This window comes from Cricetulus griseus, chromosome 3 (genome assembly GCF_003668045.3).
Source record: "Cricetulus griseus strain 17A/GY chromosome 3, alternate assembly CriGri-PICRH-1.0, whole genome shotgun sequence".
Taxonomy (NCBI): Eukaryota; Metazoa; Chordata; class Mammalia; order Rodentia; family Cricetidae; genus Cricetulus; species Cricetulus griseus.
The window spans coordinates 168,571,253-168,643,341 of record NC_048596.1 but is presented as its reverse complement, the minus strand read 5'-3'; the positions used below and the strand labels follow the sequence as shown (position 1 = coordinate 168,643,341).

Below are 72,089 nucleotides of genomic sequence, written 5' to 3'. Positions count from 1 at the left end.
AAGCTTCCACTGCTCCAATGGCCTACTGAGTCAGTGAACGGAAGAACACAGAGCTTAAGAAAATTGACAGCTGTTAGTGAATCTTCAGATTACACCCTACTCCACCCCACTCCTCTCCTGAGGCCTGGGGAGAGGCACAGCTTTCCACAGGATGGTAGGAGTCCTTCGGAGTCACTCGTGTGATCTGTCGCCAAAACCATTCGCCATCAGTTAGACTCCTGAGCCATGTCCCTAACTTGCACACAAGTGCTGCAAGTTAATGATGGGAGATCAGCCATAGCAGTTTGAAGACTATCCATCCTCATGTTGAGTTTCTGTCTCCCTAATACTTAAAGGAACAGTATCCTCCATGGCTTCCTCTTCTGTTCCTCCTTCCAGGTTCCTGCCTGAGATCCCTCAATGATGGATTTTAACCTGGAAATATAATATGAAATAAAGTTTTTCCTCTCCAAGTTGCCTTTGATTACGGTGTTTATGACAGTAACAGGGATATGAACTAGGACAGATTTCACAGATAAATGTTTTTGCCAGAACATTTTGTTTCACCTAAAGACATACTCCATCCTCCACATGTGGTCCAGCTTTTGTCCACTCTTCCTCTCCCACTAAGAAGAGAAGACTTCTTCATAGCATTAGGGACAGCTCACTTTGTTCCTAGATTAAAAGACTTTAGATTTACAAAAAAAGGCTTTAAATCAGTGGTTCTCAACCTTTGAGGGTCGTGTGTCCAATATCCTCACTTAGATATTTATATTATGATTCATAACGGTAGATAAATTATAGTTATGAAGTAGCAACAAAATAATTTTATGGTTGGGAGTCAGCACAACATGAGGAACTGTAGTAAAGGGTTGCTCACAGTGTTAGAAAGCTTGAGAACACTGCTTTACCTGGAGGGAAGGTAGGAAGAGTGAAGCAGACAGCTATCTTCTGGTTCACAGCTACTCCATCATCTCTGTCTTGCACATTTTCACACTGGATCACAATTACACCCATGTCACTGTACAAAATCTCATACCTGATTTTGTTTGGTTTTGCCTTCTATAACTCATCACACATATCACTATGGTTGGATATCCTTAATCTAAAATGCTTAAGGCCAGAAATGTTTCCAGATGTTAGATTTTTTTCATGTTATAGAATGTCTGCACATACACATAAAGATGCCCTGGGAATGGACCTGTCAATGCAAAACTGGTTACTGCCTCAAAGACAATGACATATATATGTTATTCTCCTATCAAATTTGAGCACCCATGGCCCAGGACCTTAGATTTAACTTACTTCAATATTCATGTTCCAACCTGGTATCATTTTCATATTTTTTATAGTAACATAACAAAGAAATTTCCAACTCAAGGCACTTTTAAAATTATTTTGGTGGGGGCTACCAGGTAAGTTGGGCACAACAAAGCAGAAAAATCGTGTACAGGCCTCAGCAGTTACCTGACGGTGTTACTGGCCTTTGAGTTGCTGGGAGTTAGATTTCACCCAATAGTCATAAAACCTTTAGGTCCAGTACAGAACTTGACAAGGAGTGCCTTTTAAGGGTCTTAAGGATAACCCAAGATAATTTGGCTCATGACATACAGGGTTCCATGTTTCCACAGCCACAAAAGTTCTAATTCATCAGCCAGCCTAGTAGAATCTTTATTACAGGTGTGGCTCCCCGAATCAGTCTTTAATTCACAGGCTCAAATCCAAACACCAAACAGATTTACATTTCACAACATTTTTACAGCCATTTACTTTTTTGTGAGTGTGTGTGTGCACACATGTGCCCTGGTGTGCTTAGAAGGTTAGAAAACAACTTAGAGGAGTCAGTTCTCTCCTTCCACAGCATGGGCTCCAGGGACAGAGCTCAGGTCGTCAGGCTCAGCCACAAGCACCTTTCCCATCTGGCTGACCTGCTGAAGATAATTTTGTAGCATATCATTAGTGCTTCTGCATTTCCACCACAACCTTTTCCTCTTGGGACACCATGGGTGTGCTCAAAAAGGTCTGGCATTTGGGGCATTTTAGATTTCAAACTTGCAGATTAGGAATGCTCAATGTGTATGCATTTTAAATATCTGTCTTCTCCACTGTTTCCTTTGAAGATAAAGACTGTTTGTCCTGCTCACTATTGTATCCCTGGCATCTACCCCAGCAGTACACAATGTGCTTAACAAATATTTGTTAAAGTAATGTAAATGAAGGAGGGTAGAATGAGTGAAGTTGAAGCCGTCTCCTGGTTCATTGCTGCTCCATCTATCTCTATCTTGCATTCAACCTGGATCTTTGTGACACCTGTGTCACTGTTTTAGATTGCACATGTGATTTGACAAGCCCCCCCTGCATCAAATATATGGCCTTTCTTGAGCACTCCTTTGCAGTTTGCAGCCCTCTGTCCTGAGTCCGCACATGCACTTCACAGCTAGCTTCCTCGTCTGTGCTTATCAGCTCTGCCCCTGTACACACAAGCACTTGCATACCACAGAGGGAGCTTCTCTGTAATCACTTGGAATTTATGAGATATTGACGGAAACCTTCGTGGTTAGCTGATGAAGTCAGCCTATAAATTTAATTATGTCTTCCTATTTTTCCTTGTCTTTAATGGATGAATTCCAATAATGTTTTCAGAATGTCCTCACCAAAGTTCTTGTGAATTTATTTTAGATTATTCTCAGACACCCTGATCTAAAGCATTTCATTTTACAGTGGTTGCATAGCAGTCTTGTTCTATTTTGTTCTGTTTCTGAGACAGTCCCACTTTTTCTAGCCCAGGCTATCCTTGAACTCACAGACTTGTGATGTTCCTCCTGTTTTAGCCTTCTGAGTGCCTGGGTAGTCGTGAGCATGCCTATCTCAGGGTAGTGTTCCCATTTAACTGTACTAATTAATCTGTAGACTATTAAATTTTGTTTTGTTTTCCTTTTCCTGTGCCTGGCTTTTCTAACCTCCATTATAGCAGTGACTAGGAACATCGGAGTCAGGACAGTAGATTCTTGTCTCCTTCCGGGTTTTAGAGGAATGCTCTCAATAAGTGTGCATTTTCTTGAGGTTCCTGGTACATAATCAAGTGAAGGAAGTCTCTCTATATATGCAGATGCTTATTATAAGGGGAGGAAGAAGTCTGTGAATGTCTTGTTTACTCTATTGTGATTGCTATGTTTCACATAGGTATCTGTTCCTGGGCCGTGGAGCTATTGGGAGGTAGCAGAAGTTTTAGTGGATGAGGCCCAATGGAAAAACATCGAATCATGAGACATGCTCTAGGAAGAGGTGTGAGACTCTGTCCCCTTCCTGCTCACTTTCTGTTTGCCACAAATTAGCTTGCTCCAATGTGAAGCACTCCTCTCAGTGATCTTGCTGCCTTGCCACATGGGTCAAGCCAGATTCTGGAAACTTCAAAATTGTTAACCATATTCATCTTTCCTCTTTGAAAGTTGATTTTCATGGTATTTTGTTATAGTAATGGAAAGCCGACTAATACAGTTTCTATACTGTGATGTGTACTTCCTGAGGAACTTAGGCTGGTAGATATTGACCTCCTAAGTATTTCTTTCCTGTTTTTTTAAAGCCATGAGTATGCTCCTTTGCAATGTAATAATAATAATAATAATAATAATAATAATAATAATAGTTGCAGATGTAATTAAAGTTACTTACTAATCAATCAAACTGTCCTGTATTTCCTTGGTGGACTCTTAAAATCCAGGCAAAGGGGTTAAAATAAAATGAAGTTGATTATCCTTACAATCTTTGAAGACAGAGGAGAGAGCCATGAGCTGGGGAATGTGGTGGCCTCTAGAAGGTGCCACAGGCAAAGTTATTTCTTCTCCACTGAGCCCCACAGGAAGAAGCAGTGAAGCCTATGGGCACTTCTGTTTCAACCCAAGGACACCCCATGACTACATAGTGAGATGAATTTGCCATAGGATGCTAATACAATGTTAATTCGATTGCACAAACATATCCTCTAATTCTAATGCTAAACATTCCTTAGATGTTTGGGATGAGACCACAAAGTAATGTCCTTTATGAATTTCAATCAAATTTGATAATAAATGAACTAGAATAGTTGGGATAGTTTTCCTTGTTGAGGTTCGGTATCAAAGTTATTCTCCCACTCTGCTAGAGCATACACAACTCTGGGGCAATCTACTGCTTCAGTGTTTAAAGCTTTAACATCATTTAGATATATTAAGGGGCTAGTTAAGGATTACCTGGAGACCACTAATCAAATTTCCATGTCTGTAAAATTATTCAGGATTTCTCTTTTTTTCTTTTATTTTAATTATTTGTTTTTGTTTATGTGTTGAATGTTTTGCTTGGGTGTAGGTCTATGTACCACCTGCCTGTAGTGCTTGTTGAGACCAGAAATGGCACTGGATGCCCTGGGACTGGACTTACAGACAGTGGTGAGGTGCCATTTAGATGCTGGCTATCTAATCTGGGTCGTCTGGAAGAGTAACCAGTGCTCTTAACTGATGAGCCATCTCTCCAGCCTCTTCTCTTAACAAACAAACAAACAACAAAAGAACTTTTATACCTTTGATCCCAGCACTCAGGAGCAGAGGCAGAAGGATCTCTGAGTTCCAGGCAAGTGAGTTCCAGGAGGACAGCAAGGGCTACACAGAGAAACCCTGTCTCAAAAACAAAAACAAAACAAGCAAACAAGCAAAACATTTTATTTAAAATTGGCACATTATAATTGTACATATCTGTGGGGCACAGTGTCCTGTTTCACTGTACATATAGAACATGGTTTTTTCCTTAAGTTATATTTATTAGATTTTCATTTAAAATATTTGAGGAAATTTAGAGATGGCTCAGTGGTTAAGAGTGTTTACTGCTCTTACAGAGGACCCAAGCTAGGCTCTTAGTACCTATGTCGGGCATCTCATAGCTAACTGTAACTCAGCTCTGGAAGATCCAATGTCCTCTTCTGGATTCTGCAGGAACTCACTTTATCACATACATATAATTAAAAGTAAATATGTTTTTTTAAAGATTTATTTATTATGTGTATAGTGTTTTGCCTGCATGTATGCCTGCACTTCAGAAGAGGGCACCAGATCTCATTACAGATGGTGGTGAGTCACCACATGGTTTCTGGGAATTAAACTCAGGACCTCTGGAACAGCACCCAGTGCTCTTAAACGTGAGCCATCTCTCTAGTTCGCTAAAAGTAAATCTTAAAAAAATACTCATTTGGCATAAACTTCAAAAACACTAACAGAATGTGTCTCATATTGTTCCCTTATGATTTTAAAACATTCTCAAGATGTGTTTTTGCTCATGGATGTTCCTAAGATGACTTTTCCTGTAATCAATTTTTCCAAAGTTTTTTTTTTAAGAAGATTAAATTCATCAGCAATTGTGCACTCTTTGGGTGGGTTCCTCCAGGCCACCACTTAGCAAAGCTATAGTTCACAGCCACGACTAGGATGACACTGTCGACACAGAATATGTCTATTATAAGGGTTCCTTACGTTGCTCTTTATACCTAGTCCACATCCCACTCCCTTCTATCCTTCCCATCTGCTTGGCCTTTGGTGAGCACTGATCTGTTTTCCATTTTCATAATTTTGTCATTTCAATAATGCTGTGTAAAAGGAATTATCGTTTGTATGCAACCAGTAGGGATTAGCTTTTCTCTGTGTCATATACATTTTTGTGACATACAGATTCATCCAGATTGTTGATTTCATCAATAGTTTGTTCTTTTTTCACTCCACACAGTAAGTAATATTAAATATGAGTCTTTTCTACCAAATTCTATAAAACTTGTGTTTAGGACATGGAATTCAAATCTTTTACCTTCCTCACCTAGTAAGACTTTTACAGAAAAGTCTTAAGACCTTCCATCAACCTGGTAAAAAGTTTACTTACACAAAAGTCCCTTTTGCATTCCAGGAATTCATGACCTGGAGCAGTGACTCCTTTCCTCTTTCTTCCTCATTCCCTAGGTATCAATTCTTTTAAGATTTATTTATTTGTTATGTATAGTGTTTTGGTTGCATGTATGCCTGCACTCCAGAAGAGGGCACCAGATCTCATTACAGATGGTTGTGAGCCACCATGCGGTTGCTGGGAATTGAACTCAGGACCTCTGGAAGAGCTCTTAACCTCTGAGTCACCTGGGTATCAACTCTTTAAGACTGGACAATCAGATAAGACTTTGAGAGTCCTCAAGCCAATGAGGAAAAGACAAAGTCACCACCTAAATTAGATGAAAGACCAAGTGCATTTCCTGTGTGTTTGATCTTCTGAGCATACATCCTTGGGCAAGGTAAAGTTTGCCTTGTCCAGACACTTTACTTGGAGGAGTGGTCTCTTTCTTTACGACTCCAAATTTATTTCTGAGAATATTCCAGAAATATTAGAGTTTATCCAGTTCTTAATGCATATTTGGTTTGTCTGCACACTTTTGTTATTATGACTAAGGCAGCTAGAAATGTTTATCTAAAACTTGTGTGAACATAAAATTCACTTTTCTAAAGTAAATGTTTAGAATAGTGGTATAGTCACTGAGTCCTTAAAATTATTTTTTAAATAAGTTACCAGGTACCTGTTCTCCACAGTGTCACATCAGGTTACATCCTTAACAGTGTAGATGTCCTAGCTTCCCATTTTCTTGTCAGTAGTTGATAGTCACACTTTTTTTTTTTTTTGGTTTTTCAAGACAGGGTTTCTCTGTGTAGCTTTGGAGCTTGTCCTGGAAACTCACTTGTAGACTAGGCTAGCCTCGAACTCAAAGAAATCCTCCTGCCTCTGCCTCCTAGGTGCTGGCATTAAAGGCGTGCACCACCACCACCGGTGTGTGTCACACATTTTTAGTCTAGTCATTTTGAGAGGTATGTAGCAGTGTTTTATTGGGATTTAATTTGTTTCACCTGATATAATAGTGTTGACCATTCTTTCATGTGTTTATCAACTGTCTTCTATCTCTGTGGTGAAGTGTCTGCTTGTATCTTTGGATCATTTTCTAATTGAATTGTTTTATTTTCACCAATGTGTTATATGTTTTGGAAGTTCTTTATATATCTTTTTAAAAATAAGAATAAATAAATCATTTTTAAGGGTTTATTTATTTATTAATTATGTATACAACATTCTGCTTCCATGTATATCTGCACACCAGAAGAGGGCACCAGATCTCATAATGGATGGCTGGGAGCCACCATGTGGTTGCTGGGAATTGAACTCAGGACCTCTGGAAAAGCAGCCACTGCTCTTAACCTCTGAGCCATCTCTCCAGCCCAGTTCTTTATATATCTTAGATACTACTTTTTTGATATCTGATTTGTAAAAATTTACTCTAAATAATAATAATAAAGATCTCATGCAAAAAAAGATTTAAATTTTGATGAAGTACTGTTTATCAATCTTTGCTTTGTGAAACCATATTTTGGGTGTTAGTGTAAAATTCTTTGTTTTCAATGTGCTTTTCCCCTCAGAGGTTTGTGTATTGGGAGGTTGATCCCTTGTAGTGCTGCTAAAAGGTGGTGTAGTCTTTAAGAATGAGAGCTGCTGGGGACAGATACTAGGTCACTGAGGTTGTATTCTCAGATGAATTTGTAATACTCCTGGGGAATGGTCACTCTTAACTTCTTGTCCCTCATACATGCGTGCTCTGTGATTGTCTGTTGGAGATGGTTACCCCAGCCAGGAGATGCTAAGTGACACAGGAATATTGGGACAACTTTGAGAACAATAGAACCTTTCTTGGGGAGCCCAGGTTCTAGAAAACTCAATGGTCACCAAAGCTGCCTGAGCCAGTGGCTTTCTAGATTCCAGTTCTTGTCTTGTCTCAGGAATTCAAGGTTCTTGTCTCTTGTCCCTAGGGTTTCAAAGAATGACATTAGTGGACCACAAAGGATGATTTTTAGAGAGAAATTTACTATAGATTCATAGGTGAGAGCCTAAGGGGGTGGGTCTGTGTAGCAGTAGAGTTCTCTCAGTTTCAGCACCTAGTCATACACAGCCTCCAGGCAGAGATGCTCATTTAGGAGATAACAAAGAGACAGGAACCAGAGCTCCTTCTGGCATCCCTGGCCTCCAGCAAGGATGTTCTCAGAATCGCTGCTTTAGGGTCCCTACCCAACCTGACCAGATTTTACCTCCTGTTCTCATTGTGACCACAGCTGATACTAGACTCTGAACTTCCACCCTTGCAAAATGTGAGATTATGTTACAAGTGCACAGCTGTGGATATTTTGTTATAGTAGCAGAATAATACAGAGCCCAAAGAGTTCCAAGTTTTCACTTAGATGGTGTGGTAGCTTTGCATTTTATATCTAAGCTTGTGTTCATTTTGAACTAATTTTTGTGTAAGGTGTAGCTTTAGACCAAAGGTCATGCTGTACTTAATTTTAACAAACCTGGACCATGTGATCCTCAGGCAGTTGTTTAAGCAATTTTTGTGTATATTTCTAGATGAGATTAATATTGGAATTAGTAGAGTAAGTGAAGCAGATTGCTGTCTTAAAGGTGGGTGGACCCTACACATTCTCCTAAAGGTCTGAGGAGAATAAGAAAGTCCTCCCTGGGAAGAAGAAATGTCCTCCCCCTGCCTGATTGCCTTGGACAGGGACATGATGTTCTACTGCCTTTTGACCTGAACTGAAATAGTGCCTCTTCAAGTCTCAAGCCTACCTTTGGTCTCTAGTGACTTGTCAGCTTCCATGATCACAAAAGCTAATTCCTTATTAGCCTTAGCCATCTGTCTATTGACACAAAAACAACTGCCACCTCAAAGGATAAAGAAGATACTTGTTTCTGAAATCTAACTTGAGGTAACCATGGCCTGGGAACAAAGATTCAGGTTTCCCAGATCTCAAGTTTCAATGTGATAAGAATTTCAGTACACTTTATAGTGACAGAACAACAACAAAAATAATACCATAAATCAAGGCACTTTTCAAAAGCACACTGGAAACATAGGAGGCACTTTTCAAATCCACACTTGATGCACGCAAGGCAGGCTAAAACAAAGCAAGGAAAACTGCTATAGGCCTCAGAAGCTAGCTGACAATATCCTTAGCTCATTGGTTGGTTGGAAATCAGGGGTCTGTTCCTACAGTCAATGGATTTATCTAATGGCCGCAAGGATGTCAAGTCACATATGGAAGAGGGAAATACATGGTGATTAAGAAAGTAAAGATGTCCCAGTATCATTTGGCTCTGGACTTAATTCACATTACTTAAGTTCTAATTAGTTAGTCAGCCTTGCAGAATACTCAGGAGAAGGTGCCATTCTTTTTGAGAAACTTCCATTTATGTACATGTCGTGTACCACATTCTTTCTGTCTTGGGGGAATTTTAACCTTCATAGATTGGGCATGGAAAGTCATCTTAGAGGAAAAGTATTTAAGAATGGGCTCTCTGGAATTAGTTCTGGGCTTCTGGATGGTTTCTCTAGTGTGATTATATGTAAGAACATTAACCACTCAGTTCTTAGCAATAAAAGCATCCACAGCTTGATGTAACCATGAAGGTATGGAAAATACCACTGGACTCTCCAAGTTAACTGTTTATGAGAATCCAGCATTTGGCTGCCTATGTATACTTAAAAGCACATTCCTCACACTGCAGAATGAGATTGGTACTTTACTTGTAATGTCAAGGGACAAAGTAAGAAAAGAAAATGATGAGCTCAGGGATTTGATATCCCAGCTCAAATACCATATAAATAACCTGAAAACTTATGTGCCCTGAAGGAGAATCATAGCTCAGGACAGGGACTGCTAAAAATTCAATTCAGACTCTCCTCCTCTAGCTAGCTGAACAAAAACACAAGTTGAGGTCTTACTCTTATGGAGAATCTACTGTTAAAGTCAACACTCTGGTTCAGAAGGAATGAGTCTTAAAAGATTTATTGGGGGAGGGAGGGAGAAATGGCTCAGTGATTTTTTATTCTCTTGCAAAAGACACATTTGTTTCCCACCTCCTACTTGGTAACTTGTGATCACATGTAACTCTAGTTCCAGGGGACCACAACCCTCTTCTGGCCTCTGAGGACTCCTGTTGCACGTGGTGCACATAAACTCTCTCTCTCTCTCTCTCTCTCTCACACACACACACACACACACACACACACACACACACACACACACACACACACAAAATAAATATATAAATAAAAAGGCCAAATAGGGACAAGAGGGTAGAATATAATAGGAAGGAGACATTTGACCTCTGAACTTTGACACATTGCTAAGTTTTAAAATAAAAAAATTGCCCCAACCTCACAGGGAATGGCAAGGTAATTGTATTTTAGAAAAGGAATTCTTATGAGAATTATTGGACATTGGCTATGAACACTACTTCTAGGAGACTCAGAACATCACTGTGGTCTACCAGTAAGACTTATGGAGGAAAGGCAATTAATGCCATTTTAATTCAGTTCCATCTAAGTGAACCCAGTGGGTCTGTGAAGGGTATTTCACCCAATTCTATTTATTTTATTTATTATACATGAGAGAGAGAGAGAGAGAGAGAGAGAGAGAGAGAGAGAGAGAGAGAGAGAAGAAGGAGGGGGAGGGGAGAGAGAGAGAGAGAGAGAGAGAGAGAGAGAGAGAGAGAGAGAGAGAGAGTATACAAGCAGGTACACAAGTAGAGTTCTCTTTACTGGTGGAGTCATATTGCTGGCTCTCATTTCCCCAACTTTTGAATAAATGGAAGGTTCAGACTCATCACTCAGTTAAGGAAAAACAGGCTGGGGTTCCCTTAGGAAAAGGGAATTCTGCCTTCAAACTCTATGTGAGTTTATGCTGTAATATCAAGCCTTCCTTGGGTATTCAAACTACCATAGACTTCAAAGATTTTGGATCTGCCAGCCTCTATAATTGTGTAGGAAGTATTTAAATTCTTTCTCTTTCTCTCTGAACACATATGAGCACATATTTGTATGTATCTGTACATACACACATATCTACAAAATACACATACATCTGGCCTCAGCCTGTTTCTTTGGACAGCTCTAATTCAATACCCAACATGGCTATGCTTGAAGTGAGTTTCTTACAGACAGTGTACAGTTGTGTAGTTTTAAAATCAACAGACCAAAGTCTGCCTTTTAAATGGTCTGTTTAGGTATTCATATTCCATTCATATTCCATTAAGATGTTAGGGTTTTCATCTGTCTTTTGTTTTGGTTTGTTTATTTGCTGCTTTTGGTTTTTCCCTTCCCTGACTTTCTGAACATTTTCTAATTCAATCTGAATTTATTGATAGTGTTTTTAGAGCATCGCTTACAGGTTTTTAATAGTTGCTCTGGATAGGTGCATTCACTTCATGTCTGGGTGTCACCTACCAGTTTCGGTACAGAAGTGTTACTCTGGTGTCCTTTACCCTCACACATCCATACTGTGATCATCTTCAATATTGCTACTGCATACACTTAGAGCTAATCTGATTTTGTTATCAAACATAATTTAGAAAACTCAGTCTACTGAAACCATATTCTTCCCTTTTCCATATATCTCAAGATTTCTTCTTTTATCCTTTCTAATATTTCTGGAGAACTGTCCTCAGATATTCATTTTACAAACTGGATAAAAATAGCAAGCTTAAACATTCAACAAAAGAAATACAAACACCAACAAGACGGCTTTAACATGAACTGAACAAGGACAACAGCAACAGACATGCTGAAGTGGATAGCGAAAGCCCAGGAGGCTTCAACCCTGCATAAAGAACTACAGGCAACTAAGGAATACTGAGAGTGGGATAGGCAGTCTTCCTAGGGAAGAGTCCACCACTCTAGTATCCAGTACCAAATGCTCAGCCCTAGAAACAAAATGTGAAGACAAGCAGCATACAGACTGAGCAGGCTGTATTTATATATTTAGGAACACACACACACAATTGAAAAAAATAAAAAGGGAAGGAGTATGAATTTGAAAAAGAACAAGGAGAAATACATGAGAGAGTTTGGAGGGGGAAGGGAAGAAGCAAATTATATAATTTCAAAAAATTAAAGAAGCAATAAAAAGACACTCTCCCCCCCACAAAAGAAAGACGATCATATCTAGGTAAATCATAATAAAATTCTGTAAAACCAGGAATAAGAGAAAAATGTTACAAGTAGCCTGATGGTAAGAATACAGTATACAGATGGCTTAGTTGTTAAGAGCACTGGTTACGTTTCCAGAGGACCCAGGTTCAATTCCTAGCATTCACAGGGCAACCCACAATCATCTGTAACTTCAGTTCCAGGGGACCTGTGTCCTCTTATGGCCTCCACAGGCACTGCAATACAAGATATATAGACATATATGCAGGCATAACACACACACACACACACACACACACACACACACACACACAAGAATAAATGAAGACAAGACAAGAGAATTCATTACATAGGAGAAGATCATGAAGAAAATTGCTGTTTACTGTTTATCAGAAACAAGAGGAAGATGACAGTGGGATCTCTGATTTCCTAAAGAGTGTGTGTGTGTGTGTGTGTGTGTGTGTGTGTGTGTGTGTGTGTCTGTGTGTGTCTGTGTGTCTGTGTGTGGTGAAACCTAGGATTATTTATCCAGAAAAAAATTCTTCAAAATAGGAACTAGGAGAATGAGAATGGGAGAAGAGGAGGGGTGAGGAAGACATGGTGGGGCAGGGAGGTTGAGTTGGGGGAAAAAAAGAAGAGAGCAAGATTAAGAGATACTATAATAGAGGGAGACATTATAGGTTTAAAGAGAAATCAGGCACTAGGGAAATATCTGGAGAGCTACAAAGATGACACCAACTAACAATCTAAGCAACAGAGGAAAGGCTACCTTAAATGCCCTCTCCTGATAATGAGATTGATGACTAATTCATATGCCATTGTATAGCCTTCATCCAACAGCTGGTGGAAGTAGAAGCAGACACCCACAGCTAAACCTTGAACTTAACTGAAATCCAGTTGCAGAGAAGGAGGACTGATGAGCAAAGGGGGCCACACCAGACTGGTGAAACCCACAGAAACAGCTGACCTGAACAAGGGAGAGCTCTTGGTCTCCCGACTGATACTTGGGAAACCAGCATGGGACTGATCCAGACCCCCTGAATGTGGGTGTCATTGAGGAGACCTCAGAAATCTATGGAACCTCTTGTAGTGGATCATTACTTATCCCTAGCATAGGAATGGACTTTGGGAGCCCATCCCACATGGAGAGAAACTCCCTGAGCCTAGGGGGTTGGCCTAGGCCCTATCCCAAAGAATAAGACAGACTTTGAAGGACCCCCCCCCATGGAAGGCCTCACCTTCCCTTGGGAGCAGAAAGGGTATGGGATAGATAGGGTGTTAGTTGGGGGGGAAGGGGAGGAGGGGAGGGAAAGGACCTGTGATTGACATGTAAAATAATTTTCTTTCTAATTAAAATAAATTTAAAAATTCTTCAAAATAAAGACAGAAGCATATTCAGACCAAAGGAAGTTGTAAGAATTATTTTCATAAAGCTTGTGTTTAAGAATTGTTCAATAGCATTCTGAAGTAATAAAAATGTAGCATTACAGAAAGAATAAAGGGAAGAAAGAAAAAAGAAGGGAGGGAGAGGGGAAGAAAGGAAAGAGAGAGAGAAACATGCCAGAAATAGAGCCAAGTATGGAGATAAATATAAGAGCTTTTCTTTCCCCTCTCAAATTCTTTCTCTTGCATACAATTTGCTGTTTAGAATAAAAATGGTAAAAGTGTTACTTGAGGGTTTTAAGACACAAACACAATACCTGACATCAGCACCCATCATGGGGTGGAGTAAGTCAAGGTATATTGTTGTAAGCATCCCATGTTAAAGGCCTATTACTGTTTGAAATCAAGTTGCATCAAGTCTACTATGCATAAACACACACACACACACACACACACACACACACACACACACACACACACACACGACCTTGGGGGTAAACACAAACATCATATCAAAGAAAGAAGTCAAAAGAAAAAAACCAAAATGATACATGTAAAAGAAAACTGATTATTCAAAAAGAAGTTAAAAGGAGAAAGAGAGAAATTCAAAGAATAGATGGAAAAACCAGGAAGAGAAGATAGAGAGTGGGCTAAAAATCAGCCATGTCAATAGATTGCACTAAATGCCAATGAATAGAATTTTCCAATTAAAGGACCAAGGTGGGGCCGGTGTAGCAGCATATTGCTGCAATCCCAGCACTCAAAATGCAGAATTGCAAATTTTAGGGCAGCCTGGGCTGTACCTTCTGTGTTATACAGCAAGCTTTTGTTCCCTCTACAACCAAGAGCTGGGGATGACTAAATAATGACCTAGTATGCCCAAGGCCCTGGGTTTCATATCTAACATTATAACACACACACACACACACACACACACACACACACACACACACACACACGGGGTAGGGAAAGAAAGGCAGGATAAATAACCCAAGGCCCATAGAGACTATAAATTACTTATTTGAGATGTATATTATCTTTATAAATGCACTGGGACACCTATCAGACTAAGAAGTGAATCCCCATGTGTTACGATAAATCTTTCTGCCAAAGCTGCCCGAGCCCTACCGCCATGTGGGTGGTCTCCGCCAGCTGCCTGACTTTTGCCCGCTGCGTGGATGGACAAAATAATACAGAGACATATTAGGTACAAATGCTGCTTGGCCAATGACTAGGATTTTCATCTGTTAGCTCAGTCTTAATTATCATAAATCTATATATTTTATAAGACTTATCTTATCAGACACCTTCATTGGTGTCCCTCCTTGCTGGTGGATCACATTGTGCTGCTGGTGGAAGAGCGGAGGGGAAAGAGAGACACTTCCTGTTTCTCCTTGCTTAAATATGAGTCTCCTAGCTATGTCACTTCCTGCCTGGATCAACACTTTCTACTACATTTCCCAGAATCCCCTTTGACTCCTAGTCCTGCCTAACTTGCTGCCTCATTGGCCAAACAGTATTTTATTTATCATCCAGTAAGACAAACACATACACAGAAGCACTTCCCCCATCACCCATGCAGCTAAAACAATTGAAATGGAAAACAAAAACATTAGCTATCTCCCTGCATCCTAGCACCCAGGATGAGAAAAACTGTCTTCATTGTCTTCCTTAGCCAGAAGATGAATTTCTTTCAATTCACTTTTTTTTTTTTTTTTTTGAGACATGGTTTCTCTGTGTAGCTTTGTAGACCTGGCTAACCTTGAACTCACAGAGCCCCACCTATCTCTCTGACTCCCAATTGCTGGGATTAAAGGTGTGAGCCACCACTGGCCAAGCTTCAATTCACTTTTATACTGAGAATTTAGCAAACATTCTCTGTTGAGATGCCTGTTCCAATCCTTGCCATCTTAAACCTGAGTCTTACTTGTTCCTTCTACAGCCTCTTCCTTAGCGAGGCTGGCACACATCCATAGGTCAGCTGCAGCCTTCATTCCTTCAGATAGCCCTGGTTGCTGCTCTTTGCAGTTTGGGCACCGAGGAACTATCCTTCATACACTACCCACGCATCTGTGTGTTTCTGTTCATGCTTGTGATATTTAGCATTCTAGAGGTTTTGTGGCTAGAGGTTCTCAGATTATCTAGTTTCCATGTTTCTGGAAGCTGCAGCCTGACATGTAATTCTTTGGTTATTTTATGGGTCCAGATTACAGTATCTTAATCAAAAGTCCTCACATGGAGAGCCAGACAGTCTTGGGTTTGAATTCCTACCCAGAGTTCATAGTTAGGTAACTCTCAACAAGAAGTAAAGCTTCTCTGGCCTCAACTTTTCTTGGGGGGAGGGGGTTCGAGACAGACTTTCTCTGTGTCACATTGTAGACCAGGCTGGCCTTGAACTCACGGAGATCCACCTGCCTCTGCCTCCCAACTGCTGGGATTAAAGGCATGTGCCACAACTGCCCGGCTCTCTGACCTTAACTTTTATGTGAGTTTTAGAGACAATAATTCCAGGTTTTCAAGTTCATTTCTTATACCATGTGAGGAACAAGAAACGAAAGATAATGTTACCATTATGTCTTCAGCAAACATCAAATGTCAGGAAAACCTAGGCACTAGAAATGGCAAACAAGGATGCACACCTGTAACTAACTTCAGGTAAGTGTAACAAGAAGAATGGTGGTGGGACTGAGAGTGCCCATAGCTTTGTGATTGACAACATGGCAATTCCCAAATGATGATATGGTATTTGATTTAAAATCTGAATTAAGATGACACTGGGATAACATTAGATTGTGGTGATGGCCACCCAACTCTGTGAATAAACAAAAATAAGTATTGTATGAAATGTGAACAACATTGTGTGGAGCTGCTCTTAAAACCTGAAGCACAGAAAGCCATGGGAAGATCAGGGGGGATAGTCTATCCAAGAAGGCAGCAGAGCCACTCGAGACTGGAACTGGCTTTAGCCAGTTTGCAGGAAAGCAAGAAATTGGGTCCGGGGATTTGGTGAGAAAGGAGGCTGAGGGCAGCTGAGATCTAGCATGTAGGCAGGAGTCAGGCCATGAAGATTTTGTGTACCAGGATGAATGTTTTTTGTTTACCCACATTGTAACTGTGGCCTTTGCTAAGCTTTGACTGAAGAAGTGGTATCTGGCTTGTGCTTTGAAATGATTGTCGTGTTTCCTGCAAGGCAAGAGAATTAGCAGGAGGTAAATATCCCACAACAGCTGTAATGAATGCCTGGACACTCAGCTGCCCCCTCCCACGCTTTCCTGTGACTGCAATGGCAACTCTGCAGAAGGGGAGAAGTGGAGACCCGACCCGATGCTCCAGCACTATCCACAGAGAAATGTTTCTGTAGCATTTTGAAGCTCACCTCCCCTCTAATTTACAGAAACCTGAAGAATCCCCATGGGAAGGTAGGACCATAAGGAAGGATGGAAGTGTTACCCTCACAAGCCTGCAGTTTAGCTGCCTTAACCCCTCTCAATCATTTGCTCACTGTTAAGACCATTCTTTTTTGTTTTAAATTTACTTTTCTTTTGTGTATGTGTGTTTCTCTGAATGTATCTTGCTGGTGCTCATAGAGGCCAGAAGAGGGCATCAGATCCCCCAAACTGAGGTTATAGCTGCTTAGAGCTTCCATGTCAGTGCTGAGAGCCCAGAAAGGGCTCAGGCATCTCTCTGGGTCCCAGAACCATCTTTAGTGGTATCTATCTCTTCTCCATTTAAGAACTAAGTTACAATATGATATCTAGAACCTACAAGTGGGAATACATGTGACAGATGTTAAATCCGCAAATTCTGTAAAGCAGGCAGTGTGGTGTGGTGCTTTACCTTATGGTTAAAGCATGGCTGCTGGAATCAGGCAAATTCTGACTTAATTGTGTCCTTTACCACCTGCTGACTGAGTCCTCACTTTTGTTCACTGTAACTAGTGACAGGGTACCCATGTTCTATTGAGTGTTCAAATGAGCTACTTGGGACTAAGGAGCAGAGAGGACAAGAAGCTGGATGAACCAGACTCTACATCTCAAGGCTTCTCCCTGGAGATGCACTTCCTCCATCAAGATTCCACCTCCCAAAATTGACATCACCTTTCAAAACTGTACCACCAGCTGGTGACCAAACATTCAAACACATAAAACTGCAGAAGACATAACAACAATTTAACCCACAAGAACAAACAAACAAACAAACAAACCAGAAAGTTCATCCGAGCGGAGTGTCAGGGGACTAACACTTCATAAATATGTGCGCTCTCCTAGTAAACAGCCTTCTATCAGTATATTCTCTTCTTTTGTGATTGCTATATAAAGACCAAACATCCAAGGACTTTCACAGCAGACGGCCTGTCTATTCCATACAGTCCTCGCCCTTCTAATTGAGAACAACACATTGCCTTCAATTAGCCATCGTGTGTTTGGAATGATATGATGGAGAGAGTTCCTGAGCCTGTGACTCAAGTACCTTCACTGCTGTGCCTCATGCAGAGGGCAGAACACATACCTTCCAAAAGGGAGTCACTCTCCTCTAAACACCCTCCAGAGGTGGGCAGGTGAGATGGCTCACTGAATGAAGGCATTTGGTGCCACGTCTGATGACCTGAGTTCACTTCCCAGAACTCACATTGTGGAAGTAGAGAACTGACTCCAATAAGTTGTCCTCTGACCTCCACACAGGATGATCATAGCGTGCCTATGCTATCACCCCAAATAAGTGAATGTGGGTTTTTGTTGTTGTTGTTGTTGTTGTTGTCTGCTTGTTTGCTTGCTTGTTTGAGACAAGGTTTCTCTGTGTAGCCCTGGCTGTCTTGGAACTTGCTTTGTAGACTAGACTGGCCTCAAACTCAGAGATCCACCTGCGTCTGCCTCCCGAGTGCTGGGATTAAAGGTGTGCACCACCACATCCAGCTGCAAATATAATTTAAATATATATCCATTTAGAACTAGCACCACTGATCATACCTGGAAGAGGAAAGTTAACCACACATAATGCAAACACCTTGGTCTCTAAGCAACTTGGTTATATCATAATCTCCCAAGAGAACTATTTTGATCAAAATGTGATTAGTTTACTATTTTAAGAAATAATATTTCTCATTTTCCCTCTACAAATTATGACCATAGTGGAATTTAACTTCTAATCCTTAATCTTAAGAGGAGAAGCACCTCTCTAAAGAAACTGGCAGGGCAGGAAGACTAGGGCTGCTCAATAGCCAATCAAGTCAAGCTCCTTAAAGATAACTTCACAGGGCTGGAGAGCTGGCTCAGTGGGTAAGGGCACCTGGCTGCTCTTCTAGAGGACCCAGGTTTGATTCCATTACCCACACAGTGATTAACAACCATCCATAACTCCGGATCCAGAGGATTTTCTTTGGCCTTCACGGGCACTGCACATACATGATATCCAGACACACATGCAGGCAAAAACATCCACATGACATAAAAGTAAATGAATCTAAAAACCAATACTACTACTACTTTGGGTAAAGTCTGAGCTTTTTCAGTAAGACAAAATAAAATCAATGAAACAAACAGACAACTACATCTATATTATATGAACTCAGACTCAACCGTGGTATCTTTAAGTAAAAAAGTTTATTTGAGAAAACCATCGCAAAACTAAAACTTTGAAGTTGCCAAGTTTTCCATTGCAACTTACTTGTTTGTTCATTGATGAAGTCATAAAAGGGAAATACCATACTGATAGAAGTAGAAGTATAAAAACAGGAAATGATGGGATCATTTTCAAGGGCCTCATAGAAAGCCTCAAACTCCTAACGTCACTCTCCCGTGGTTAGTAGATTAACGTGTGGGCTTTCTGCGCTCCCTGAGTGCATACATTCACTGCATATGGCAGACGTCAGTGTAAACGTTACTTAGCATAATCAATTACTTAAGAAATTGCTTCAGCTCATTTAATGCCTCTTAAAAAATGCTTTAAGACACATGAAAAGCAAATAATTACATATACATAAGGATAAAACTCAATTATACAAATATGTATTTAGCCATTAACTTAGAAGACACCTGCTTCATGTGTGAAAGTAGTTCAAAGTCATAGCCCTTGATTCAATATAGTCTCCAACACTTTCAGGAGATTTCAGAGCCTCAAAACTGACTTTAAAACTCTATGTTAAGGTGGACTGTCTAATAGATTCTGAAACCTAGCCCAAGCAAAGACTTTGGTATCAAAGACTGAATGAAGAAGAGTAACCAATTATTTTTGTACATTCTTTAAATAAGTTGGTTCTTTATTTGAAACCTCAAAGTTTGATTGATATTAAGAGCATGCAGACATGGGTCCCAATAAAAATGGCATTTGGAAGTAGAGAACTAGTTTTCGCCTAACCTAGAAGGAATATGTTGCTGCTGGATTCCTGCGTGGGTGTAGACTGTGGCCACGCACTGACAAACTAAGCTTTTTGATTCCTTGGCTGTTGGTGATACACTGGAAGTGTCTGTGGATATTTCTGACAAACTCTAAAGTTTGAGAGGAAAATTAAGCACAATAAAACTCTCCTTTAAATTGGATGTTAAAATATACTAATTTGACCATTATATAAATAGAACAAATCTGATTTATTCATTGGGAAAGTGCTACCTTCAGAACCATCCAACTCAAATTCAATTCAACTCTGTAGCAAACAATTCATTATCTCATTAGGCAATCACTGTTCCCTTCAATAAGGCAATTCCCACTCAACTTGTGGACACAGCAGTCATTTAAAACATGGCCTCTTTTATATTATGGATTTTGTAAAAGGACCTGCTGACCTTAACAGGCATTTTAAAGAAACCTGCAATAGAGAGGCATATCGAGGGGAGTGTACACTCTTAGAAAGCATCATCTAGCTAAGGGTACTCCCCTCTCCTAGTCAATGACAGAGGACACGGAAATTTAAATGGGAAAATAAATCTGCAAAGATTAAGATACAAAACTCCACCAAATTTTTCAGATTCCTTATCCTTATTTTCAGAAAGGGAAGTAAGTAGAGAAAACCTAGTATTATTATATGTGAAAGGGCTGAAAATTGTTTGTACTTGCTAAACTCACAGTGTTGATTCATGCTGGCCAATACAGAGTAAGACCAATGAGTTTATTATGAAAATTGAACTGAAAAATTCATAAAAATATACAGCATTTATCACCAGTAAAAGTACAATATAAGACAAAAGGAACTTACTTGGTATATACAGGTTAATAAAAGCGTTTAGGAAGAAAACATGTCATTTCAGTAAAAAAGCTTTCTACTTTGAACATCATTAGTTGATAAGCACATTTACAATGTTGTCAATCAACACCTTTCCAGTGTCAGGCAGAAGCACAGCTTTCTTCACCAAGAACACTGATTCAATCGACCTTTTTGTCTGAGGTGCCCTCCTCATGGTTCTCAGGGCTGACTTTATTACTAGCAACAGACCGGGCTTTCTGGACTTCATCTGGCAACGAAAATACATGGCATGTCTGGAGATCTAAGTATGTTGTAAATATTTTGGCATATTCTGGGTGCTTTAGGGCAAAACTTTTGAATTCCTCTAGAAGAAAGGAAAAAAAATATCAATAAGTTAGGGTGTTTCTTCTTTGGGCACGATGAAACTCATCAAAAGATCTTTTTATTGCAGAATCCTGTTACTCAAGTCAAAAACCCTCTGATGAGAATATAAAGTGTACAACCACTCTGTAAGAGGTTTTCCAACACTTAGGTCAAGTTGTAAATACATATTTTTAATGACTCACTAGCTTATTCTGAGGTACACAACCTGTGGAAATTGTGAATTGCACCTGAAAGACATATATGAAAATATTTATAGCAACATCATTCCTAACAGGGAAAAAAGAAAATGGCTCAGATGTCTATCAACAGTCACGATGAATACAATTGTAACATATTCATGGAGCATAATGACTGCAATGAAAGTGAATGAACAATGATGACAAATTTGTGACTATATATACACTGAGTGAAAAATGCCAGATACAAAAAAACACAGATTACAAGAGCTCATTTATAGGACGTTCAAAAACTTAGACAAAACTCAAACATGTCAACACTTATTTTAAAAAATACCTAAATACCTCAAACTGGTTTTTGTTTTGTTTTAATTTGGACTTTCATAATATTAAGGGAAAGGAGAGATTCTGTATATGCTTAGAAGAAAAAGGTTGGACTAGAAAAACAAAGCCAAACTCTGGTCCCTGGTAGACTGCCAGATTGCCCACATCCCTGTGGACGGTCCCACACCCATGTGCAAATGTACAGAGCTAACTGGGCTCCGTGGGTTATTTGCCAAAGAGGAAGTAATGCTGGAAGGGAGATGTTCTGAGAGGGCCTAGAGGGAGTTACAGAAAGAGAACATGAGAGGTGGCTATGAAAAAAAAAAAAAAACTCTATATATACATGCATGATTTTTTTCAAATAAGTGTATTAATTATGATCAAAATATATCATGTGCAAAAATTTAATTAAAAAAAAAGAAAAAAATTCCTGGGACTGGTGACATGGCTCAGCAGTCAAGAGCACTTGCTCTTGCACAGGGTCTGGATTTGACTCCCAGAATCCACAGAGCAGCTCACAGTCATCCATAACTTTAGTACTAGGAGATCTATGGTCCTGTTCTGACCTCTGTGAGCACCAGATATGCATATAGTCCACAAACATCCATATAAGCCAAAAACTGCTACACATAAAATAAAAATAAATCTAAAAAATAAGAGCAAAACAATCACAGCATAATTCTCTAAAAGATTGATTAAGCTGACAAAAGTATGGCCACGTACAAATAATTCTAATACAATTAAAATTATTATCTTCCAATGAAACACTGTCAAAATTTGGTAGTTCTGGGGCCAGAGAGATGGCTCCATGGTTCCCAACACATACATGTTGGCTCACAACCTTCTATAACTCCAGTTTCAGGGGATCTGATGCCCTCCCCCTGACCTCTGTGGGCACTTGCATGTACAAGGTGCATATAAACTCACAGAGGCATATAAATAAATGCATACATTTAAAAAGCTTTAAAAATGGTATTTGGAGTAATAGCATTGTGCAAGCAAATGACTAAAGAAAATTTAGTTCACATGAATTTTTGAAGATTCTTTTTTTTTTTTTTTTTAATGAACTCAATAGATTCGTGGTCCTCTGTATGGGATTACCTAAAAGAGACTAAGGGCAGACAAAATGCTAGTAACTAAACACAGAGAAAGGGAAGCATGTGACCTGATTTCCCCATCCCATGAGCATGAATAAGCTGAACCTCTGTGAACAATGTAATTAGGTAGTTAGTATCTCTCCAGCCAGAGGGGAAAGCTTGGGGAAGATAATGCAGCCTGGCATCCAGGACCACATCAAAGCTCAGCAGGAAACAATCACCTAGGCCTTTGCACGGAGGTATGTTTCTTAAAGACTACACTGGGAAACACAGGGAATGTGATTCATCACCATTGTTTTGATGTATGGTCTTGAACCATCCGGATGGAGGAGAAGCCAATGCATGAGTCTGTAACTATACCACAATACTACAGGCCTTCTTTTGTCACGGTCACTCCCTCATGACAAAGGATGACAAAGAGGAAGGCTGCCCACGTTTATATAAACTACTACATGAAATCTCAGTAAATCATTTGGCTACTACTACCAGCAGGGCCTTGGTCCATCCTCCTCCACTGTAGTTACAGCCTAGCTTGACGAGCTTATTCAGGGTAGCCTGGCTACACTCACAGCAGATATGAAAGGCACTGATGCATGTAGACAATGGTATAGGCTCTAACGCCAGACTCTTAGACTTGGAATCCTGGCTCTGACAATCTTCAGGTGGCTAGTCTTCAGAAAGTTACTTAAGCCCTTTGTTCTTTGCCAAACACAGATGTGAAAAAACAAAACAGGATACTGATTAAACAAATTTATATACACAAAACATAAAAAAGTACCTGATATGTAAGTCTTCAATAATTAGCTATTACTATCACCACCATAGTAACATTACAGTCGTTATCATCATTGCTACTACCAATAGTTAGCCAAGGGAAACACGCCCATCTGACTCTCAATTAATAGCCCAGATGCTCTTCTCTTAAAGGACTGGGATTGAGGATTGGAATTGCCTACTCACCATAGGAAACAGAGTCCCCCTGGGCAATTTCCCTGAAGAGACCAGAAACATCAAGGTCAGGCACTCCAAGAGAAGCCTGCATAATGGTGCAAAACTCCTGCTCTGTTATGTAGCCATCCTCATCAACATCGAAGAGCTGCAAGGGAAACACACACAGAGGTGGGCCTAAAGCCTACTGTATTCAACTGCATTGTAAAGTAATGACTTTAATAATGGAAATAGTTATTGTATAATTTATATGCATATATACATACACACATATGTACATAATGTATGTACAAGTGAGAGGGCCCAGTGAGGGAATGGTCTCTGCTGCTCTTTTAAGATTTAAACACCTACAGCGGTTGGGTAGTGGAAAGAGACAGAATTAGAATAGGGACTGTGCCAATAGTACATACTAAAAGACATGGGAACCCTGGAGGGACATGATGAATCTTACCCAGAGAGGTCCACAAAGGCTGTCATTACAGTTGCCTCTCATATGTAAAGAGATGTTCCCAGAAGATAAAAGGAATGGCAGGTGAGTCTCTGGGACTTAATCCAGAGACTGATGGAGAAGCTAGAACAAGATGACAGTAGATTAGTATGGCCCCACCTAATACTTGCAAGGGGAAGTGGCCTTTGGAACAGAGTGTATAGGACAAGATGGGGGCAGCAGACTTTTCCAAGTAAGAAAACCAAGCGAGGCTAGGGTGGACAAGCAGGACGGAAGGGCAGGCTGTACAAGCAGCACTGATAGAAGTTTCAGAAAGGTTTGTAGTGATGGGGAGGAGCCAAAGAGGCAGAGATTTCTAGTTGAGTAACTGAGGAAAAACAGTCCTAGAACTACTGCCAAATGAGATAAGAGTTGGGCCTAGAAAAGTTAAATTTGAGTTAGAGGTGCCAGGAGAGAGAGAGAGAGTGACGGGGGGGGGGGGAGAAAGAGGAAGGAAGGAAGGAAGGAAGGAAGGAAGGAAGGAAGGAAGGAAGGATCAGCTATGAGCTCAAGGGATTATGAAGTTCCAGGTAGAAATTCAGGCAAGAACTGAAACCACGGGTGTGTGCATCTTGTCTGTAGAGAAGATATGGAGTAAAGGCACAGCCACCTGGGACAGCACCATTGAGATGTGTGGACAGAAGAGGAACTGAGATTTAGAAGTTGTTAGACTATTATGTGTGAACTGCAGCTAACAGGGGTTTTTTAACAGAACAAGACTTGACAATGGAAACAGGCACCAGACTATAATGTCATGGGAAGACCAAGGATATCAAACTATTTGCTAGATTTGATAATTAGGAAATGAGAAGCTTCCAGTTTCAGAGAACCAAAAGGGAGGTATTAATGAGAATCAATGGACAAACAAGTGATTTGCGATGACAGCTGGCATGGGCATTTCTAAGAAGTTACAGAACAGAGGGCAGGAGACAATGGGCTAACACCAGGCATGAATGGTGAGTATACTTACAGGTGGAAAGAAACACAGTGGGCTGGGAAGGATAAAAGCCAAGCAGTGGAAGAGGAGTAAACAATGGATAACGAATAATCAAAATCCTCTCTGGGTATTAAAAATTTTTTAACTAGAACTTATTCTTTACAGGCACTGATCAAGGGTCTCCAGTTCCTTAATGCTCCCAATATGCTTTGTCAACAGGTGTCACTCTCAGCGCTCTTAGACATGTGGCAGCTGAGGCCCAATGAAGGTAGGTAGTTCTGTCCCAGGGATACAACCTGTTAATGACAGAGCTAGCAAATGCCGGTGTTCAGTACTCAGAGGCCCCAATGCTTGAAATCTCTATTGCAGACCAAATATCAGATCAAAGACATGGAAGGATTGGCATTAGCAAGGTCTGCTAATCATGGAAAGAAATACAAGTGAATATTTAACAGTGGGTGAGAGAAAAAAAAAAAAAAAACCCACAGCTCAAAGTTGGGATTTGTTAGCCCAAGAAGGGAAAACTGATGCATTTCCTGGTGTTGAGCTTTTAACGGGGTAGGAGGGTAGGGGTGGGGGGTGGAGAAGGTGACTGGAAAGAGAAATGAATTGACAGATTTTCATAAACTGTAGACCATAGGTCCCTTATGTATCTTAGACTTCACACAGCAACTGCCAGGGCTCAGTGGCAACTAAATTAGCTATAATGTGCTTACCAGAGAAAAGGAGATGACAGGATTCTAAATACTATGAAAGCATATTACTAACTGAAAACAAAAAATAGGTAAAAGTATTCACAAAACACACTAGAAAAGCAACTGTAGATAACCAGTGTGGGCTAGGCCTGGCGGCCTGTACTGATAATCCTAACCTTCAAGGGGCCAAGGTAGAAGTATTTCAAGTTTGAGCCAACCAGGGCTACAGAGTGAGGCCTTGTCTCAAAAAAAGGAGATAAATAAATACATGAAGAGAGAGGTAAATAAAAACCAGTGCATGACCCTTGCCATAGAGAAAAAATGAGCTAATTATATATGGAAGTCTTCCTTTCTTCCCTCTTCCATCTTCAAACCAAGGTCTAGGCTGGTCAACATTTTCATGGTTTCTTTAAAAACAGTAATTACTGTGATTGAGGGTCAACTTTTCTATTGGGTCTTTCATTGACAAACCAAGAATGACCATTTGCTCAGCTAACCGTGTAATTACACATACAACCCCAAGACAGAAACACAGATGTCTGTTAAGTTAGCTCTATGTGTCATTTTAGGTTTTTTGATGAGTAAGTCTAAAAGCTGAAGGTCTGAAATTTTGGGAAAGTGTCTGGCCCCTGCATCATGCTATCTGCTAAGCATCTATCACTCTAGTTCTTTATATCCAGTTCACTCAGTTTAAAGTCATCTGCAATAGAAAATGCCCTCATGGGTACTTCCAACAATGATTTATTATTTAATGCCATCCCTGGTGGCCTCTAAAACACACAAAAGAAAGGAGTGTTGGCCAGAGAAGTTTTTAGGTAATAGAGAAAGAAGGGGAAAAGCTTGTTGGAGTCACAGTGGGGTCTCTGTCTCAGAGAAAGCCAGGGAGAGAGAAGAGGAGGAGATGGGAGAGGTCACCGGTTTTCGTGCTACATGGAAGCTGAGGCTGTCACTGTACAAGTCAGTGAAGCCAGCTTGGCAAGGCCAGAGGGGAAATGAAGGCAGTGCCTCAGTTGAGAGATGCCCCCTGGTTCTTAGAATTCAACGGAAACAGCAATGAAACACTAACAGGTGAGGCAGCTCCATTTTCAGGACATGTGGTTTGGTGTACAGCAAGTGTGAGTGGCTTACAGCATGAGTGAGTGGCTTACAGCATGAGTGAGGGGTGTACAGCATGAGTGAGGGGTGTACAGCATGAGTGAGGGGTGTACAGCATGAGTGAGTGGCTTACAGCATGAGTGAGGAGTGTACAGCATGAGTGAGTGGTGTACAGCATGAGTGAGGGGTGTACAGCATGAGTGAGTGGCTTACAGCATGAGTGAGGAGTGTACAGCATGAGTGAGGAGTGTACAGCATGAGTGAGTGGCTTACAGCATGAGTGAGTGGCTTACAGCATGAGTGAGTGGTATACAGCATGAGTGAGTGGTGTATAGCATGAGTGAGGGGTGTACAGCATGAGTGAGGGGTGTACAGCATGAGTGAGGGGTGTACAGCATGAGTGAGGGGTGTACAGCATGAGTGAGTGGCAAGTGCAGTCTGGATTGTCACAATACACATTTTCCCCAAGCTTTGCTGAGGATAAGAACAATTTTTTTCTCCTAACTTAGATCCCTGCACTACACTGAAAATATGTTGGCTAGCACAGTAGGATCAGCGAGGGTAGAAACTTGGGACATTTATGATGACATTACCCTGACATCACCACACAAAATAAACTCCAGCACCAAAGTCCCACTTAAATGACCTAACAGATGCAAAAACAAGGACAGGTCAGAACTTTCTAGATGAATTAGGATGCAGGGCAAGGAGTGGTATTTACTTATAAATCTTACTTCAGGACTTCAAAGAGCGCTGAAAAGAAATAACATTAATTTGCTAAATCACCCGCTCTCTCTTAAGTCTTGATGCTCACACCTAGGCTGCTTCTACTGTTGTTTAAATGGATGCCTGTGTTTTCTTTATTCTCAGTAGCAATTGACTTAATCACATTATCCTCCTGAACATGTCACAGCAGATCTATAAACTCGGGGAACAGATTCACCGATTTTTCAAATAATGGAGTTAGAGTCAACACATATTTCCAAGGCCAACTGAGATGCGGTCAGTGGGGTTGGCAGTACCTTAAATGCCACCTGGATGATCTCTTCTGTGTTGGCAGGGTTGCACAAGACAGCCAGGCCGATCACATACTCTCGGAAGTCAATACTGCCATCGTTATTCTGTGAAAAGATAGCCATCGGTTAGGAAGGCAGTTATTGAATTAGTGTTAATCACACAAGGGGGAGCGTAAGCACGCTGTGTAGCACCGCAGCGTCATGCGATGGGGCACTGTGAAGAGAAGTTTCCCAAGAAGGACAGTAAGGGAAGGGCTACCCACTGCCAGTTCAGGAGGCAGAACCTGTTGCATCCAATAGGAACTGTAAATACTTACCTCCAGGCCATGTAAAGTGACCCACCGACACTCAGTGTGGGTAGCTAAGTTCACAACTGCTTTGATGAGGACCCTTCAGGGGGACAGGGTCTAGTATTTTAATCCTTAGTGGGAATAAAGCTTTGGGCCCACATTGAAAATGGTCCTTCTAAGATGGCCAGCACCAGAGAATTCCCGAAATGTCCTGGAAGGTTAATAAACAACCCTCTGCTGTTTATTAACAAAGAAAGTGGAAGTGAAAGGAAAAAGGGAAACTGAGGCATTAATCAGGCTGCATTGTTTAGTTTTCTGGCTTAATCTGGAATAAACCAGGAGCTGATGTGGCAACCCCAACAACCTCATGGGGATTTGTGGTCCCAGAAGCACCTGTACTTTGGAATCAGTGAAAACCAAACACAACTAGCATGACACAGTGCAAACAAAGGATGGAAGATTCCAACCCAGGCTGGCACACTCATTAACTATCAAGGGAATGAGAGCTTACGATAAAGAGGAAATAAAGATTGAGGCTTGGTTGTGCCCACCTTTAATCCCAGCACTCAGGAGGCAGAGGCAGGTGGATCTCTGAATTCAAAGCCAGCCTGGTCTACAGAGTGAGTTCCAGAACAGTCAGGGCTACAAGACGAAACCCTGCCTCTAATAGAGAAGATAAAAGAGGAGGAGAGGTAGATCTGAACAAAAGGAACAACTCAAGGAAGAGAGAACAGACACAAGAGGAAATGCAGGGAAATGAGATGGATAGAGAAACAGAAAGATGGAGGAGCGGGAGGGCAAACAAAATTAGAAGCAGAATCCCAGATGTGAGAATCACAACCCTCAAGTGATGAATCTCCTGATAAACTACATACCAGGGATGCAAGGCCAAAGCAACACTAAATCTCACAGATTAACAAAGGACACTTGACATCATCATGCATGGATCTTCATCTACACACATTCAGCAGGCACACTTGAGAAAGGGGGGAGTCTGTAAAAGCCCCTGACTTGGCGGATGGTTCTCTGTAAGCACATTTTCTAGGGAGGTTTGCATCTGCCTCTCAAGAGCCAAACCTCAAAAAGTCAAATCACTTTCTTCATATTACTTTATCTTACTGCAGGGTGGAAACTAAAAGGAATAATAATTTAATTTCGTGTTCCCACCAGAAAAAGCAGAAACCGAGATTTTAAGATTTCCCCTAAGTATTAGGGTTTATTTCTAAGACAAAACCTCAAGTCATTCAACTTCTCTATTTGCCTAGAAACCATCTTGAGAATAACTGTCTTTTTAAAAAGCAATTTTACTGCTGTATAAGTCATATCCAGCTGGATGCATCTACTTGAAGTGTCCGACTGGTACCACATACACCAGGCTGTCACTGGCACAGTGAACACCTGTATGCCCCCACCATGGAAGCTTCAAAGAAGACAGCATATTAAGGAACACAATATGCTCTGTGCCATCACCATTTCATTCCTTACACGCTGTACACAGTGGCTTGTCATGAGCCTTAGACACTGAGGAGCTTACTGAATCATAGCAAAATTGCTCAACATAGGTAAGCTTCCTATGCACTTGACTTTCCCTGAGCAATACAGGGATCGTGAATAATCAGTTCTCACACACCATCAACCCTGTGTGCAACACGGGTCAAACAAGCAAGCACCACAACTCTTCTAGCAGCAATGAAAACGAAACAAACCCTTCCTATTACCATTGAGAACAAGGCAATGTGTTAGCACCCAAATTTACATTAGTACATGATGGCTATGCATTCTTCAATGGGCATTTTTTACGATTGATAGGATTACATTATGGCAGACCCTTGGCTCACATGAGAAAGAACATGTAATTTTTCTTTCTGGTAATGTGAAGGAGGAAAAATCAGTATGGAAATTACTTGGAGAGATTACTTTATTGGATTAATAACATACTAGTGGGGCTCCTAAATCAGTATAATAAAATTTAGAACTGGAAGGAATTGTAGAAACTATTAATGAAACCAAGACATGGATTTCATTTCAAGTTAATAAAACTCACTATTTCTATAACTGCAATTTCACCCAAGTAGTTTGACCATGAATCATTCAAATACTGGAGTTTATTTTTAAATGGACCAAAAGTTATATAACAACATGCATTCTTTTAATTTTCATGTTTTTGAATAGTTTTATGATTTAGAAAAATTGTTCCATGGTGGTTTCCTTAAAACCTCCCCAGGGAGAATTATAAACTTAATGATAGCACCTGGTCTTAAAATGTATTTCATAGCTACATGTAAATGAAGAAATAAACCATTCAATGGAAGGTCTTAGTCATTTCTCCATATCCTCTGCCAAGGCAGAGCTGAGGAATAATCCAGAGTTGGCACTGGGGAGTTACACTGAGTCACTACAAAAAGAAGCACAACCAAGCTTCAGTGATCTCCAGCTGTGGACTTCCTCCCTTTCCTGGAGGTCAGCAGGGTTGGAAAAGAGTGAGGAAGAAGTCACAGTGAGTCCAGTCACTCAGCAACTTTTACCCATGCTCTGGCTTCTAGGAGCAATGGGAAATCCAGGTAACTTGTCCTTGTATTAACTGTTTAAAATCTCAGGAGGGAGCCTACAGAGGTCACTCAACAGCTAAGAGCACTGGCTGACTTCCAATGGACCCAGGTTCAATTCCCAGGACCTACATGACAGCTAATAACCATCTGTAACTCCAGTCTAAGGGGAATCTGATGCCCTCTTCTGGCCTCTGCAGGTACTGCACACACATGGTGCATAGACATACATAAAGCAAAACATCCATACACATAAAAATAAATTTTAAAAAATCTCAGGAGGATTAAATAGCCTGATTCTCAGGCATCAGTTCTTCAAGGCTGTTTCACAACTTAATATATTTAGCATATTTTACCATTTAGAATCAGATTTTTTAAAATAAGGTTTTTAGTCTTACAAGATTTAAGGATATGACTTTGAATGCCTCTTACAGGGGTTAATTCCCAAGGATGATTTTTCTTTTTCTCTTTGTTGTGTTATAATTGATATCATTTTTGTGAATGAGACTAACATTCAAACATTCCCACAAAACATAATCTACTTGTCTGCCTTAAGTCTCCACCTGTAATGACATGCTATACCCTGAGAAGCACTAGCATTGTTTGTCTCAGTTATAAAAACAGTCAATGAAAAGTGTTCCAACTACTTGGGTATTCTGATTAAAAGTATATTTCTACCATGTATATGAGAATACTGCCAATTTTACTGCAATTAAACTATGGTAATATACTTAGCATTATATCAGCACTTTCAAAGAGTAATTCTCACATTCAAGATCAAATCACATTCAGTACAGGGCTCCTATGAAGGTAAAGATTTAAAACTAAAATATTCCTAAAGTGACCTTCAAGATGACATACACATTATGAGTGTTCTTTGGAAGTTTCTTGCTTTTGGATATACAGCACACATTTCCTTTCTATGCTTTTATAGGTTATAGAATTTAGTGGATACAATTAAGATAAAGTTATTTTTAAAGCTATCTGCAGTTTTTTTGAAGTATAAATTTGTAGGTAGTGCAGTTTCACATATTCTTCTCACTATCAGCTTACTACCTTGATTGTATTTAATGTTAGACAATCACTGACAATGGAGTGGATGAATCAAAAGCCTTCATCACAGACTATAAGCAGTTTTCCATATGGAAATGGATAAGTTTTGCTTGGGGCTATAGGGGTTAAGATAGGGTCTCATGTAACTAAAAGTGGCCTCAATTCACTAACTACATAGTCAAGGCTGAACTTGAACTCCTGACCCCGGAGCCTTTGTCCCAAGTGTGAAGATCATAGACATGTGACTCCATGCCCAGGGACATGGCACAATTTTTTAAAGTTACAAATTAATACTTTCTCTAACCTTGAAAGTGAAGCTTTAAAAGTTAAATACTGAATGAAAACTAAGCAACCAAGTCACTGTTCAAGCTGCTGTTTCTATACAATAGCCAAAGACTTGCCTTTTCTAGTATCTGCTGTAGTGACTGGGATTATTTAGATAAAATTTATATGAATATAGAAGACAATAGAAGAAAAACTTGGGTGGCTTCTGGATACTTTTCATGTCCTTGTTGTAAGAGAATCATGAAATGGCTATCCCTTAGCTGGAGGAATGAGGGAAATACTTATTGCCACTTCTAGGATGCGATGACAGCCTTAACTTTTATATGACATCTGTGATGAAATTTGGAACAAAAATAAAGCTCTACATTGTCCTTTCCACAACCACAATGTGAAAATAAAATTAGAAACAAAATGTCCTGACAGACATCTTGGCAGTTTCTCCCTTTCCTGGCTACTCTCCTGCTCCTGTGTCTGATGTATTCCTGGATTTATTCTACAATAGTGAGGCTGATAAGAATGTGTGGTTGCTGGCAGCAGCCTCGTGCTTATATACCCACAGCTGGTCTAAGCAGACTATCAGACCAAGTTAAATTACAAGTTCCTTTAAGAAAGAGATGTGACCTCTGTGCTTGCCTCAGTTCAGAATTATGTGTGCGGTAGTTCATAAATACTACATGATGGTGGTGATGGTGCACACGGTGGCCAAATGCTAACCTCTCCCAACATCACTGGACCTTTCTAAAATGAGTTCCAGGCCTCCGAAGAGGCCAGCTACTTCAGAAGGACTCTCCAAAGTGGCCCAGGGTGGAAAGAAGGCACTAAACATAGCAGAGAGTGAAAACCACTGAAGACTGGGGAATGGGTGAACAAAGACTTGCAACCAAGCCTCTCATGGGTCTTGGGTTTTACTTACTTAGTTGTAACAAACAGCTTGTACCAAAAAATAAAATCAGGTTAAGATATATATATATATATAATATATATATATATATATATATCAGAAAGACGTGGTTAACTCAGTAGTGGGTGGCAGATTCTCACTATTCCTATTTTCCCCTTCTTGAATGGAGGTGGCACTGACTCACCTGTCTGGCAGTTCTGGCTGAGACAGACTTGAAAAACACTGGGAGTCAGGCATAATCTAAAGCCCTTAAGTCTGTCAGCTTACTCGGCATTAGCATGAGCTGAAGTTTTGAGAATAGGGATCTGAAGAGACTCACTTCATCTGGAGTAGGAGTCAGTCACTCATCACTGCAATGCTAAATTGCAGCCAGGACTTCAAACCACTGCAAGAAAAGTCAGCAATATTTGTTGTCTATGTTGTTTCATAGTCCACTTCAATGATTGCTAATTATGTGTTTTACCTGGTGTCTTTTTTTTTTTTTTTTACCTCCCTGCCTGTTGTTTCCAACAAGCAAGCAAAAGAATTTTCCTTGCTCTCAGGTAGGGCGAGATGGGACAAGAGCAGGCTAACATCACCCGGGTGTGCCTGATTTAGTACCAAGTAAACATAAGTGATTATTTTGGCTCATTAAGGAGGCTAAAGACATTTTGAACAGGAACACCTTTTTTATTACTCCTGGTCCTTGACTCTGTTTGTCTCACTAGAAAACACTAAAGAACTCTAGACTTTTATATTTTTATAAAATGATACCCCTATATAAAATTGCCTAATCTCCCATTTTGAACGCATTGTTATACAATAAAGTAAGTTCTTTGGAAAGTACACTTCTTCATAATATAAAGACCAGATGTGAAATTTTGAGTAGAACAGACTCATAATTTAACCTTTCCTTCTCAGTTTCTCAAGGGAAAAACTCTACCCCTGATGTGTTCTTGATCTATTCCAGGGTTGTAAGCAATGCTAATCCATTCACCAATAAGTAACAACCTTTCAAAGTCAACCAATATCTCCTCATCACATATATATGTCTCTACAATTGTCTCTCAAAAAGCCAATACACAAACCACTCATAAGACTTTTTGTTCAAAATTAGTTTTAATCAAGCAGTATAGTGTAGATGTCCAGGAATATACAGCGTTATAAAAGACACCCCCTCCCCAGGAAGTGGTAGCTGTTGGGTGGGGTATGAGTTAAGGTCCACACAGCAAGACTTTCTGCTGTTCTGTCCTCCACAGCTGGTCTCACCCTCCCTGCCTCCACTTCAGGAATACATGGTCAGCTGCAGCCACTCTCGGAGGGACACCTGAATCAGGCCATCCGCATCACGGTCCAGGGATTTGAAAGAGCGAAACATGGCATCCAGACGGACCAGGCAGCTGATGAAGTTGTTAAAATCCATACTGCCATCATCACTAGCATACCGGCGGACAATCATGAGGTAAAGTCGCTCGTTTAGCTGGAAGCCTGCAGCCTGCACAGCCCCGTGCAGCTGGGCGCCTCTGAGAGAGCCAGAATGGTCGCTGTCATAATTCTTGAAAACACACTGCCATTTCTTGATGTTGTTCCACAGGTACTTAAACTCCTCAAAGCCCAGCTTCCCCGTCGTGTCACTGTCCATGACAGATACAATGCTCCTGCAAGTGTCAAGGCTGAAGCCATCGGTCTTCAGATCCTTGTGCTTAGAAACAACTTTGTTGAGAATCTTCATCAGGTCATGGGCACCCACCTCCATGTCAGGTCCAGCCAGCTGTGCAAACTGGTGCCGAAACCGCCTGACTTCCTCACTTTCCGAGGCCTCCACGGTGGTAAAATGCTGCTGCTGCGGGGGAGGCGGCTCTGGGACATACTGAGCTGCAGCAGCCTCGCTGATAAAATTGACAATTCCTCCAATGATCCCTCCGATATTGCTTCCGCCTCCTCTTCCCTGACCCTGACCGCCTCCTCCAAGAAGGCCTCCAAGAGCCCCCCCAAGCCCCCGATCTGCCCCTTCCAGGATCGCCTTTGCCAGAAACATGTCTGCGGGTTAGCGAGCGGGTGTGGAAGCTGCTAAAATCCCGGAGGTGGTTTGGAGAGAGCTGCAATAGAGTCAGTGCAGTGCACATGCGGAAGAACTGGCTTTTCTGTACCTGCTTAAAACTGCACCACACCCCTGAGGAGATGTTCCATCTCCAACAGAAGTTGCTGAGTTCTGCTGGGTCCTAGCACCAGCCATATTTTCGGGAGCCTCTATAAAGTTACGTTTCCATGTCTTTAGACATTCCCCATTAGAATAGTATTTTAAATAGAAAACATAAAACTTTAAATGCCTATGCATTGTGTTCTGACTTTTTTTTAGCACTCAAAGAGGACATGAATTTTCCTCACAGGAAAGAAGTGACTCAAAACAACTTCTTAACCAAGGAGTGTTTCTGTAGGGGTCGAATTGAAGAATTCCTGGCATTTGATACAGATGTTCTCCTTTCTTAAGGTTTCCAGAATCCAGTTTTTAAGAATAGCTTGGTAGGGGTCTTCTTCAGTCGAGGTCTCCAGATCCTACCCTCAGAAGTTCTGTCTGGAGGTTAGCTATGGGGTCCATAACTAATATTTTTGGAATCTCTTTGAGGCTTACACTTATACAAAAGCTATACTATATACGTATGTGTCTCTGTGGATCCCTGGAGCTGGAGTCATGGGCAGCTGTGAGCTGCTGATGTGGTGTCAGAGGTGAATTCACCCTCCCTAAGAGCAGAACACACCACCAGCCCACAGTGTGGCCATGAGGTAGAACTTCCTAGCTGCTTACCACCAAATGAGAAGAATGGGCAATTAATCTGATACTGAAGGCCTCAGGTTCTATATTTGTGTGCCTCTGTTTTTTTTTTTTTCTTTTTTTCTTGTTTCTGTTTTGTTTTGTTCTTGTTTTTTGTTTTTCGAGACAGGGTTTCTCTGTGTAGCTGTCCTGGAACTTTCTCTGTAGACCAGGCTGGCTTCGAACTCACACAGATCCACCTGCCTCTGCCTCCTGAGCACTAGGATCAAAGGTGTTCACCACCACCACCAAGTATGTGTCTGGATTTTCATGTGTCATGTAGCAGTGACAGCAGCAACATTCTTGAGTTCAGTTTCCCTACAACCTACACACCTTTCTGGTCTATCTATCTATCTATCTATCTATCTATCTATCTATCTATCTATCTATCTATATCCTGGAACCTGCTAACCCTATGTTTACAATGATGCCTCATTATCAAAAGTATTCCTGACTACAACCTACTAGGTACATTACTCCTCTAAAGAGGACTTCCAGGTCACAGGAAGGGGCTGAGTCCATACTAAGGACTCGAAACTCCCACCTCAGGTAAAGTCTTTCTGTCAGGTGTGGCTTTAGCTACTGCAACATGATGTGTCTGAATTTGGCAATCATTTATTGATCAAAATGTCATGTTGGATGAAATCAAAAGCTTTTCTAGGGTCTATGTAGAGTGTCAATTTTTCCTGTATGTTAGATGTTCTCTCTGTCCAGCATGGAGGATGAAATTGGCTGAACACAATCTTTTCCTTACAAAGCCTGCTTGTTACTTCCCTCTACTCTCAGGACAGGCCAGCAATTGCTCACTTGTTACAGTGCAGATATTTGGATTATTTCAGCCCCTCTTCTGTTTCCTCTACTAACCTCCCAGGTACCCATGCATTAAGAAGGTAAAGGATATAATTCTTATGTCCAGATACATATTTATGATACAATAACATTCTTAGAAAATTTCTACAATGGATGAGATGAGAGTCAAGTCAACCCAAGAATTGAAAACAAATGCTTAAAACAGAGGACTGCCAAACTTTCAGGACAACTGAACAGAAAAGTTCTCCTATCCCACCCAGAAGTTGTATCCTTTTTCTTCTAATGATGTCATGTAAATTATGAAGTGAGTTTCATAGAGCAAAGACTGAATAACTCAACTTGAAATCAAGATGAGTTCTCCTCACATGGACTATGAAACACTATATTACTTAATCAAAACTGACATGGAAATGAAAAAGATTGGAATTTTCTCATCTCTCTACATACACTAAAGGTACCTGTGCCTTAACTTTTATCAGGAACAAATCCCTGCACCACAGCACATTGCTTCTAACAGCTAGGGCAAGCCAGGATGTTTATTATTATTGGCATTCAAGACTTGCACTTGGATTCATACCAAGAACTGGGCAGATGGGAAGAACTTGGAATAAAGAAATACATTCATTCCACAGAATGAAACAGTAATGAAAGATCTACACAAGTTTACAATATCGAGAAAAGCTTGTTTGCCAGACTGCTAAAGTATATATAAACCCCTTCTGAGTCACACTTAAATAAAGGATGCACTGCTGCCAGAAGAGCTCAGTACTAAACAGCAGAAATGGAAATACGACACTTGTCAGTGTTTGTTAAAGAAGGGAAATAGTAACCATGCAGTCTCACTAGTCAATGGTCTGTGTACAGAGTAGTATTGGTTGGTAAGATACTGAGCTCATGTCGGACTATACCTGAGGAAGCAGAAGTCTAGTTCTCTCATTCTTTTCTTGTGTCATGTGAAGATTCTTGATATACTACTATTTCAAACTAGGGGAGAAAGGCTGGAGAGATTGCTCAGAGGTTAAGAGCAACGGCTGCTCTTCCAGAAGACCACATTTTAATTCTTAGCACCCACACGGTGGCTCACAGCCATCTGTAACTCTAGTTCCTAAGGATTTGATGCTCTCTTATGGCCTCTGCATGCACCAGGCATAGATGTGCTACAAGGATATAGTGCAATAAAAATATGCTTACACATAAAATAATCTTTTTTAGTGTAGGAGGATATTAACAAGAGGTGCTTGCAGAGGATGAAATGAACTGTTGCTACGGTCTTGGCAAGGCATAGCTGTATTTATAGAGATGACTGCCCCATAATTGCTCCTGATTTAACCAGTATTATTTCTTGATCTCATTAAATGCTCTTAAGTTCCTTCATGTGGGCTAGCATTAATTTAATGCTTAATTTGAATTATTAGCATAAAAATATTGAGATGTCAATGTTCTAAACTATTTTCTCAGACATATCTGGACATTAAATTAATTTTCCAATTAACTTTTGGTATGAAGAATTTGGTAAATACTTTTGAGTATAAACAAGCTAAATTAAAGCCAAAAATAAAAAGAGTCTTTTGCTTTCGTCCCTCAAAGAGACAGGACCTTGTCAAAGGAACTTACTCCAAACTAGTAAACAATGGCATGCCACCTTTGGAGCCTTTAAGCTCTGAGAATCTAAAGAACATACTACTAGTAGCAGTTTTAGGACAGATTGATAAAAATAATTTCGAAGCTCTTATAGATTAGCCAAGAATGTATCTGGGAAGAGAAAATTCTTAGGGAACCCTGAGAAGGGAAAAGAGGGCAAAAGTTCATGTAAAAGGGTTGGAGGAGTTTTCCACATAAAAATGTATAGCTGCTAAGAGATCAACGGGAACACCCAGGCCTCATTCAGCATTGAATCTACTGCATAGCTACCGAGAGAAACACACTTGCAGCTGCTGGACCTTCTTGCTCTCCCATCAAATACTCTCAAGCTCAGTCACTTCACTAGACTGAGAAAATAGGCCTGACATGTGCGAGTGTGTGCACAAGGTGTGGCAACAATTACATAACTCAGCTTTTCCAAACAAAGAAAATCTTCAGAGGCACAGACATGCAGCTGCATTACACACACACACACACACACACACACACACAGAGAGAGAGAGAGAGAGAGAGAGAGAGAGAGAGAGGTGAACAGACAGACAGACAGACTAACACATTAGTCATTAATTCTCCACACTATTGTCTCTTCCAGTATGTGTCAGGCAGAAGACCCGCTTGTGGTCTATGTGGAAAGCTACGTACAGAGAAGACCATTTACAGCTGTATAGGTGAGTGAAATCTGTATTCTCTGAATTCCTTCCCCAGCTTTGGCATCTCTACAGCTGCACCTGCTTCTATTTCTGACTTAGTCTTTAGCTCCCTGCATATACCACAATGTCCTAGATGAATCATGGGCCAGCTTCCATTTCCTTGTCTTTTTTCAAGACATCTATGTAGGAAAAATTCTCCCCATAGTTTTTAGGGAAAACAATTTAAAAGTCCTCATCTCAAGCCACCACTCTGCATAAGCCTGAAGCTATGCAGCCCCATCACCATGAGGAGTTCCTCGTGTTCATTTTAATCATGTTTATGGCTCAAATTATGGGACTTGCCATATTTTCTTTTATTTTTAGTATAAAATTGAGATCATGCTGTATAAATTGACATTTGAATTCTTTTCACTAATATTTCATAAACATTTTACTGTATTATAAATAGACTTTCAAAATCACTAATGTCCTAATGAGCTTTTATGTCTCATTAACTTTTTTGCCCAAAAGTAAGTCCTCAGGCAAATAGGGGGAGATCAGAAGTCAGCGCCTACAGCACTAAGGAACTGCAAGAAAGAAGGTGCAGACATTCTACAAAACAGAGGCAGGACAGCCAACCAGAGACTATCGTGTTACACTGTTTAGAGAGGGCAAACAGAATGTAAGCACATAGGAAGAATCCATGAATAGGCATAGTCAAATCAAACACACACTGCTTAAGGAGCCTAGGAGGTAGATTCATGTTTGAATTAGCAACACAGGATATTACACACCCCAAAAGGACATGAAGGACAGTTCTCATAAGAAAGAGAGAGAGAAAAAAACCATAAACACAAAACCTACGAAAATAATCCATGAAGAAATGTGATTGCAACACAAGCTACAGTTCTCACCAGTATCCTTAAGCCCAAGGCCAATTGTCTTCTCTCAGTCAGAGTTACTCAATCTGACTGGCAGTTAGTTTAATCCCTGCTTTTAGGTCCTTTTCTCACTCCCAAATCTTCTGGTATTTAAATGTGATATAGAAATAGCACAGGTGTTAGCAGGTGTCACCAATCAAAAGCCAGAACAATCCTGTAACTGCCAGCTCTGGTAGTTTGACACCTGAAGTATGGAACAACTTTTACAAATATTACTTTAATGTTGATGAACATATCCTGATGATGTCTAAAGATGTGCTGTAATTGTCCCCTTTTGTCCCTGTTCCCCATCTTTTTCCATTTTCTTATCTCCTTCCCTTATTTGCATGTCACTGACATATCCTGTCCTGTCAGCACATGGACTACAGAGGACTTCACTGGAAACTGCTTGTATTGCTTATGAGCCACAGTGAAAGTTGCTCTGGAAATGTCAAAGAAACAGCGGTTATAAAGTGAAAAGCACATCTAATTTACCAACTTGCATAGTTAATGTACAATAATTTTTCTCCCTCACCATAAATATTCATTACACTTTAAGGACACCATGACATTAATAAGCTATTTCATGTAGGAGGGCATATTATTAGAATACTGTAGCAAGTCCAGAAGAGTTACATAGGGACTACACACAGAGAAAGGTTGATGATCCATGTCATTTTAAAGACTAGCTGATTCTACACGATCACAAAATAAATCACCAGGAAGATGACCATGCTGGGAGGAGAGACAGCAAGGGATTGGGGAAACCTTGCTCTGACTGTTATCAAGTGTAATTTCTTCAAAAAACATCTTTTCTTGGTGGTGGTAGACAACTGAGAATTTCAACATTAAACAAGAGGGAGTAAGAACCTTTTGAGCTCTTTCCCAACTAACCTACAAACCCTGGGTGAATACAAAAAGACCAACTACACCTGAATAAAACGCCAAAGAAGGATTGGTGAGGAAAATCACAACTCAGAGAACAACCAGGAAGGAAGGCTGTGGACCATGGAGACTTGAAGGTAAGAGGATGTGTTTAAATTGCCCCAGCTGGACACAAAGCAAATATTCCTCAGTTGAGAAATAGATAAAAGGAACAAATTATTGCTAAATTCAAATCAATGAATGAATAGTAAATACATTATGCTATGTGAAAGACACCATAACTGGGACTTTAGTGCTATATGATCCCATTTATATGGAGTCTTGATAATGCATAATGACCAGGATGGACAGCAACATTTACTAATGATAAAAGGAATTAAAGGTGGGGGGAGGCTTTACTACAAATGGGTAGCTACAAAGAAATTATTGTTTTGTATATTTTTAGACTATACATTTTAAGACTATTTTGCCTTAAATATAATGGAAGTAACAGGATTCCACACATGTGCTAACTGGGAACTATAACCAAAAGAGTTCATTTTAACATTTCATACACTAAAATAACTTTTTGAAGAAAATCTGAAATCTTGATAAAACTTTCCTAAATCAACTTTACTGATGGATCAGTTAACTAATTGCTGGCACTTACATATTTACAAACATTTGGGAGATTAGCTGAACTCTGTCAGGCAATTTCATTTAAAAATAAAATCCATTTGGTCTTCATACATTTTGGAGGCAGTCCAGCAATGTTCAGAACAGAACACTATTGCCCGTGTCACCAAGGTACAAATTCTACACACATTTAAAATTCCTCTCAATTACATAAACATTTCCAATTCTACATTGCAGATGTGACTATATAGTCAGTTTTCACTTCTGAACTGATGTTTAAACTAACACACCTTACTTAATGTTGCACTACATATATTCACAGTTATATTTAACATTCACACTAAAGGGAAATCAACTCATGGCATGATACTACATGGGCTCTTCTCACAGTGGCCCGAGAATTTTGTCAGCGTCTGCCTTGAGGTCTGCAGGAACTGGCTGAGTAAAATGTCAAAGATATATTTGAACATACCCTGTCAAAGAGTGCAAAAAGTTGTCTCAAGACATCTGAAACAGGTAACTTTAAGTATTCTGCAAACTCTTCAATTCCAATTCTGCCTCCTTTTGAGGAACTCGCAATAGATGCATATTCATCCAAGTGCTTACGAATGCCATCCCAGTCTAATCTAAATAAAGAGTGGCAAGGATATTATTAGTTCTTTCTAAGTCACATGTACATTTTACGACTTATTTTATCCATTTGTCTAAGGGAAATACTTCATGTTAAATTTTGAAAGAAAGTGAAAATAAGTATTTGAGAGAACATATAAACATGTTGTGACCATTTAAATATCAATATAAGTAACAAAAAACCCAAATACTGGAAGGAAAGAAAAGTAAATACAAGGAGTGTGATGGAACAGCAAGTGACCCAAGAATTTTAACCTAACATTATCTGGAAAGTCAACTGTTGCTTATTAACTTGCTATAAAAGAAATTATAAATATTCTTTCAACAAACTTTCAGGATGATAATTCATAGTTCACAAAATTTTTGTAATTGATATTAATTATTAAAAGTCAGAATGATAAAATATTGGAAACTACACTATGCTTTTATCTCCTGTTTTCTTTGAAGAATTAAATATGTGACATAACATACATATCTACAAGCAATTTTAATGACTATATCACTTTTCAAATCTATGAAATATTGTGGACACAGTACTAACACAAAAGCAAAATTTTATTGTCATGTAGAAGACAAAAATGATAATTTTCATATAATTTATCATAATATATTTCCATATCAAACTTTGAAAGAATAACTAGTTTTACAGCAGTCACCTAGGGAGGATGCCAACATCTATTAAGTTGATAATTTCTGTAAACTTCTAGTAAGAATAAGAACAAAATTAACTATCATTAATTATTTGGTGAGGGTCACACCAAATAGCCAAATTAGTGATACCAAATGATTCAAATTGCATCACAAATGCACAAAGAGGAGTTTTTTCTTAACAACAGCAACTGAATAGGTACTGAAACCAAAAAAAGAAAGAAAAAAAATATATGTGAAGGTGGAAGTTGCTGCCAAGATCGGGTAAAGGTGCTTGCCATTAAGCCTGATGACCTGAATTCAATCTCTGGTTGGTGGAAGACATTACAGTGGAAAGAGAATTAACTGACTTTTGCAAGTTGTCTTCTGACCTCCACACATGCATTCTGACATGAATATGTATGTGTGTACACATAGATCTTGAGATATACTTACTTCAATTTCCGGCTAATCTTAGTAAATTCTACCAGCCCAGCTTCCATAGGCAACGTTAGCTGTCCTGCTGAGATCATTAGCCTGCAGTCTTCATAGGTGTGATCCGTTACTGGTATTTCCAGAGCTCTAAAAGCAGTACAGAGAAAACCAACAAGACACTCATAATTGTTTACTAGTCCTGAGCTGATGAGCAGGCAATGTGACTAGAGTGGTGTTCATGACTCCTCAGATTCTCTTGTTTGCTTCTCTCATGGAAACTCCTCTATCTTTAGGCTTCTGTGTAGCTGAAAATTCATATGTTGTGTTCTAACTAGAAAAATAAATACTTTATTAGTAGTAGCATTATAAATCATACAACATAATGTTCAGGTTTGGTGGGGTAAGTGTGGATCTGAGTCCCGCCCTCTCACCATCTCATATGACTCTGGGCAAACTGCTTAGTAACCAGAGTCTATTGCTCTCCTTACCTCAGGGCTGCTGTGAGCACAATGCTAGATAACATGAATGAGGGGCCTCCACACCACTTGATGGGGAAGTACATCCACTGTGCTCCTCATCACATTTTTGCCTTTTATATTTTAATACAAGGTCTCAGTGTGCACTCCAGGCTGGCCTTGATGTCACCATCCCCAGCCTCCTGAGAGCTGAGATGAGCAGACACACTTTCAAATGATTTTATCATTTACTTTCCTACTTGAGTCTCATTATAATAAAAAAGCACGTGAAAGACAAAGCAGTAATTTTAATTCCCACTTCCTATATGAGAAAAAGGAGCTGGGGGGGGTGGCATGAGTTGTTCTCTTATTCTTTATGTAAGGCCACTACTCACGCCACTCATATCGCAGAACAAAAAAAAGTTGACTGAACAAGTTCCTTCTTTGTTTTAAGGTATACTGTGGAGAGTCAAGATAACTGATACAAATTCTTTCCTAATTTTTAGACATTAAACTGGCAGACAGTTTAAAAAATTGCTTTTACATTGTGAAAAAAATATAAGAACAATTTTTCCAGCTGGTTTAGAAACTAGATAAAATAAGCATACTCAAGTATACTCAATAGCAAAAATGTTTCAATAAACATCCTATTTTGAAAACAAATTTATTCCATTATGAAGTAAGACATGAGTATATAGGGGGAAGCAGCCTATACGAAATGTGGTCTTAGTTAAGTGATAAAATATCACAACCAAACAGTAACTTGGGGAGGAAAGGGTTTATTTTTCTTATACTTCTGGAGAACAGCTCATCACTGGGGGAAGTCAGGGCAGGAACTCAGAGGCAGGATCTGATGCAGAAGCCATAGAGGAGTGCTACTTACTGGTTTGCTCCTCATAGCTTGCTCAGCCTGCTTTGTTACAGAACCCAGGACCATAAGGCCAGGGATCGCACCACTCACAGTAAGCTGGACCTTTTCATATGAAACAGTAATTAGGAAAATTCACTACAAATTAAGGAATGCTGAGAATGGGAGACATAGACTTCCCCAGGGATAAGCACACCAGTTGGTTATCTAATACCAAATGGTCAGCACTGAAAACATGCACATAAGTAACATTATTCCGACTGGATGTTTGTATGTATTTAAGAACACATGCTTGCACACAAGTAACAATCAATGAAAAAAGTACATGAATTTGAAAGAAAAGAAAGAAAAAGGAAGAACGAGAGAAATAAAGAGATAAAGAGGGCTTGGAGGGAGGAAACTGAAGGGTTAATTATAATAATCTCAAAAAAAAGAAATAATTTTTAAAAATCCTCCCACCAAAAAGAAAAGATAGAAAATGTACTACAGGCTTTCCTGTGGGCAAATCTCATAGAGGCATTGTTTCAATTGAGAATCCCTCTTCCCAAATGACTCTAGCTTATGTCCAGGTGACATAAAACTATCTAGGACACAGTCAAATTCAGAGTTCCTATTGAGTTCTTACTGAAAGGGGGCGGAGGATCTGTGTGTCTATTAGTCCCACACCTCCTGCTGGGGCTCACTGAGGGAAGGTATACACTAGGAGGGCCCTAAAACTGCCTGGGTGGTTGTGTACAGTAACACATTCCTTCCTTACAAGTCAGGGTGATTTATCTAGTTAACATACTTGACAGTTAAAAGCCCCTTAAGTGCAAGAAATATTTACCTTAAGTTGTCTGTTTTTAAATGTGGTTATAGCCATCCTTTCCTATGGATAAATGTTTTCCTTTTCTGGTCACCTTTACACAAACAAGCCTTTTCCTTTTTGATTGTATGATCATTAATGCCTTTGAAACAGCCAGCCTTTTTTAGCTCAGGGAATGGAAAACTGGCCTCAGAGAGGATGCCTGAAACCACCCCAAGGCTCTGTAATGACAGGCCAGCACGTGGAAGACACTAGCTGGCCTTTCAAGTGGAGACCCATTGCTATCAGTTATTTCACTGACTATGTGTCCCTTAGTACACCATTGCACCTACCAAATGAGTTCACTCATGAATGATGGGGGAGAAGGTGCTTTAAGCTATATTAAGTGACAGTTACCAATAATTTTCAAATTATTTATCAGTTATTAACTCCAAAACATACTTACTCTGCCATAAGATTCCGGACTCTACTGGCAAAAAGAACAGGGTCATTCTTTTCTTCATCACTTGGTGCTTGAACAGGCATAAACTGAAAGACAAACACATCTTTCCACAGCAATCCTGAGACCCAAGACATTAAACACTAAATACATTAAGTTAAACGACCAATTGACATATCACAACCTTCCTAGAGCACATGTTACCTGTCAATGGGAGGGACACTGGGGCTTGGACGTGGGACATGGGAGTCTGGCTGTGTTAACTTTGCTAAACTGCCTTCCCTGTTCTGCAAAGATGGTCATGGTCACCTGCCAGCCTCACTGTGATGCTGAAGACTGATGCCTAGAACTTTGGAATTTGTAGTGCAGCTGTGCCTAATCCCTCACCTACAGAGCTAGATTTTCTTTATTCCTATTTATGTGGGAAAGGCCTTAAAAACTTTTTATAGTATTATCTATTCCATCCATTCCAATGTCAACAATACTTTAGTAATTTGGCTGAAAACTATGTTTTTGTTTTTTTTTTTTCTACTTAAAAAAATTAAACTTCAGAACTGGCTTGGTAGTCTTTTGTCTGTCACACTTTTGTTATTGTCATTTTGGTGTTTTGTTTTGTTTTGTTGTTTTAACTTTATTCTCTACCTAATATTGACACCTGAGTTGTACCATCCTTGCTTTTTAAAAAATATGCCTGTGTGTATATGTGTGGAGTGTGTATGTGTGTGTATGTACAAGTCATATGGGAGTATGTCCTCATATGTGTACATGTATGTGGAGGCCACAGGTCAGCTTCGGGATGTTTCCTCTATTGCTTTCTACTTTGTTTTTGAAAGAGTCTCTCTCTGAACCCTGAGCTCACTGGCTGGCTAGACTATATACAAAGAACTCCCCAGGGGTCCCCTGTCCCTGTTTCCTCTCCCCAACAATGGGGTTATGAGGTACTCATTCCATATAGCAGTCATTTTACCCACTTGCCAGCTTCTACCCTTTGTGTTTATGGTCTTCAAACACTAAGAAGGTTTTAGTTCCATATTCAAATTATATAACTTTTCAGATATTACAATATTCCAGACAAGATTATTAGGGCCTTTCTGTCTAAAAAAGGCGTGCATTTTAATAGGGTAGATTAATATATCATCACCACCCCTCATTCTAAGTACAATTACAGGCAGTGTTTAAAAGCTTAGCTCACCTACCCAATGTTACAGAATTCACATGGCCTAGGTTCAGGCCAAGGCTTGCTAGACTTTATTTTCTCCTACCAAACCCTTTTTCCTAGAGTATGACAGCAAGAAATAGGAAACCATTAATTTTGAGTGGGGGTTGGGGCTAAGGAAATGTAGTCAGTGCAGCAGATGGTGGCTGGGGAGAAGGTCCACCCCAAAAATCTAATTCTGCTGAGAATTTCTACAGATAATCCAATCCTTGATCATGGCTTTTAAAGGATACTTGCCATTTTGCCAGTTTGCTTATTTATCACAATATATCTATGAACCTGGGATTATCCTATGTGTTTCATAAATATCATTTCATTAATTCTTATTTGTATCATAAGGAATTATAATGTATAAAGATCAAATGACTCAAGGTATCATGGCTTGGATTCATTCAACAAATACTGTTTGAACATACACCTCTCATGTGTCACTCACTGCACCAAGACCTACAGATTTGGCACTAAAGCTCCTCCCCCCAGGAAGCTCTCCATGAAGTATGGCAGATATTTATCATACAATGAGCTAAATCAACAAGAGCCACTACTTTGTACCAGGTACTTTTTTATTAATGTATTTTTTTTACATTCCAACCCCAAACCCCCTCAATTCTCCCCACTCCCCCTATCCCCGCTTCCCACCCCACCCCAGCCTTCCATCTGCTCCTCAGAGAGGGTAAGGCCTCACTTAGGAAGTCTACTAAGTCTGTCCCATCATCTCTTTAAGGCACCAAGGCACCTCTCTATCCCCTACACCCTGTGTGTCTAGGCTGAGCAAGTTATCTCTCCATATAGAATGGACTCCACTAAGTCAGTTTGTGCATTAGTGTTAGATCTTGGCCCCACTGCCAGTGGCCTCATATATTGTCCCAGCCACACCACTGTCACCTATATTAAGGGAGTCTAGTTGGATCTTATGCATGTTCCCTGCTCGTCAGACCTGAGTGGGTGATCTCTCACTAGGTTGGGTCAGCTGATTCTGTGGGTTTTCCCATCATGGTCTTGACTCCTTTGTTCATATTATCTATCTTCCCTCAATTTGATTGTACTCCAGGAGCTTGGCCCAAAGGTTAGCTGTGGATTTCTGCATCTGCTTCCATCTGTTTCTGGAAGAGGATTCTAGCTTCTCTAGGGTTGTAGATTGTAGGTGGGTATCTTTTGCTTTACGTCTGGTATCCATTTATGAGTGAATATATACTATATTTGTCTCTCTGGGTCTGGGTTACCTCACTTAGGATTTTTTTTCTAGTTCTGTCCATTTGCCTATGAATTTTAGGATGTCTCTGTTTCCTACCACTGAGTAGTACTCCATTGTGTAAATGTACCACATTTTCTTTATCAATTCTTCAGTTGAAGAACATCTAGGTTGTTTCCAAGATCTGGTTATTACAAATAATGTTGCTATGGACAATGCTGAGCAAATGTCCTTGTGCTGTGAATGTGCCTCCTACAGGTATATGCCCAACAATGGTATTGCAGGGTCTTAAGGTAGATTGATTCCTAATTTTCTGAGAAATCACCATACTTATTTCCACAGCAGCTGTACAAGTTTACACTCCTACTAGCAATGGAGGAGTGTTCCCCTTTCTCCACATCCTCTCCAGTACAAGCTGCCATTGATGTTTTTGATTTTAGCCATTGTGATCAGTGTAAGATGGAATTTCAAGAGTGGGTTTGATTTACATTTCCCTGATGACTAAGGATGTTGAGCATTTCCTTAAGGGTCTTTCCACCATTTGAGATTGTTCTGTTGAAAATTCTCTGTTTAGATCTGTACCCCATTTTTAATTGCAAATGGATCAATATAAATCCATCCACACTGAACCTCATAGAAGAGAAGAGAAGGTGGGAAATACACTTGAACACATAAACACAAGAGACCACTTCCTAAATAAAACACCAGTAGCACAGACACGGAGAATAACAATTAATAAATGGGACCTCCTCGAACTGAGAAGCTTCTGTAAAGCAAAGAACATGGTCAACAAGACAAAACGGCTCCTTACAGAATGGAAAAGATCTTCACCAACCCACATCAAACAAAGGGCTGATCTCCAAAATATACAAAAAAAACTCAAGAAACTAAACATGCTCTGGGTACTTTTTTATAAGGGGCTTTACAATTAGCTCTCTGAGCTCTAAGGCAAGCCCTACCACTTAATATGAAATGATAGCCTTAATACTTATGATGCAATGTGACTTAAAAGACTAAATAATATAGCCAAGTCCATGCATAAATGGCAGGGCTAGAACTTAAAAGGGGAAAAAAAGATTCGTACAAAGAAATATCATTCTTTTCATATGGACCTGTATCCAAATATTGTTAAGCATGCCAAGAATCTTGGGAAACTGGTGACTCAGATAAAGTTTGAGCAAAGCAGTGACATAAGACAAGGCCTAAGGTTCTTTTGTTTGTGTTATTTTGTGGATTGATGTTTTATCTACATTTATGTCTGTGTGCCACATGTGTATGTTGGCCATTGAAGCCAGCAAAGGACATCCAATTCTCTCAAACTGAAGTTTCAAGAGTACGTAAGCCACCATAGGGGTGCTGGGAATTGACCCTAGGTCCTCTGGAAAAGAGCCAGTGCCTTGAACTGCTGAGCCATCTCTGTAGGCAGAAGTTTCCATCAATACATCTCTCCAACTCCAAGGTCTGAGTTTTTGAGCAACAACTTGGGTGGTTGGGTACCAGAAAGGAAAAGGTTGGGAGCAGAGAAAGAAGAGCCTGGAAGACAATGGTCCCAGGGGAGACCCTGGGACTTGGAAGAGGAGGAATAAGGATGCAGAGCAGACTGGGATGCAAGAGGTATTTTTGAGATAAATGTAAAGGACTTGCAGAATAAAATGCAATGTGTCATTTTGCTTTTCATGTTTATTTTACTAACAATACAAAGAAGCAACAACACTTTGGAGAATAGCCCTGCTGTGTGATCCAGGGAAAGGCATTTAGCCTTTTTGGGGCTTCAAGTCCTTCTGTCAAATGGACAATTTTGACTCCATAATCTCTAAGGTCTTTTCTAATCAGAAGTCTCTGCTAAGCACCTAATTCTTCAAGTGGAGAAACCAAGCAAGCCACCAGAGGTCTCCACATCACTTAATATATTTAGAGCAACAAGCTGCAAATCAGAATTACTAAAAGGTCCCTCCGACCTAAACCAGTAAAATTGACTACACCTGCATAGTATTAAATTCAAAGAAGAAAACAGGAGGTTGAAAATGTTCACTAAATGTCTAACAATACAATATAAGGAACTAAAGTTTTAAATTGCCAAACAATTCTTCTGCTTCTAAAAAAAGGTTTCCCATAGGAACTTTGTCGATGATCCACTGGGAACTTTATTGCCCTTCCGCTGCACCTGCCTCGGCCCTATAGCTCCCCTCCCCTCCCTGCTTGAATAGCCTCCAGTTTTACACCATGCTTGATTTCTTCTCACAGCCTGTCCCCGTTAAAAAGGTCTGCTGTCCCATTTCCCAGTTTGGGGCTTTGTTTTTGTTTGTTTTTTGTTTTTTGTTGTTGTTGTTTTGGTGCCCACCTCTTCTCAAGCTGTAAACTGTACACAAGAGATCCAGGGGAAACTGGATGTATTAGCCACATTTATCCAGTGACAAGGACCAGCTTCCCATCAACGCTGAACACCAATGAAACTAGTTTGCTCGTTGTTCCATAATCGCATCAGGCACATGTCCTTCCCACTAACTAATGAGTGAGAAGGGAAAGACTGCTAAATGATGACATGATGGTTGTCTTTCTTTTCGTCTTGGAAAACGAAAGCTTCGTTAAGTCAGCCCTAACAATGCAAGATTGTAGTTCCTATGATTCCTCTTCTAAATCGTCAGAGAGAAAGTGCAAAGTAAAGGGAAGAGTTTTATCACACCACTTGGTGTTTCCTTCCCAATGGAAGAGAAATGCCAGATGAGGTGGGAAGTAAAAGTTAATGCTTAATGAACCTGTACCACATAAGTAGTCTTATTAAATTTCACAACCCCATAAAAAGGCATTATTGTCCACGGTCACCAGTGAGAACATAGAGTTAGAGAAGCTGAAGTAATTTTCACACATATAGGCAGGTAGTAAAAACTTGGAACAATCTGATGCTTTTTATAACACATCTACTAATGCAAGTTGCAGAATTACGTCAAGTTCTATAACAAAGTTGCCTGTTAGAACTTGTTAGAACAAGTATACATGTAGATGGTGTGTATTTATGTGAAGTTATAAAATCTTTATAAAAGGATTTTCTAAAAGGCCTACTTTAGATTAAAAATTACAAATAATTTAAGACATCTAGATATTTAAATAAATTATATAAACATACAGGCACATGAAGCATAACTGTGTTCAGCAATAGACCACATATATAATGATGATACTGTAAGGTTATAATGGAGCTGTTTATACGTGTTTTTAGATGTATAAGTATTATCATTGTGTCATAACTGCCTACAGCATTTAACATAGTAAGATGTTGAACAGGTTTGCAGCTGAGAAAACAGGCTCTACCACATAGTCCAGAGAGCCTGTGTATGAGAGAGCCATCTAGATTTGTACAAGTGCAGTCTATAATGTTTACACAAAATGCATTTCTGTAGATATACACAGCAGTTATATAACACATTATTGTAGTTGAGCGTCCCTTAAGTAATTGTTTTTTGAAGACTTTTTTAAAATGTTATATAATATACAATAATCAGTGTCATAATCCACCCAAAGTTCGCTTTTAAAAGTATAAAACTAATACAGTAGTCTTAGATAGCAAGTCTTAGATTAGGTTTCCTCAGTGTTGAAAATGTTTTAGAAGCATGTTTACAAAAATAACAAAATTTTCCATCAATTAAAAAAAAGAGTTGCTTCTGAACTGCCCAGACACCTGCAATTCCAGGGATAAAATGACCTGAGACCACCAACTGAGCTCTGTGTGGGGTGGCTCAGCTCTGCCACAGAAGTGGAAAGGTCTAAGCCTCTGAGGCAGGCCTGGCTTATTAGAGTCTGTGCTAGGGTGTGGCCATACTTAGTGCTGGGAAAGGCTGCTGGGATGCACTTCTGAGTTATATTCAAACAGTGGAGAAAAAAATTTTTAAATGTCATTAAGCTATTAGACCCAGGCATGGTAGTATACATCTTTAATTTTAGCTACTCAGATCCCGAGGCAGGAGAATTTCAGGTTTGAAGCCAATCTGGGCATCTTAGCAAGATTCTTTTCTTAAAATAGAATAAAAGATGCTGGGGAATATAAGTAATTTCATAGTAGAATCCTGGCCTAGCACGTGTGAAACCCTGGATGAAGTTCTCAGTACCATAACATAAAACTAAATAAATAAAGCAGTCAGGAGCTTCAATGTGTGGAAGAACTATAAATCCAAAACAAATACAAAAAGAAAAAAACAAGAATACTAAACTTAAAAGTCCATAAATTCCAGTTCAGCACCACAATCCAAATATATCAGTTCAGTTCCCTACTGATTCAACTGTTTTCAACAGGCTTCATTTGTGAAGTTAAAGAACAAAGAACAAAGACTACATTCTTTGCTTTGCCAGATGGAGAGCACATTTTTTTTAAAGAAATAAAGTCATGACACAGAAAGGAAATGTGGTAATAGCAGTCAGAGGACAAGATGAGGAACTTACGTACCCTGTTGTAATGTAGTTTCACCACTGACACGTATGCTAGACAGGAAAGTACAGCTGTGTGCACTTCCACATGTGGAGCTACATCTTACTTTGACTAGAGAAGGGTCGATTTAGAGAAGATACTGATGGCATGTGGTGTGTGTGTGGTGTGTGATCTGTGTATGTGGTGTGTGGTATGTGGTGTGTGTGTGGGGGGGGTGTGTGTGGTGTGTATGTGGTGTGTGTTTGTGTATATGTGGTGTGTGATCTGTGTATGTGGTGTGTGGTATGTGGTGTGTGTGGGGATGTATGTGTGTGTGTGGTGTGTATGTGGTGTGTGTTTGTGTATATGTGGTGTGTGTATGTGTGTGTGTGGTGTGTGGTATGTGTGGGGTGTGTGTGTGTATGCTTCCAATTCTGCAGAGGCAACAACAAGGTTGTTTTAAATATAGGTTTGTTGGTCTTTTGTAGAAACAGAAGACACATCTAGACCATTTGAGCAGTTATTAAGAAGGGAGAACCAGGCTGGGTGTTGGTGGCACACGCCTTTAATCCCAGCACTTGGGAGGCAGAGGCAGGTGGATCTCTGTGAGTTCGAGGCCAGCCTGGTCTCCAGAGGGAGTGCCAGGATAGGCTCCAAAGCTACACAGAGAAACCCTGTCTCAAAAAAACCAAAAAAAAAAAAAAAAAAAAAAGGAGAACCATGTTCAGGGCACTTAGGGACAACTGTGAACTTGCCCATCCTCTGTGGAAGAGTTTTGGGGTCTAACAGATCAAAGGCTTGGAGAAAGACTCCAGTTCACTGTATTTACCTTAATGCTTCCTGAATTTCGTGGGATACAGATTAGACTCTGTCCCCCCCAAGCCCCCACCAAAACAACTAGGATTAGCCCACATGTAAGTGTTCTCCCATATTTTATGACCATGCCAATAGATGCTATGCTGATTTTAAAAGTGGGTAGGTTTACATAATCTAAAAGATAATTTCCAAGTAGACAGACAACATGCAAATCTTTAAAGAACTCACAAAAGTTTAAACTCATTTCAAAATCTGATTTATTACTGTATATCACTTGATATTGCTAGTTACCTATATATGGTTAAAAAAACTAAGTTGTCCAGCAAGTCAAATGGTATGGTCCTTCCCTTCAGAGCACCGGCCTCCACTCAGAATCCTGAAGTTTACAATTGGGACAACCATACTAGAAGTTTTAGGTCCCAATATTTTAACCTTCAGACTTCAGTCATGACTCGAGGGTTTCACTTGTTATCTGGAACCGATTCTTAGGGTCTTAAAACTTAGGCCCAAATTTTGAAAATGTTCTAATTATTTACTCACTTTCCATCTTCCCCTGCAACTCAAAGATTGTCTGTGGATGATGGCATGAGCCACACAAACCTTTTACAGTGTTCCCAGGTGCAAGAGCACACCGAAAATGGAGGCCTCTAAAGCTGGTGTCACTTGTCACATCTCAAGTATTACCTCAGTTTTTATACAACTACTCTGCCAGGAAGCCGGCTCCACCAGCTGACACTGCTCCTTTTGTCAGGTGTGAGATATTTAATGAGTCCGCATTAAAATGTAGAGGATTGAGAAGAGGGAAGGCTAATTCATCTGCCAAAGTGATTAGCATGTTGGAAGTCCTCAGAAGTTACATGTTTTTGCTGGCTTGATTCCAAGAGCTAAATCCAGACAGCAGAGACATAAAGACACAATCTAGAAGACCAGGAGTAATTTTAAAGCTGTTGGGCTGCCACCTCTAAGCTAGATTCAGAGGAGAGGCTGCATTTGAATGGCTTACCTCAACTTCCACCTTTGTGAAGAGCTGACAGAAAGTAAGCACACACAGCTGGAGGCTGAAAACAAGAAGAGAAATTATTCTCACACAGCAATGCAAGCTATTTACACACAAGCACCGCTGCCCCCCATCACACTGCATATTTATTTATTTATTTATTTATTTATTTATTTATTTATTGAGACATGGTTTCTATGTGGCTTTGGAGGCGGTCCTGGAACTAGCTCTTATAGACCAGACTGGTCTCAAACTCACAGAGATCCGCCTACCTCTGCCTCTGCCTCCCAAGTGCTGGAATTAAAGGTGTGTGCCACCTCCGCCTGGCATATTTTGCATTTAAATATGCTGTACTTTGGGTTAGAGAGCTACTCTTGTTATTGGAAAACTAAATCACCAAATGCAATCAGTGGGCTGCTTTAGAGAGTGTAAGGAATAGCTCAAACAGAGCAAACCTCAAGTTTACAGTTCCTTCATTGCACACTCACAAATATCGAGTTTACAGTTTCCTTCATAGGACACACTCACACTCTGCAGAGAAAGTGCCCAAAGTCTACTTCAATATACGGAAATGTGGACGGGAGACAAAGCTGAGAAACTGGCTGCTCTTCCAGAGAACCCAGGTTCGGTTCCCAGCATCCATACGGCAGCTCACGCCTGTCTGTAACTCCAGTTCCAAGGATCCGATACTTCCTCTGACCTCCCTGGGCAATAGGCTTGCATGTGTGCACAGACGTGCATGTGTGCAAAACACCCATACACATAAAATAAAAACAAATAAGTCTAAAATAAAATTTAAAGGTACATAAATGTGTATACAGGAAAATGCCTTAGTGCAATGTATTTCTAAAATACAACTTTTAAAAAGTCAGTGGGATGTTTCTTAAAATTTTTATCAAAGTTGTCTCAGTAATATGGTTGGAGCAATGGGGAACTGTCCTGAAAACCTGCAGATTTCATTGCGAATCTAGACAAAGGGCTTCTCCAAGTAGCTGATCAAGCCATTATGTATGACAGTTTTTGAGACAAATGTCCTTCCTTACAGCTTTCAGGGATGCACTTAGACTCTAAGCCAGATTTCTGTAGGATTTTCAGTTTAGCCTCTTTAGATAGTTGACCCAGAAATCAGGCAGAGTGGATTAGACCATATGTTTAAGAAGACAACCAGTCTTTTTTTTTTCTTTTTCTTTTTTGCTATAAAGAAACGAAAGAATGATTTATCTGTAAAAATGATCTGAAGGGGACTTAAGTTAGGAATTCCACCAAGGAATAGTGACTACAGATGGATTCAGTGTGTTCAGTACTTTCACCTGTATACCCACGGGCAAGTCCACCAGGGGATAGTTATAAACCGGAAGTCTCCCAGACAGCTCTGGTTAAACTCAGTGAGCCACAAAACAAACAAAACGACATGAATATGGGAAAGGGAGCTTGTAGGGAGGAGGGCAGGTTGATGGAGTGGGAGGGAGGAAGGAGGGGGGTGGGCAGTAACATACTCAGAATGCATCATGTATGAAATGGCCAAAGAACAAATTTAATGAATTTCATACAAAAAATTAATTTGGGAGTTTGATTTAGGATCTGTAGAGTTAATTATGATACAGAAATATGACTGTTGCCAAGCCTACCATTTGAATGGGGAAAGGAAGACTTTTTACTACTCATAAGCTCCAAGCCACACCAACCCACCTTAACCATGATCAAGTGGACAATCTTCTATTGAATGTTTTCTATTATGTTGTATCTGAGTGTTCTGACTGCATGTATGTCTGTGCACGGTGTGTGTGCAGTACCCACAGGCACCAGAAAAGTCATCCAATGCCCAAGAATTGGAGGTGCAGGCAATGATTGTGAGAGGCCATGTGCTGGGAATTAACCCTGGATCATCTGCAACAACAGCCAGTACTCTTAACCACTGAGCCACCTCTCCAGCCCAAGAGAACAATTTTCAACCATTTACATAGGACCTCGCAGTTAGTATTTGAACAGCTACAAATTTTGTTCTTAAAAATATGAAGGTTGAACATAACATAACATAACATAACAAGTTGCCTTGTTCACACTACAGTGAGACAAAATTCTTCTAAGAAAGCCACCTTCCATAGCTCTGTCCCTTCTCCCTGGGGTATCTGCTTTGGTGAAATAGCTCTGTTTTGGTGAATAGAAACTGAGAGTATAGATTTGAAAGTAGTAGATAGGGCTACCAGCAGCTCAGAAGAAGCAGCTCAGCTTCAATAGCTCAGAAGACAGGTAGAAACAGGAGGGGCCATGTGCATCTGCACATAACAAATGTGAGCTTTTCAAAGATCTGTGTCTGTTTCTAAGTCACGAGGCGTCTTTGACAATGTTTTTTCCTCTCTTTCCTGAATTCACTTTCCAACTTTTTTTCTTTTTCTTTAACTTTTATTTTTCTCAGGGGCTGGAGAGATGCCTCAGAGGTTAAGAGCACTGGCTGCTCTTCCAGAGGTCCTGAGTTCAATTCCCAGCAACCATATGGTGGCTCACAACCATCTGTAATGAAATCTGATGCCCTCCTCTGGTCTACAGGCATACACGGGAACAGAATACTGTATACGTAATAAATAAAATCTTTTCTCTTCTCATTTATTACATCCCAACTGCAATTTTCCCTCCTTCCAATCTCCCCTCCCTCCCGAAACTCCTACAAAAAAATAAAAATAAAAAGGATATCCCAGGGATATCCATTGAACATGGCCTAGCAAGATACTTTAAGACTGGGCACAAGCCCTCATATCACAGCTAGACATAGAATCCAGTAGGAAGAAAAGGGTCCCAAATGCATTCAATTTTACTTTGCCCCTTATCACACACTCCCCAGACTAGAAGGCTCTATTTCTAAGCCACTCTTTGTTCCTCCCCTAACCCCACCTCCAGAAAGCTTTCTTCTATTTGACCTGCACAACCACCCAGACTGCTGCACACTGATAGTCATAGAAATCAGTGAACACAAAGCCATGCTCACCACAGATCACCTAGCCTAGAAGTGCCCAATGGATGACACACATTAAAAGATATAAATTGGTATCGACTGAAGTTCCAAACACTGTGTTCCTGAGATGATTGTATACTACTTGTTTCTCTAGTATTTTTGCTGTGCAAAAGTTAAAAACTAGGCGTTCAAAATTAGTATCGGCATGAAACATGCATCTAGTCTGAGGAGTGAATTGATTCCTTGAAAAGTTGAAGATAACACATTACCTACTTCTCTCATCATGTATTTTTTGTAATGCTATCTGCTTAACTTCACCTACCAAGGATGGAAGCTCCAAAGGAACTATATGTTCTATATGTACTAATGTTTATTCAACTGACCCTTAAGTTACCTTTCCTGGCTCACACTTATTATCTCAGAGAAATTTCTGCACATACACTAAAGGAGAAACACACACAATCTCTCTCTCTCTCTCTCTCTCTCTCTCTCTCTCTCTCTCTCACACACACACACACACACACACACACACACACACACACACACACACACACTGGAGTGTGCTAGAAAGCAATGATGATTTCTTCCAAAATACTTCCATTGGCAATATTATTTGAGCTCTGTTGTTATCACTGTCAAAACTGGGTAAGGCCCTGGGGATAACTTTCAAATCCAGATTTGCATATGGTTCTCACTGAAATTTAAGTAGGCTCAAATTGTCTAGTGGGAACTAAACAAAACGTCTTCCAAGAAAGCTGGATTCTAAGTCTTTGAGAGAGAAGAATAAAAAAGCCTGTTTCATTTACTTCAGCTTGGTCAGCAGTGAAAACATGCCTCACCTCACTCTAGAAATTGCTGAGCCCTGTGCTTTCAAGACCTGGGAATAGAACAGAAGTCCTGGATAGCCATTTCCTCAATACAGACACACCACAACAGTTTCAGGTCCCAAACTGATGGAACTGATACTGCTTAAATCAACCTCATAAAACTGATGGAACTGATGTAATCTAAACTGCTTAAATCAACCTCATAAAATTTTAACAGAGATACTATGGGATTCTAAACCTATAGTGGGAATGACAGTGAAAGCTAGGCATGATGCAAGCCAGGGCCCTGGAATGTTCCTTATAAACTGGTCAACAAAATTGTGAAGCTGACAGATGACCAGTTTTCCTCAAATGGTATTAATGGGCATCAATCTCCCTGGATACTTAGTGGGCAAGAAAGTGATACTGCTCCTAGAGATGCGACTAAAAGACTTAAGACTGATTAGAAATGCTTACTTTTAAAAAGTAAAAGAAGGAATAAATTACATTTCTTTTCTTTGTTAGGATAGTTTGCATAAACTATGTAAGTGACTTACAATGTATATCCTTGCCATGTCCAGGTCACAGTATCCTAGAACAGTAGAAGTAGTAAAACTGTTAGTCTAGACTGTTACAGACACCTGTAAACTTAGCAGATGAGAGATACAGACAAGAAATCAGGAGTTCAAGGTCAATTTTTTAGCTATACCATGAGTTCAAGGCCAATAGGGACTATATGAGACCCAGTCTCAAAAAATGAAGAACACAAAACAAACATAATTAACCAACAAAATAAAATAGGCTTTGTTTAATATTAGGAGTCATATACACTTTTTCCAGAACAAAAAGCAACATATTAGACTTGTAATTATCTAAGATCATGAAGCAGTGCACAAATTCCTGAATTATATAGATAATATACCTACACAGGACATATTTCCCACCTCTATGTATTTTCATGGAACAACTTCTTCTGAAATAAAAATAATTATTGTACATGTTCACTTACTTTTCTCCCCAAACAAGCATATCTGAAAAACTAATTTGTGTGCATGTGTGTGCAATATATATCAGTTGTCAAATTGATTATTTGGAAGAAAAAACCCAAAGCAGTACATACGGAAAGAATTTTAATATATGAAAATTCAAATACATAGGCAGAGGTAAGATTAGAAATTTGAAAGATTCGAATTCCTTTTTTACTGGAGATGTTCAAATTGAAAAGCCAGCCATTGAACAGAAAGCTGAACTGGTCAAGAGCTTTCATCTTAAATAGTATGACAGTTAATTCTGCCTTTTTTAAAAAGATTTATTTATTTATTATGTATGCAGTGTTCTGCCTGCATGTGTCATGTCCCTGCATGCCAGAAAAAAACACCAGACTACATTACAGATGGTTGGGAGCCACCATGTGGTTGCTGGGAATTGAACTCAGGACCTCTGGAAGAACGGGCAGTGCTTTTTAACCTGAGTCATCTCTCCAGCACCCTACTTCTGCCTTTTTATAACCCTATGGTAAGGTCCTTTCAAGGATGAACCTCCAGTGTCTGGGGACGGGCAGTACAACTGATGTCCAGAGGATAACAGTGTGACCCCAGGGTCTGGGGAAAGGCAGTGCAACTGATGTCTAGAGGGTAACAGTGTGACCAGCTGATGCAGACGACAGTTTCCTGGGGAAGCCTTGAAATTTAGAGAAGAGGTGAAGTTGTCTGTGACAGTTTCTTAATTAATCATGCTACTCCCCAAGGCTCACACAGCCAGTATGTACTGAGCCTGTACTTACTTCCTCCCCCAGGTGCATCCTCTACTTCTGTCCTTTCTCCCACTAGTCACCTCTGGACCTGGAAAAGTTGCCTTGTCAGCTCCATGGAAATCATAACTGTCTGCTGACAAGTATAATCAGAGCCTAAGTCTCAGACTTAATCTGTCCATCACAGAGATGGCAGAGTAGAAACCAAGCAATTCTGTCTTGGAACTAAGTTATACAGAACAACATTTAGGAGGACTGCTATCACAGATGGACGTTTATCTTGCAAAATTAAAAAAAAAAAAACAGTAACAGGTGGCATCAATCTGCCCAATTGCTTCTATCATTTAGCTATTCATCAATATTTAAAATGTCCTATAGAATAAGCTATTTGGAATGCAGAATTTCTTCCCTTACCAGCTTGTTTGGGTATCGGAGGAGGATGGGCTGCACTGGAACTCCTGGGATGAAGGCTCCTAGAACCACATTGAAATTGTATAAAATGATTTGTATATGAACAAGAAGTTTATAATAGTAAAAAGAGTACAAATACACTGATGGTTTATGAATAGACAAAACATGAACCATTTTGAAATATTTACCCAAATGAGTTACTACAAGTAAAACCTTAAATGCTGTGCCTATATCCCTTAAGCATACATTTATCCAATGTTTTCTTTGATAAAGAAAATCAAAAACATTTGTTTCACAACAATTCTTTAGTATACATATAATTTTACCATTTACTTTTATTTTGGGGATTGTTTTCATTTCCTAAATACATACTATCCAATGACATAAAAAAGCGATGACAAAATCAAGGAGAGAATAAAATCAAAGAGAAGATAAGAACTAAACTGCTGGGAGTGAAGTTATTATACTGGCTTGAAGGGAGTCACACCTTTAGTGCAAAGCACACTAGCAGCCAACATAAACAGCCTAAAGTGTTACAAGTTAAAATGAAAGTCACATTCATAGCTGCCTTCTTAAGACGAAAAACGAGAGTGAACTTTGGAAGGCATGTAAAAATAGGAATAATACTAAGGTAGGCTGCCCACTGCATGACAGAAGACCCCAGACATCTATGAGGTCCCTTGGAGGAAGAAGAAAAATGTCAGTGACTTTTGAGCATTCCCGAACATAGATACACATATACACAGAAAGACACATACACAGAGAGATACACATAGACAAAAATAACACAGACAGACAGACAGACTCAGACACACAGACACAGAGACACACACACCACTGAAAGGAAAAGGCTATGTTAAAAAAAGAGAGCAAAGGAGTAAACAGGAGTAAGTTCTATGGAATTACAGCATCGGAAAGGTTTTTTCAGAAAAGAAATGCCAGGAGTGAATGAGTTATATTGTACATCACAATCCAATCATTTGAGAAATCTCCATTACTATATTGTTACAATACATAATTTAATTTATCTCACCTGGTTTAAAAGTAATCAAACAGGAGCGATTAGTACAAGTACCTTCTGGGAAAACTAGTATCTTGGGAGAAAAGGAATAAATTTAATATTTCAGTCTAATTAATAGATTACCTCTTTATTCTCCTATGACTTCACCAACACTGCTAATGCTTCAAAAATAAAAATTAAATAAAAGGCTAACTCTTGATTCTAATAAAAAATTGGAATCAGATCATTCCATCTTCCTCTAAAAAAAGTGTAGTTAAAAAAAATGAAGTGCAGTTTGACTAGTCTAATAATTAGAAAAAGATCAAAGCTTTAAACAGTATTCTTAATTTATAGAATATGCTGCTTACTTCTGCTTCTTTTCCATTTGTTTCTCAAAGTTTTTATTAATTATCTGAATAAATTTAAAAGAAGATATAAAGCAAGGTTATACCCTTAACCAAGAGAAATCTTTCTGTTATAGTTTTCTCATTAACTGATATTTACTCCCAAAATATATGTCAGGGATGCCTTGAGAACAAAGGAGGAAATGCCTGTGACGTGCCTTCTGCTCAGTTGCCTTAGTTATCAAGTAGCATAGCCTTTGTAGCATGCTTTGTTTATCTTGAGGAAGTATTTTAGAGGTCAATGTGCTACTTGATGTTTTCTCTGTGAAAGACATATACAAGAATTGCAAGCTTCTCCATTAATTAAGACACAGATTGGTTTTCTGAAGCTTTTAAAACTTAGTCATGAGTAAACTGCTAAGTACATAAAACCAAATCAAATCCCTGTACTCAAAGCAGTTAGTAATATATGATCTACAGTAATTAGAGAGGGAAAACACTGGCTCAAACTACAAAGAAAAAATTAATGAGTGGGCATAATTCCATCCCCTAATTTATAAAATGGGTTTCCTGTGACAAGCAGACACAATGGCCAACAGTTTTACTTGGCATGAATCCACAAATAGCTTACTAACAAGGAATGCTAACAAAGTGAGTCAGAAATCTCTGGGAGGAAGGAACATTCAAAATAGCCTAGTGGCTGAACGTTTAAATAATTTCTACAGTCTCCTCCCCTCACCAAGTGGCTGTGAATCAGGGCCTGGGAAGGATTCCAAATCAGACAATTTCCCCCCTGGACAGATAAAAAGTTCTGCAAAATGAGAAAAAAAAATGAGCTGAAATCTATCTACTTGTTATCGCTTGCCTACTAATCTTAGACCTATTTCTTGGAACCAAAGAGAAAGTCTAACTTTTCCAAATGCCACCTCAATCATTTTTAAGCCATTCCTCATTTGCCTTGGTTTCTAAAACCTCTGGGGTGGGTATGCTTGAACAGAGGGTGTTACCATAGCCATTGTAGCATTGTCCACTAGAGATCACATGCTTTCATCTGGGCAAAGACACAGGGGTGTTTGTTGGGATCATCCCTGCTTAATGCAACACATACTGACTTACATGGGCATCCCAGGGAAGTGGTGGGGAGTTGGTGAGGCCTGACAGCTTTACAGGCTACTTTGATATGCCCTTGAATGGAAAGATCTATTTAAATATAATTCAGAAAAGATTTGGTACACTTAGAATACTTTTAGTTAAGTGAGGTAGATTATATAAAACATTCATTTTATCTAGTAGGAATTAAAGTCAGAGAATCATTTGTTATAATGTAAGGAAAGTATCTGGCAAATAAAAGAGAATGGTATGTTCTGGGGGTAGGGTCTTCTTCATGCTAACTTATTTATTTATTCTGCATCTATTATGCTGTGGACACATGGTATGATATTGTACTCTCTGTGCACCCAAATGAATAAGTGTACAGACATACAAAAGCTCTCAATATATATACATGAGGAGTTACTGCATCTTACCTGGGGCCATTCCCCTCCTGATGTTGCTCGCTTTCTTATTTCATTTATTGTGTTTTTTCGGGAATCTGGGTCAACCCGGGACACCAAAACTGGCTGCACAGCCCGTAGCAGTCCTTGAAAACAAACAGTCACAACCCAATCATTTATTTAAGCCACCATGGCATTAACATTGGATAAACTGAAACAATTTTTACAGAGAATGAAAATGTTAGCAAATCTAAAGGAATAATCCTTTTAAACTCAGATTCAAAGTTGACTAGTTAGATTCTAATTTTAACTGCAGAGACAAGTATTATTTCATTGATTTTACAGAAGTTAGTGGAAAGAATGGGGGCATAGAAGGAGGAGGAAAAGCAATATTTTCCTAACAGTTATTTTTCCTTAGTGGATGTTAAACTGTGGGACTAAACTTCAAAAGGTCATGTTTGACTTTAGGAAGACTTTATACACTCATAGTATGAACTGATAGCATACATGAGTAGAGGGTGACTGTGACTGATTTTACTAAAATCCTTCTAAAGAGATTGCCTCCTATTACATGTATAATAAACTTCACGTGCTTTGCAACAGAAATGTTTAGGAAAAAGCCACATTGCATAAAGCACAGTAGCTGTACATTAAAGAAAAAGAAGTGTCTTTATTCAATGACACAGCTACAAGGACTACTATTCTTTCCAAGGAACACCGAGACAACATCCGGCAACATTCACACCCACTCTCCCATCACTTGGTGTTTGTGGTAACCTTGGGACAACCGGGAGCAGTTACTTGGAGACTGATTCCTTAGGGAGAGATAGCAGCGTCTGGCAGGGAAAACATTTTCTTGCTTCATTATTTTTTATGGCAGGAAGCATTTATTGTTCCACATCATAATTTTCAAAGAGTTATACAAATGTCCCTCAGGGAGGTATAGGGGCACAATAATTTAGAAAACAGAGCTGGAAGAAAAGACTTAGCTCATTTATCAGCCTCATACCATGAAGAGAAGTTCGTGAAATAGCATGTGACCTATGTTTTTCAGATTCTTTAAAAAAAAAGCATGTTTCATGTCTGAAACTGATTTTCTTTATGACACACAGGGACACAAAGATATGATGGCATAGTGATAAGGACAAATTTCCTGAAAGTCTAAAAAAACTAAAGATAAGAGGAAATGTCTTTTTTTTTTTTTTACAAACCCTTAATATAGAGTAGCTCATTTAAGTAAAAGGAAATATATTTAAAATATTTTAAAGTTTTATTTTTAACTGGCTGGGGATTTTGCTCAGTGTTAGACCACTTTGCCTTGCATGTACAAGACCATGGGGCTTAATTCCCAGAAATGAAAGTAAATAAGTATATAGAAAATGACTACATATGATTCTTACAACTTAGAGTATACACATGATAGTATTCTAGCTGTTTCCCTACAGGTACTTACTGCCAACCAGAGGGGTCTGTGCATTCTCATTTCGTGACACCAGAGAAGGCAACCCAGCTACAACACAAGCAATTCCATCGAAGAATGTTGAATGGGGGGCAACAACAAAAATGGGTGCTTCCGAGGGGCTTGCAATCTTTCCTTTCACAGTAACTGTAAAACCCATGGAGAAGAACATGGCACGACCCAGAAACTTCAAAGCCGGCTGAGTAATCTTCCTTTGAAAACAATGATAGAAAACACATTATTTGTCTTTGCTTTACTCTAAAATACAGTCAGATAACCAAAACAAAATCCAAGATCTCCACCTGCACACATGAGCTCTGGGGAGTAATAGCTGTGAGAATTATCTTCCGTTGTTAACTTGACACACCTGGAAAGAGACCACCTCACCCGAGGAATTGCCTCCTAGATGGTTTACCAGGTAAATGCATTTTCGTCCAAGTATGATGACCTAAGTTCGATTACAGAACCCACAAAGTATAAAAGGAGTGTGTGGTGGCATATGTCCATAGGCATATACATATATACACACAATGCAAAAAGGACTTTTATAACACTGTGCAAAGAACTGTGCTGGACATTTAAGACAAGTAAGGTCCAGTCTCTTAAGTAATACGCTTAAATAAATAGGGAATCTGAGTTCCAGAATAGGCTCCAAAGCTACACAAAGAAACCCTATCTAAAAACAAACAAAAACAATAAAATAAAATAAGCATAAATAAATAAACAAATAAATAGGGAATAAAAAAAATTCTCATACATATTTAGACTCCTGATATGGGATAATGCTCTTGTACACTGTAAAGATTTGTCACTTGTATTGGTTTAATAAAATGCTGATTGGCCAGTAGCCAGGCAGGAAGTATAGGTGGGGCTACCAGACTAAGAGAATTCAGGGAAAAGGAAGGCAGAGAATGAGACACCATGTACCTGTAGAGGAAGCAAGAAGCCAGAGCATCACCTGTAAGACAAGACCACGTGGAGATACACACAGATTAATTGATATGGGTTAATAATTAAGAGAGAGCTAGCCAATGAGAAGCCTGAGCCACCAGCCAAACAGTTTATAATTAATATAAGCTTCTGTATGTAAATATTATTTGGAACTAAATGGCTTTGAGACTGGTTGGGACAGAAACTTCAATCTTCAGATTCCTAAGCACAGAATGGACACCTCAGATATATGGCTCTTACTGTCTTGAAATGAGAATAGTTGTGGTAGCACACACCTTTAATCCCAGCAGAGTCAGGAGGCAGAGTCAGGCAGCTCTTTGTGAGTTCGAAGCCAGCCTGGTCTACAAACTGAGCTCAAAGACAGCCAGGGCTATACAGAGAAACACTGTCTCAAAAAAGAAAAGAGAACAGTTGTAATTATCCCAACAAGACCGGGCCCACTGTACTCCATGTGGATAGGTAAGAGTGTTCATGAGACAGCAGAAGAAAGCAGTGCCTGAAAGCTTCAGGTTCACTAAAGCTTCAGGTTCCCTGCAGATAGAGGAGCAAAAAGCAATCGCTGGGTTAGAAGTGGGGGTTGCACCTTTTCTGTGGTGCCCTAGCCTCCCTTTAGATGCTTGTGCTCAGTAGGTAACTGTATCTTCTGCAGGTAACCCCTTCTCTATCCTCCTGTAAGATCCCCAGTTAAACTCAATGGTTCACTATGATAGACTTAGCTGGAATCATGTCTTTGGCCTGTCCTCAGTGTCCTATCTGAATGAATAGACATTTGTTCACATCTCTACTTAACAAAACAATACAGCTTTTCATGGAATGTAAAATAAAATATATACAATCATCCTTCCGTAATTGTGGAGGGCAAACTCCACAGCCTGAACGCTCAAGTCTTTCATATAATGCCATGTGACCATTGCTCATAAGCTAAACACACTGTCCTGTAGACTTTCAAACACCTCTACAGTGTTTATAATACCTAATATAATATGAATGTTGTCTAAATAGGACTGATGTATACTATCTAGGAACTATTAATAAGCAACAGTGTGAACATGTTCAGTAGAGATATAATCTTTTATCTGAGCATTTTTGACCCACACTTGGTTGAACTGCAGATGCAGAACACACTGCTGACTATCTAGCACCTATTAGGTATTGGAAAGAACTTTATAAAACTGAACTTCTGATTTTCTGAGCCAGTGAATGGCTTCTAGTAATTAGCCAATGAGGCAGCCTCTGCGATGCTGACCTTACAAGAAGTGAGACCTGGTAAAGCAGGGTACATTCCAGAGGGCACAGTAAATGCCGACCTCCACTTTTAGTCTAGAGGTAAGCTCTAAACTCACAGGAACAGGAAGTATATATATAGCTCTGTGTTTCCACACTTTATTTAACTAAAGCAGTGTGGCTTCTCATAAACATATTTCAATAAGTCAGACCCCTTAATGTCTTCTGTTGAGATGGGTTTTCTTTTTGTTTTGTTTTTTTAATGCCTAGAGCCGTGGTGTAAACCTGATGACCTGAGTTTGAGCACCAGAAAGAACCCTCTTAAAAGGCAGATACAGCGGGTGTATCAGTCATCTCGGCTGTCTATGGGGGAATGGGAGGAGGAGACAGTGAGCTAGTTAGCATGGACTAGGCTGTCTCGTAGCATAAACATGACACAGTATGCTTCAAAACAAGGGGAAACATGAGAATTAACTCCCCAAATGTCCTCTGACCCCCACATATGTACTGAGGCATACACACACACACAAGTGTTCACACACACACACACACACACACACACACACACACACACACACACTTTTAAAATTTTTTAATAGCTGAAAGTCATGTGCTACATAATTACTTCAAAATTACTTGTATAGGAGGAAACAGAGATACTGACTTAACTGACAGAGCAAAAGTTTTCTAAAGTAAAAACAATAAAATATTAAAAAGAACACTTTTCTAGTTTTTTCTAGATTCTTAAACTATCCCTTCTCTCGTCCTAGATTTTTGTATGTCAGCAACTGTAAAACCAAAGAAAGAATCTGAAAGAAGTGTGAGTCATGAAAAGCTGCCCATGAAGTGTTATTTTATTCTGTGCATTCTTGAGTTATAAAACAAAGAAGTATGATTTGCAAGGCTTGAGTTTTCTCTGGGGCATTGCTAACACTGTATTTATTTCCACTTGAAACCAGCCTTGTTTTTGATATTCATATTGGTTCACTGGGACAAGAACCGAATAGCAAACTGCACACTTCTACTAGAAGTTGTAGAGCAGTGGTTCACAATAATTTTGGAGGACATAACCACATTTGAGATCTGCATAAAAAGAATACACCCTTACATGTGGAAAAAAGCAAACAAACAAACACCATACACAATTTCAGGGAGCTCATCAGAGTCCTAAAGTAAATGTATGGATTTGCAACCTACTGGAACCCATGGAGTACCCATTAAGAAGGTCCATGTGTAATATGTACAGATGGCAATAACTGGATCCTGCCAAACAGTAATGACTTTCACCAGTATATTTTACTTGTTCTTGCCCAGTCTGTTCTCTAGAACCATCCTAATTAGAAAATTCTAGAAATGCTAGAAAAGCAGTTCTATTTGCCTTAGTACTGACATTTGAAAAATGCTATGCTGAGTGATAACTAAAGTTAATATTAACCATTGACATAATTATTAAAAATAACATAATTTATCCACTTAAGTGTATTACTGCAGAAAGCATATTATTGTTACCTCAAAGGAACAAAAGCAAATGTGAAAATTTAGAAAGACAAAACAAAGCCAAGCATTTTATAGCTATAATGTTCCAGAAATAATAAGAGAATATATTAGTCAGACGGCATCACTGTGTCATGAGGCCCAATACAAGCAGCTAGGAAGGGAAGAAGGTTTGCTTTTTAGCTCATGGCTTCACAGTGAGAGAATATGGCAGGTGCTACTCACCTAAGAGTGGACAGGAAACACAGAAAGGAGCTAGCCCCACTCCTTCCCCAGGACACACTCGTAGTGACCTAATTACTCCAACTGCCATTCCAGATTTTCACCACCTCCTAACAATGCCATCATATTGTGATCCATCAAGAGACTAGTCCTTTGATCAGGGCACAGCCCTCAAGATACAGTCCCTTCTCAAAAGCCCATTGGCTGCCAACAAAGCACTTAACACGAGAGGTAACTGGAGACATGCCATGTAAAAACACCCCAGGGAAGGAGGGGCCGCTGGAGCAATGGCTCAGAGGTTAAGAGCACTGGCTCCTCTTCCAGAGGTCCTGAGTTCAATTCCCAGCAACCACATGGTGGCTCACAACCATCTGTAATGGGATCTGATTCCCTCTTCTGGTGTGCATGAAGGCAGGTCACTCATACAAATAAAATAAATAAATATTTTTAAAAATACAGTACAGGGACTCTTTCAGAACCAAAGATGAGTATCTTTCACAATAACCCAGTAAACAAATGTTTTAACATTAAAAAATTATATCTAGAACTGAATATTATCAAAATGTGCCTGTGTGATAATTTCTGCAAAAATCAAGACCATTTCCATGAAAAAACAAATATAAACTATAAAAAATGATTATCAGTAAGCTAAAACTATTGGTCACTGAAGAAACTATAACCAAACCTTTAAAATGTTTGACTTGTATAATATTTGGATATAATTATCTCTTACCTCCTCCAACCACTTATAGGATGGGTCAGCTTTTCAGGGCAGCATGCTGTTGAAATTGCAGCAAATGGCCAAGCCAGTAACAAAATTAATGCAACCAATAAAGCTCGGACCGGAAGCAGAATAATTCCAAGAAGAATGATCTACAAATCAAAGTTGACAAAAAAAAAATGATGAGTGGATGCTATTTAAATATATCACTACCAAACACAAAAGCATAATAGGAAAGTTTGGCTTCATGCATGTACTCAAGGATGAATTAAATGCTGTCTTGTATCAGACCAGGATATATATAAACACACACACACACACACACACACACACACACACACACACACACACACACACACACACACACACACGACATTCGATTTCAATAGGCTACACTTGCTGGACATTGTAGTATTCTAACCCCAGCATTCTCCTCCAGGCAGAGGCAGGAAATTTCTATGGCATGTATATGAGTTAGAGGCCAGCCTGGTCTACATAGTGAATTCCAGGTCAATAATACAAAAGGCCAAAGAAGCGGTAAGGAGAACCATGGGATAACCTGGTCTGTATTCATGAGCAGAAATAGAGGATGTTGGTAGAACAAAGAAAACAGGATTCTGACTTAGGGGCAGAACAGCTTCCTGGGCGAGTGGTGGCTTGAAGAGCCCTGTAAAAGAATAAAGTGCTGTCAAGCCTTTGGCCTTAGCTACTTGAGAGACTGAGGCAGGAGGAGCAAGCTCAAGGTTGCCTAAGCTAGGAAGAGAAGAGAGCTGGAACTTGACATCTTGGTGAGAGAGTGCTTGCCTAGCATGCATAAGTTCCCACAGTTTGGTCCCAGCATAGCTAAACACAAAGCAAACAGATGCTAGCAAGGCAAGAGTTTCCCAGGAGCTGCACAGAAAGAAGAGTGGAAATAAAAGCATTAGTGAATGATGGATTGCGCAGCTTCCCATGCCTGCCAGGTATGTGTAACTAAGCAATAGGGAACTGGAGGAGAGAATAAAAATAAATAAGAATAAAGAGTACGTGAATAAAAATAGTAAATCATGCACAAATGTTTACTGTGTGTCAGGCACATAGTGATTCATTAGGTCTTGAGAGCTTAAGTTGCTTTACATGAAAAGAAGCCATGGATAAATAAAATCACAATAAAATCATATTAACATCAACAGAAATGGAACCAAATTTATAAAGCCTTAGCTCCTCATCCTTACACCATCCTTCCTTTTAAGTGAATAGTCATTAATGTATAACAACCTTTTTTTTCTGTAAATTAATTAAATGATCCACAGTGCCTTCGGTCTTCTCTCTGTATTGTTCTCTAGGGGAACCTAAATATCACCAAAGAACTTACAGAAATGCCCACACTATTCTAGTTATCTGTCTTAGTTGCTGTAGTTTTCAAGTAGAACTCCAAGTGGTAATGTATGACCTCTAATATTTTTCTTCTTTGACTTTTTTTGGAGATATTTCTAGATCCTCAAATTTCCATATAAATTTAGAAGTGATTTCTCAGTATACACACAGACAGGCATAGTCACAGACACAGACACAGACACAGACACAGACACACACACACACACACACACACACACACACACACACTCATTTTTATTGAGATTGCAATAAACCTAGAGATAATCTGGAAGGGCTTATCACACTAATAATAATACTGGGTTTTCCAAGTCACAAATATGCTACGTCCATTAACATGTCTCAATTTCTTGAAGCACTATTTTGTTGTTTCTAATGTAATGAGCAGACTTAGTTAAATATGCTTATAAGTATTCAACATCTTACTGTTTTTACATATACAATTATCTCATTTTATTTTGTAATTATTTGATGTAAATACAAAACCGATCTGCTTTTTAAATGAATGGAATTTTTTTTCAAATGTATGGGTCATTCATTCATTCATTCATTGAGACAGGATCTCAGTATGTAGCCTGACTGCCTTTGAATTTGCTATGTAGACCAGCTAGCTTTGAGCTCACAGGTCTGCCTCTGCCTCCTACATGTTGGAATTAAATTAAATATGTGCACTACCATGCCCAGCAGTTTTTTTTTTAATCTCTAATACAATTTGTTACAGTCAGCAAATATATTCTATAGTATGTTAATCCTTTGATACTTTCAAGTCTTCTTTTCTTCCAATGACTTTTGGAAAGTATTTGCTATCCTGCAGTCAGTTTAGTAAAGGTCTTCACCATTGCTCTTCAACTTTTATACTTTAATAATCATCTCTGGTCTGTTTTTTCTATCAATTACTAAGAAATTAGTGTTAGCATCCTCAAAGCAGATTTTTTGTTTGTTTGTCCAGCTCAGTGTTCCACATAAATTGGTGGAATGACTCCTTATCTATATTGTCTTATAATTTTTGCCAGCAGTCACTCTGAGGACTACAGCACGTACATTTTATATATGACATATCAGAATTAAAGCTATAGCACTTCTCACACAGTGCAAGAAAAATAAATGCGGGCTGGAGAGATGGCTCAGAGGTTAAGAGCACTGACTGCTTTTCCATAGGTCCTGAGTTCAATTCCCAGCAACCACATGGTGGCTCACAATCATCCATTATGAGAACTGGTGCCCTCTTCTGGTGTGCAGATACACATGGAAGCAGAACGTTATATACATAATAAATAAATAAATAAAATCTTTAAAAAAATGAAAAGAAAAATAAATGCAATTCCATCTTCTCAGAACTGTTGGTGATGCTTCACATCTACATACATGTAAACTTGAGAAATGCCATCAGATTTTTGTATTAGTCATATTTTATAATTCTTTTACTAAGTTAAAATGAAGAAAGATGAGCTTTATTTACTAATTTCCAAGTATAATTTCCAATATTTTTCATTCTTTCCTGTGTATCTGTTCTTTGATCTGGTAATATGATTTATCATATTCCTACAACTGAAAAAATCCTTTATCTTTCTTTTATAAAGATTACACATACGTGTGTGTGTGTGTGTGTGTGTGTGTGTGTGTGTGTGTGTGTGTGTGTGCGCGCGAGCGCGCGCGCGCGCGCGCGCGCGGGGGGGGGGGCGGATGGGGACGGGGACGGGGGACGGGACACATGTATGTGTGTACATGTCTATGTGTGCCACTACACATGTGTGGAATTCAGAGTCAGCTCTTTCTTCCTTCATTTTTTTTTTGAGACACCATTTCTCTGTGTAACAGCCCTGGCCATCCTGGAACTCACTTTGTAGACCAGGCTGGCCTCAAACTCACAGAGATCTACCTGTCTCTGCCTCCCCAGTGCAGGGATTAAAGGCATGAGCCAC

At 39.6% G+C, this 72,089-nt stretch overlaps 2 protein-coding genes across 5 annotated transcripts; both read right to left on the bottom strand.

Annotated features, from left to right (window-relative positions):
• Positions 1–18,972: 18,972 nt before the first annotated feature.
• Positions 18,973–69,753, bottom strand: Lpcat2 (lysophosphatidylcholine acyltransferase 2). 4 transcript variants are annotated; one of them, XM_035442585.1, is made up of 14 exons: positions 69,353–69,753; positions 68,806–68,945; positions 64,176–64,393; positions 62,756–62,868; positions 60,919–60,979; positions 59,889–59,947; positions 58,282–58,316; positions 53,975–54,029; positions 45,355–45,437; positions 42,803–42,928; positions 41,562–41,715; positions 27,730–27,828; positions 23,506–23,641; positions 18,973–20,928 (listed from the first exon to the last, which is right to left on the bottom strand). In XM_035442585.1, exons 1-14 carry the CDS (start codon positions 69,365–69,367, stop codon positions 20,744–20,746), a joined length of 1,479 nt encoding a protein of 492 aa, XP_035298476.1. In that variant the 5' UTR covers positions 69,368–69,753; the 3' UTR covers positions 18,973–20,743. The 4 variants fall into 4 exon arrangements, with proteins under 4 accessions (XP_035298476.1, XP_035298477.1, XP_035298479.1 ...); XM_035442586.1 differs by having other exon boundaries at positions 69,416–69,753; XM_035442588.1 differs by lacking the exons at positions 68,806–68,945; positions 69,353–69,753 and adding an exon at positions 68,076–68,295.
• Capns2 (calpain small subunit 2) lies at positions 33,635–35,659 on the bottom strand. The gene has a single exon (XM_027405600.2). The coding sequence runs from the start codon at positions 34,813–34,815 to the stop codon at positions 34,063–34,065; it is 753 nt and encodes a 250-aa protein (XP_027261401.1). The 5' UTR covers positions 34,816–35,659; the 3' UTR covers positions 33,635–34,062.
• Positions 69,754–72,089: the final 2,336 nt, after the last annotated feature.

Coding starts and splice junctions, on each gene's coding strand:
- Capns2 (XM_027405600.2), bottom strand. CDS start 34,815: ATGTTTCTGGCAAAGGCGATCCTGGAAGGGGCAGATCGGGGGCTTGGG.
- Lpcat2 (XM_035442585.1), bottom strand. Junction 58,317..59,888: donor TCCGATACCCAAACAAGCTG/GTAAGGGAAGAA, acceptor CTACTGTTCTAG/GATACTGTGACCTGGACATG. Junction 42,929..45,354: donor GTCCGGAATCTTATGGCAGA/GTAAGTATGTTT, acceptor TACTGCTTTTAG/AGCTCTGGAAATACCAGTAA.